General features: G+C 34.5%; 1 protein-coding gene and 1 pseudogene across 2 annotated transcripts; both read left to right on the forward strand.

Moving 5' to 3' along the window:
- The first annotated feature begins 21,543 nt into the window (after nt 1–21,543).
- Nucleotides 21,544–24,790, forward strand: LOC131176549 (receptor-like protein EIX2; annotated as a pseudogene).
- Nucleotides 24,791–57,236: 32,446 nt separating this feature from the next.
- LOC131176548 (receptor-like protein EIX2) lies at nt 57,237–60,699 on the forward strand. 2 transcript variants are annotated; one of them, XM_058141601.1, is made up of 2 exons: nt 57,237–60,207; nt 60,403–60,699. In XM_058141601.1, exon 1 carries the CDS (start codon nt 57,420–57,422, stop codon nt 60,201–60,203), a length of 2,784 nt encoding a protein of 927 aa, XP_057997584.1. In that variant the 5' UTR covers nt 57,237–57,419; the 3' UTR covers nt 60,204–60,207; nt 60,403–60,699. The 2 variants fall into 2 exon arrangements, with proteins under 2 accessions (XP_057997584.1, XP_057997583.1); XM_058141600.1 differs by having other exon boundaries at nt 57,238–60,207; nt 60,391–60,699.
- Nucleotides 60,700–64,277: the final 3,578 nt, after the last annotated feature.

Consider the following 64,277-nt stretch of genomic DNA (forward strand, 5'->3'; position numbering starts at 1 on the left):
GTTCATCCCGTTTGCAAATAATCCAATATTTCTTCCGCCTCGACCTAATTATTTGACCGACTTAACAGCTTCTTTTTCGTGATTTTCTTTTCCATTGTGTCCATAAGGGTCCTAAGGACCGCGTCACTTTTTACGGTTCAAATTTGAGTTTAAAATGACTTCGCAGCTGTTCTCGAGGAGGTCACTCATCGCCGTGACTCTACTGCTTAACCTCTTATGTTCCGTTTTTCTTATTTATAGTTAACTAATTAAACATTACTAATTATTTGTGTTTATGGCTTCTCAAGTTGTCTTAAATGTGGCTCTAATCTCCTTAATTGTCCGAACCGACACCGGTCACCGGAACAGTGAAATCTACCAGGCTATGCAAACGGGGGTGTTACAATTCTCCCCCCCTTAAAATAAATTTTGTCTCGAAATTTTACCTGGTACTAATCTCTGAATAGCCAGGTGCTTGTCTCCTCATGTCCTCTTCTCGCTCCCAAGTAGCCTCTGCCCGAATGATGGCTCCACAAAGACTTTTACCAACGGTATTTGCTTGTTCAGTCGCTTCACCTTAGCCGTAATCACTATGGGTTCTTCCTCATATGTGAGGTCCGATTCACTTCAATTTCATCTACTGGTAGTACATGAGATGGGTCTGATCGATACCTCCTCAACATAGACACATGGAAGACATTATGTATCTTTTCCAACTCTGGAGGTAGTGCCAACCGATATGCCAAAGGACCCACTCTTTCCAAAACCTCATATGGCCCAATGAAACGAGGACTTAGTTTCCCTTTTCTGCCGAATCTCATAATCCTCTTCCAAGGAGAAACCTTGAGGAAAACTTTCTCACCCACTACATACTCAATATCTCTTCTTTTCAAATCAACATAGGACTTTTGACGGTCTGATGCAGCTTTAAGTCGATCTCTGATCACCCTAATTTTCTCTTCAGTCTGTTGGACAATTTCGGGTTCGATCATCTTTCTTTCACCCATGTCATCCCAACACAACGGGGTTCTACATTTTCTGCCATACAAAGCTTCATATGGAGGCATCCCAATGCTTGATTGGTAGCTGTTGTTGTAAGCAAACTCAATCAAAGGCAAGTGTGTATCCCAACTACCCTCAAACTCAATCACACAAGCCCGTAGCATGACCTCCAAAATCACAATTACCCTTTCGCATCGCCATCCGTCTGTGGGTGGAATGCAAGATTAAAGTTCAATCTAGTTCCTAGGGCTCTCTCAAGACTATCCTAATCTAGAAGTGAACCTAGGATCTCTGTCGACACGATAGATACCGGCACTCCATGCAATCTCACAATCTCATCGATGTATAACTTGGCCAATCTTTCTAAATCAGAGTCCATCCGGATCGGCAGTAAAATGAGCAGATTTAGTCATCACAACAACGACCCAAATCGCATCATGACTTTTCGTGTCTCCTAAGTCCCATCACAAAATCCATCGTTATTCTCTCCCATTTCCACTGCATCGGGTAGTGGATGTAACAACCCAGTGGTACTTGATGCTCTGCCTTCACTTGTCGACAAGTTAGGCATTTGGATACAAACTACGCCACATCTCTCTTCATACCCATCCACCAAGAATGCTCCTTTAGCCCTCTATACATTTTTGTGCCACCAGTGGTGCATGGCAAAGGAGACTCATGTGCTTCCTTCAAAATGATCGCCTCAAATCAACATCATTAGGAACACACATTCGCTCGGTGTAGCAATGAGACCATCATCTCTCGATTGAGAATTCGGTTTCTTGCCCCGCTGACTTCTTCCATCACCCGATACCTGATCATTACGAGCAGCCATTCTAACTGATCAATCAACACCGGCTGTACATGCCATGCAACCGCTCTGCCGCCTCATCATTAATCTCTAAAGCGGCATGTAATGATCTCAACTCATGTACCAAAGACAAAGGAGTAACTCAGAGACTTGCCATAGTCTTGCGACTTAAGGCGCGCCACCACAACATTAGCTTTCCCCGGTGATAGTCTATCGGACAATCATAGTCTTTATCAACTCTAACCATCTCATCTGTCTCAAATTCAGCTCTTTTTGGGTGCCCAAATACTTTAAACTCTTATGATCCGTAGATGTAGCACTTCTCCCCATACAAATAATGTCTCCATCTTAAGAGCAAACACAATGGTGTAAGCTCCAAATCATGTGTCGGATAATTCCTCTCATGCGGTTTTAGCGTGATGCATATGCAATGAAATTTCGATCTTGCATCATCACAAAACCTAACCTGCAGAGAAGCATCAGAATCAGATATTCTTTACCCGTGGGTAAAGTTAGGACTGAGCTTCACCAAGCATCTCTTCAATTCATCAAAACTCACTTGGCATTTATCCGTCCAATGAAATTTCACATCTTTTCTAAGCAGCTTGGTCAATGGAGATGCCAATATGGAAAATCCCTTCACAAATCTACGGTAGTATCCAGCTAAACCCAGAAAACTACGAATCTCTGTGACATTTCTGGGTGGCCTCCAATTAAGGACAGCTTCAATCTTACTTGGATCTACCTTGATGCCCTCTTCTGATACTACATGCCCCAAGAAAGATATTTCCTTCAGCCAAAATTCACACTTTGACAATTTGGCATATAGTCGCTTTCTCCTCAAAGTCTGCAGATAATCCGCAGATGTCTATCATGCTCTTCTGCTTTCCTCGAATAGACCAATATATCATCTATGAATACCAAAACAAACTGGTCGAGGTATGGTCTGAAGATAGTGTTCATCAGATCCATAAAAGCAGCCGGAGCATTAGTTAACCCGAATGGCATGACCAAGAACTCATAATGGCCATAGCGGGTTCTGAAGGCAGTTTTAGAAATACTCTGCTCTTGTACTTTCAACTGATAATAACTTGATCTCAGTCAATTTTGGAGAACACACTGCACTTCTCAACCGATCAAACAAGTCATCAATGCGGGCAATGGATATCATTCTTTATTGTCACCTTATTCAATCGCCGATAATCAATACACAAGCGGAGAGTGCCATCTTTCTTCTTTACAAACAACACCGCGCCCGCAAGGTGACACACTAGGGCGGATAAAGCCCTTGTCAAGCAATTCTTGCAACCGCACTTTCAACTCTTTCACTGCAGTGCCATTCTATATGGCGTTATGGAGATTGGATCCACACTGCATAACATCAATTTCAAATCGCACCTCTCTTTCTCGAGGTAATCACGCAATTCATCAGGAAACACATCCGGAAAGTCACATACCGTAGGGATGTCCCTTAGTGCTGGACTCCCCACTTGGGTGTCTATCACATGTGCCAAGTATGCTTCACACCCCTTTCTGATCATTCTTCTGGCTAGTGCAGCAGAAATGATGTTTGACGGCAGTAAATGCCTCTCCCCGTGTATTACCACATCACCGTACAGAGGGAGACCAAAAGTGACTGTCTTCGCCTACAAATCAATCATAGCATGATGCCCGCTAACCAATCCATGCCTAAGATAATATCATACTCTCTGAAGGGCATCTCAATCAAGTCTGACAGGAAAACATGTCCTTAGATCACCAAAGGACAATCTTTATAAATTCTGTTGACCTGGACCTCTTGTCCTAACGGACTAGTTACTAGCACTTCAAAACCCATTTGCACACATGGGACAGCAAGTGAACTAACTATGCTAGCACTAACATATGAATGGGTTGAACCCGGATCAAACAATACAAATACTTTTTGATCAGAGATAGAGAATGTACCAGCTACCACATCAAGTCTCACCTCTTCACGCCGTCTCATTGCGTAGATTCTCGTTGAAGCACTTCCTTGTCCCGACCGACCAATTGTGCCCCGATCGCTCGGCAAAGGCTGCTCTACCTCTGCCTCTTCCTCCGCTAACCGATCGTGAACTCGGGAGCAGGACTCAATAGATCCTCAGTAGTAGGAGCTGGGCTATATCTCGGAGCACTAGTACAGTCTCTTGCTAAATGACCCTTGCCTCCACAGTTAAAGCAGGCTCCAGTGGCCCAATAACATTCCCCCCCATGAATCTTGCCACAAGTCTCACAGGGCGCATCGTGAACTCCTGTTCGATCACACCAGATCTAGGGGTCTCTGTCCGAGAATCGCCCTACTAAATCTTCCACCTCGACCCTGGGTCCACTAAACTTCTTTCTCTTCCAGAGGTAGCACCGTAACTCGCTTCAACCGATTTTTCCCCTTGTCTTTTTCTAATTTCTCGACTTTTTCCCTCACTGGGTTTGTTTCTGCTTCAACTCTCTCCAGTTCAAGTGCTTGAGACATAAGTTCTGAGAAGTTGCTGTATCGAAATCCCACAACTTGCATCCTTATGCTAGGCTTCAAACCCGTCTCAAATCTCTTGCATCTTGCCTTACTGGTAGTAAGGAGACTCTCCAGATAGTGACTCAAGCGGGAGAACTCCTCTCATACTCACCACCGATCTATTCCCTTGTTTCAAACTCAAAAATTCTTGCAACTTCTGATCAACATATGCGTCTGGGATGTATTTCTGTCTGAACTCTCTGATGAAGTCATCCCAGGTTAGCATTGGTGGTTCAGCCAAGCTGTGGGGGATAGTCTTCCACCAGTCATATGCATCTCCTTGCAATAGAGACACAGAATACTCAAGCTTCAATTCATCTTGGCGGCAGCCTTCTAAATACTTCCATTCTTTCAAGCCATTGCTCGCCTCAAGTGGGTCCATCTGTACTTAAATTCGCAGCCCCATACTTCAATAACTTGTCATACTGTCGCCTGGAGGCGGTGGTTGTGCCACAGTGGTTGGGGTGGAGCTTGAGCAGCATACCCCAGCCATTTGTCAAACATCGCAGCCATCTCAGGCGTAATTATGCAGAAATCGCGGCATTTGTGGGGCTGGTGTCGACCCACCGACATTCGCAGAAAGTGGGCTTCCTCTTGTGCCTCAGCTTCAACAGACTGCTCAACTGAGTGATCCCCTTCTTCCATAACAATTTGGAGTAGGGTATCTCCTGAATAAGTAACACAAGGAGATTTCCCTCCGTTAATTCATATTCATGATGTAATGCACTGTATGTAACAATTATGGACCGAGCAGTTGTACTTAACAAAGAAAAGACACAAATTCATAATTGAAAACATAATTCAAAAACTTGCTCTGATACCACTAAAACATGTCACACCTTACCCCTCTGTAAGGTATAACATGATCCCGTAGAATACCTAATGAACTACCGAACTTCACCTACCGATAACTCATTAAGTACCCTACAAGGGATTTTAAAACAATTTTCTTATTTTTGATAAGTGGTGAGCATTTTCTAATAGGCATTTAAAACATTTAGTTAAAATTAAAACTAGTTAATATTTTTGGTCCATTTTAGTTTTTCGCAAATTCTATAGAAATTTTGACAGAGTTTCCTCTGTATTTTGAGAAAACCGTTCTTCAAATACCTGTAAAAAGCACTTCTAAAAGTTTTTCTCAACCACTACTTCGGTTTCACAATCAAACTCAATCAATTTCTCAAAATTCACAAGTTCAATAGTTCTCAAAATACTGTCAATCAATATCATACATATTTCATTAAAAACAAAATAATTTATACACAACCTTACAAATTTATATCAAAAGAAACACAAACTAAACTTTATTACAAACTTCATACAAATTTGTGTACAAGCTGCTCAAGACCCATTTTTACATGTCCATACATTTATGTGCAATATATACATCAAAAGAAGTATTTACAGTTAGGGTATAAATTATACCCGAAGGCTTCAAGCTGATGACTTCACACACCTCAAGAAATGCCTGCTTGCTCCTCTAGTCTCAGATCTGCATAAAGAATAAAGCTATCACGAGTACTAGGACTCAGTGGTGCACAATATACTAAAATAATTTTTATGTAAAGCATAAAGCACATTCATTCAAAAATTTGACTAAACATGAAAATTAAATACAATCATGCATTGTAAGATTTTACATGTAAACCAAGTTCATTTCAAAGTATCAAAACACATTTCATAAAACCCACAGTTAGATCACGCCATTCGAAACAAATAGAATCTCAATAGCCAGAGGCTAAAGAGAAATTACATGAATCTCGATAGCCAAAGGCTAAAGAGAAATCATATCACAAGGCTAGCTAGCTCAAATATATGGATATCCATTCACATCCTCTTCTCGGCACACCTCAACACTTCTCCAGAAGGAATCAAAATTCGAAACTAATTACCCCCACTAGTCGTGCTAGTGAGGTGTTCAATATATGGTCATGACACTGTGGTTTCAAAACTTATCTTAACAATTTGCTAAACATTGTCATTTCAAATATACACAATAACTTTCACAATTTAAATCAAACATCATAAAAATGCTATAATCAAATATTTCACATTATTCAAAACATTATGCAAAAGATGATTATAAAAGTATATGTTGTGCACAAACCTCAAACGAGTCGCCTGTTGGCCTTGACTCGACTCCTCGGGTTCTGTCCCGGTATTTTTTTCCACTGAAACACGAAATTTTCCAATGTTTCAGTACTAAAACTTAAAATAAATCCAAAATAAACTTAACTTCATATTTAGCTAGCTCTAACGTGTTAAATTCGACGTTCTCAAAATTTTGTGTTTCGGGTTACTATTCACTGCACTATTCAAGTCAAATTATTGACTTTCTAAGGCTTAATAGGTATGGGAACTCCAACTTCACCCACATACCACATTTTGGTCACCAAACTTGTTGGTTTTGGTCATTTGTTTAAAGCTTAGGTCATTTTGGCAAAATTGCCAATTTTCGGTTTTGGTTCTCTGAAGTTGCACTGTTTCATTGGTCGGTCTACTGTTGGAATTTGACAAAACTTCCTTCATAGAAAATGTTCCTTATTGTCTTAAGTGTATTCTCATTTTTGGATCACCTCAATCGGAGTTTTGTAGCTCAAGTTATGGCCAAAATAAGTTTACTGTTCATGTGTACTGTTCATACTGAGATTTTGGTGCTGGCAGATTTTTTGTCCAACTTTGGTTAATAATTTGATCAAGTTAAGTTCATAATTTGGTCTCACTTTCTTCATATGAAATGTTGTACTATGTCTTAGGTTTCCATCGGTTCAAGAATCGCCTAAATCCGAGTTTTCTAGAGGGAGTTATAGCTATCCAAACATTGCTGCTCAATGAAAATTCTGCAGAATCTCAGTACAATAAATTTAACTTTGCTCAATGATTTGAATGAGTTAATGGCCTAATTTGGGTTGGTGTTCTTCATGAAAGTTTTAGGTCTATATCATATCTAATTTCTGGTAAAATTTCAGGTCAATTTGACCTACCTAGCTCGAGTTATGACCAAATGAACAGTTACTGTTCATTTGGTCAGTTTAGTGCAGTGGCAGCCTGCTATCAACTCACTTTGGTCAATTGTTTCACCAAGTTTTGGTCAGTTTTTGGCTATGGTTCCTTAATGAAAATTGTGTTTTTTTATGTCTATTTTCATCTCCAATTGGTGGCATATCAATTGGACTTGTAAAATTTGAGTTTTGGTCCTTCAAAGTGGGTTTGGTCATGCTGCCAGCAGCATGACCATTTACCTCCGAATTTAGTTTTCATTCCTATCATTCCCACACAAGTTATTTGGTCATAATTGACCATTATTTCATTTCACAATAGGTTAAACATGCCATTTATGCATTTCTCCAAATTTTGGTTCATAAACCCTAGCATTGAAACCCTAACTCACTCATTCAATCACAATTGGTGCATTTCCATCTTAACACCATACTAATGTAAGTTTATTAACATCTTTAATTCCCTTTAAACACATCAAACCATACCAATCATACTCCCATCAACCAAGCCAAAATTTCAGTTTAGTCCTTCTCCCATGATTTTATTTCATTTCAAGTTTATTTACAAGCTCTTGATGCCACACTAACACTAATTAAACAATAAAAATTGAAGTTTATAGTACTATACCTTGAGCAGAATTTTCTTCCTCCTTTTCTTCAAATTTTTCTTCTTTCTTTTCCTTGAATCTTCTTTCTTAGTTGCCCAAACAAGGTCTACTTATGGTAGGACAATTTTGTATGGTTGGATTTTAGTTTTTCAAGCTCAAAAAGGAGCTTTCATGGTGGTTTTGTGAGTGAGAGAAGAGAGTGACGTTTTTGAGAAGATGAAGATGACTTTTTGTTGTTAATTTTTTTCTTTTCTTAATTTATTTTAGTTGATGGAAGACCACAAAATCCCATTTAATAAATAACTTAATTAATTTCTTATTGACATCATTCATGATGTCATCATCTTTAACTTTTCTATCTTCTTCTTCTTTTTTTTTTTTTTTTTATTAGTTCTTTAATTTAATTCTCGATTCCAAAATTTTCTTTTCTCCGATTTTATTTGTGATTAGGTCAGAGTCACTCTGGTCAATTGACCAAATTGCCCCTCGCCGGTTCATCCCGGTTTGCAAATAATCCAATATTTCTTCCGGCTCCCTGACCTAATTATTTGACTGACTTAACAGTTCTTTTTCGTGATTTTCTCTTTTCCACTGTGTCCATAAGGGTCCTAAGGACCGCAGCGTCACTTTTTACGGTTCGAAATTTGAGTTTAAAATGACTTCGATGCGTTCAGGAGGTCACTCATCGCTGTGACTCTCGGCTCGTTTAACCTCTTATGTTCCGTTTTTCTTATTTATAGTTAACTAATTAAACATTACTAATTATTTGTGTTTATGGCTTCTCAAGTTGTCTTAAATGTGGCTCTAATCTCCTTAATTGTCCGAACCGACACCGGTCACCGGAACAGTGAAATCTACCAGGCTATGCAAACGGGGGTGTTACAAATGGGATGAGCAGCTAGCTTTGGTGGAATTTGCCTACAACAACAGTTACCATTCCAGCATAAGGATGGCACCCTATGAGGCACTATATGGAAGAAAGTGTAGGTGTCCTCTGTGTTGGACGGAAATGGGGGAAGCGAAGGTGCATGATGTAGACCTAGTGCAGTACACTTCAGAGATAGTTCCTTTAATCGAGCAGTGAAAGCGACTTTCAAAGAGGCGTAAGAGTTATGCGGACCCAGACGGAGGATGTAGAGTTTGCAGTGGGCGACTATGTATTCCTGAAGATTTCTCCAATGAAGGGAGTCATGAGATTTGGAAAGAAGGGCAAGTTGGCACCTCGGTATATTGGACCTTTTGAGGTTACTAATAGAGTTGGAGCAGTTGCCTACCGGTTGGAGCTACCACCCAACCTTTCTCACGTTCATCCCGTGTTTCACATCTCCATGCTCAGGAAATACATTCCTGATCCTTCTCATGTACTGCAGCCGGATGTAATAGAGCTAAAAGAGAACTTGACCTTTGAGGAGCAACCTGTAGCCATAGTGGACTACCAAGTGAGACAGCTAAGATCAAAACAGATTCCTATGGTTAAGGTTTTGTGGAGGAGCCAGTCAGTGGAAGAGTGCACCTGGGAGTCAGAACGGGACATGTGTAGCAAGTACCCTTATCTGTTCAATGTGTAATCATGTACTTTATTCTGCCTTGTGTAAAATTCGAGGACGAATTTTCTGTAAGGGGGGAAGAATGTAACACCCCTGATTTTTATATATTATTATTGGGCTTCGTGTAGGTATCCTCAATTCGCGGAAATTCGACAGTTGTCCGGATCTGTGAATTTCCGGCCAGACAGACCAGTTACCGGAAAAGTCTCCGAATTGGACCGAGGTTTTGGCTAGCCCCCCATTGTCAGACGTCTCGAGCGCGTTCCCGAAGTCGGAATCGGCAAAGGTAAACCCGAACCTTGCTTTTTCATAATTTTCTAGTGCTTAAATAGGATTAAAAATCCATAAAATATTCGTGGTAGCTTAGAAAATTATGATTCTTCTTGCAATAGCTTAGTAATATTGCTAAGGACCGCGAGGCAAAGTTTTGGAATTTTTAGAGCTGATTTGGGCAGTTTTTGCAAAAATGATCAATAATAAGGACTAAATTGAAATTTTGCGTATTGTGATGGATGACTGATTTGATGGGCGGGAGGGCTGTGTGATATGATTGAACTGTGGATATATGGATTGTGAATATAGAAGTGTGTTTTGAGCCATTTTGCAGGTTGGGTAGGTCCTAAGTATAGGGGAGACTCTGCCGGATTTTCGGCACGACTTAGGACGTATTGGTCTTTTTCTTTGTTTGTATTGAGTCAAATTTATTAAATGATTGTAATAAAATTGTCGTGAGCTGATGCCTTCTTCCTCCGCCCAGCTGCCTCAGTGACCATCGTCAAGTCTGTGAGTAGAATATTAATTTTAATTGTAATTTCGATATTATTATATGTTCAAGCATGCCCATGCATCACTTATATGCATATATTTATGTAGTTAAACTCTAGGCACGATTTATGTTGCATTCATAACTGTTGATGTGCCATGGATGTTGTTGTGGTAATTTGGAGCAGTGTGCGTGCGTTGGCGTGCGTGTGATGTGGTGTGGACTATGGATAGGACGGGGTAGTCACGGCTTGAGTAATTCGCTGGGACCCGATCCTTCGAGGGGTAGTCACGGCTTGAGTAATTCGCTGGGACCCTCGATTTGGTTATTAAGTGGAAGTCCGAGCTTGAGTAATTCGCTGGCACCAGGTTGGATTTAAGAGAGCTGTATAGGGGATCAGCTCCCATATGTTATGATTGATACTACAGGGTGTGTGAGTGCTCCAAATTACCTTTTTGATGCTATGATGTGAATTTATTGCTGATGTTGCATTTCATTCTACAGGGTGCATTAGTTTTAGATAGTTATAGGGATTATGGTTAAAATTGATATTTTACTCTCTGAGTCGAACGCTCACTCCTGTTCAAAAATTTTTACAGGCCACAGGAGGATATTTCTTTGAGGTTAACCTGCTTTCTCCCTCGCAGGTCAATTATTAATGTTTGTGTAAACTGGTTAAATCTTAGAATTTCCGCATGTGTTAGAAATGTTTATTTGATTTGGGTCTGTAAACTAAATTATTATTTTGGGACCTGTAAACTTAATATGCTATGCATGTTTGATGGATTGGATGAGGGAGCTGAGCTCCCATTTATTTTTATGTTGATGAGTATGTGGAGGGTGAGCTGAACTCCCCAAATGACTATATATTGTGTTTACAGGTCGGGTGAGTCAAAAACTCCCCATTGGAAAGTCCATTTTATGGCCGGACTCTGTCCGTTTGTTTTCTTGAAATTGGGCCCAATGGGCCTTAGAATTGAGTAAATGAACAGTTAGGCTTACTACGGGCCTCGGGGGCTTTAGGCTGGCCCAGGTCCTAGTGCCGGTCCGGCCCATAGGTTGGGTCGTGACATAAATTCTCTGGCAATGCAATTAGAATTTTTAAATAAAAATAATTGTTATCATCTTTTGTATAAGTGATTTAACTTAAATTTTCTTATGTAAAATTATAATAATATAAAATTTTATATTTCAGAATTATATTTTGTTTCTTTTTAATGAAATTTTATCTTTTTTTAAATATTATTTTATTTATTAACTTTATTATAATTTAGATTAACATACATGATACAATATCTAATTAACTTCGAAATTAAATTAAAAATAAAGAATAAAATATCCCAAAGTTTTTATGAGATTTCTGTAACTTTTTATTTTCATTATTTTTTCAATAAAAATTTGAAAAAATGTGTTCTTTGAGGGATCCATTTTTTTGGCCCTTCATTTATTATATGTCTTTATTTTTTTTCCAATACACAAAATTAACATGTAAAAGGAAATCATAAAAGTGGATTTTATTTTCTTCATTTCATTTTTAATCAATCATTTCTCTTCTTTAATTTATAAATCTCACCAAAAACATATTCCTTACATCTCTCTATTTGTCTTAACCTTCGGCCAATCTCATGAGAATAATTTTAATTTTCTAGACAATTACAATATCACTTATATATTTTTATCCTTCTTTATATACAAAATATTGCTTAATTTAATTTCAATTGAGTTTGAATTAAAAATTTTATGATTTTAAAAATGATTTTAATATTATTAATTTTTAAAAAAAAAACTTATGACTAATAAAAATGCTACATTAAATAAGAAAATTAGTTGATAAAAAAATAACATTTTTCTTTTGTAAATTATGTAAAAATTTGGAATTTTAATTCGAAATACATGACTTAAGTATATCATTCATTTGATAAATCTATGTTGGAGTTTTATTTTTCATTCCTTCTATATAAAAAGAAAAAAATAATTTGAATTAAAAAAAATGAGTGAGATAAAATCATATATGATTAATTAATAAATGTAATAAATTAATGGTGTAGACAACATAATGAATGGAAGGTTGGGGGTTGTGATATGTGGAAATTAATGGATGCTATTTAATATAAGTTTCAATTTATATAAAATTAATTTTAATAGTTATTAAATTAAATATTTATATTGAGATTTTTTCTATTATTCAAATTATATTTATTTTAATTAATTTTATATACATTTTAATATAAAATATTTAATTTAAAAATTATTAAATTTATTTTTATTGATACTATCATATGAATCTCAATAAGTATAAATCTGTAAAATAAGAGATTATCGGGTATGTTAGTTAATCACTACTAATATGGGGAACTGAAGAATGAGAGAGAAGACTTGAGAGAATAAGGTTATTTGCCGCGTACTTGTCAATCCCCTTATCCATTAGTTAGACTCTTATTGAAATAATGACTGTTACATTGTGATAGGGGATTAATCTCCTGATATCTCAGACTATATTGTTTATAGAGTCTATATTAATCTAGTAATTATCTTCGTATTAGAACTCTAAATCATCAAGGGAATACTTCAGAGTCATGTCTGAAGAGAGAAAGATCTCTTATTTCTTAGTTATATGTCCGAATGCCCATTTCAACTGTTAGGCAATGGGTGGATCACTTATTGGGGGGAATGTAGTTGGATGAACGTTACCTAAGCGAGTATCATTACCTGAGCGAGTATCATTCATTCAAGTGAGTAGCATCACTTATATAAAATTAAATTTAATTAATTTTATATTAATTTTTTTAAATATAATTGATCATATTTATGAATCATAAAATTTAGCCAGACAAATTTTAATTACTGAATGTATATTGCTCATATGATATATTTAATTTGAGTTTCACAACTTTATATTAAAAAAAATAAAATTTATGATTCATAAAACTATATATAACCGTTAATTGTGGCCCACAAGATTGGAATTAATGGTTTCAAATGGGTCCTTTTTAATTTTGGTCAGAAAAAGAAAGGTATCTAATGGTAATATCCCATTTGGAAACCAACACTACCTACCTACCTCCTCCTTTTATATATATATATATATATATATATATATATATATATATATATATATATATTTTCTATTTTTGCCTTTTCTTATCTTTACTTTCCAGATAAGGGTCTGCTCATGAATGATCCCTTCCCCGGGTAGTAGGTAACGTAAACAAAATTATTTTCCAAGAAAATTTCAGAAAATATCATGTATATTTTCAGCTTCAAAATATCATTTGATTTAGATATTTGATAATGCTTGATTACTTCTCTTTTTTATTTTATTTTGAATGTCAATGACAAATCTTTATAAATATATAAATTTAAAAGTAAAATTAAATCTTTAATTAATATAAATTTAAATTTAATAGAATAAAATATTATTAAAGTGAAATATTTAAAATCCAAGTGGATCTAGCGTAATGGTAAACAAGCGTTACACTCCATAAATTGATTAAGTGTTCAATTTGTGGAGTAAACAGTCTAAGATTGTCTCACTTTGCACGTTGAGGGATTAGCCTTCTATTAAAAGATATATAAAAATTACTTTTAAAAATGTCTTAGGGTTTAAATTTTCTTTTGAGGTAAATTTAAAAATTCATCATGTGTTTACCAATATTAATTGCTATTTAAATTTAAGATTTCACATTTTTAAATATTATTCATTTAAAGTTTATATATTTGATATTAAATATTAATGAGCTTGATATTAGTTGTAAGAGTATAATATTGAACTTTTGGAAGCCACATATCATGATTTCCATTTTATGGTTGCTATTTTTAAGTTGGTTTCACCACAAATATTTATGAGCACACATTTACAATTTTTTTCTTGTCCCTCATTTTAAACATTTATTATTTTTTATTGCATTTTTTATTTTTTAATTTTTTTGTCAACACTTTATTTCTTAATTTTTAATTTAAAAATTTTATATTTATGTGATTGTAAAATCTCTTCAAAGAAATTAAGAGATTAATATCTTATAATTATTAATTGATTTTGATGACAATGAGTAATTTATGATTTGATTTTTGGTGATTTATAGTGTCTTTTTTTTTATAAAAAATTAATGTATTATGGAAATTTTTTATTTCTTACAAGATAAAAGATCTATTTAGACCCGTTAAGTTATTTTAAATAGGCACATGAGCTCTTAAAGAATTGTTGGGTTTAATTAAGTACTTCAACTTTTAAAAACGAGCAAGTAAGTATTTTGAATTTTTAAAAATAGATAAAATAAGTTATTGGCACAAATAAGCCCTTTAACTTCCAAAAATAGATAAAAAGACTTAACTATAATTTGCATCTAATTTAAATCCAATCAAAGCTATGAATAAAGATCTTTTAGTATATGAAATCTTTATCAGTAATTTTGTATACCTAATTTACAATATCCCAACAAATATCTACTGTATCTTAGAGCATATTAAAAAGTTATTTTTTATTGAATAGTTCGAAAAACTTCTCTACAAAAACTACAACAAAAATGATGAACCCATAATGAAGTTTTTTAAATCATTGGCAAAGAAAAACTTATCAATAAGCTCCTACAGAAAGTTTGGAAGAAAGTTTGGGCACAATTAGGCTCCCATAATTTTTAAATGAAACTTCTAAACCCCTATACTATTAAAAATAGGCAATTAGAATCAATTTTTGAGTCACGTGAGCACGCGACCCAAACGGTTGTTAATAACTGTTAAACCATTGCCACTTCCATTAAAAGAGAGCAGAGCCATGGTGGGTGAGCAACAACTTGTCTAAGAGCTACAACTTCTTCCTTTGGCATTGATATGCTTGTCGAAGAGGTTTGAATTCATTGTTCTTAATTCTTGAATTATGTATGAGATTCTCCATTTCTTAACTTCATATAAGGAGGAAGTTCTTCACTTTTTATATGAACTTGGATGGGTATTCTAGTTGAGGAAAATGTCTTTTATGTTTGGTTCCAGATTATTCACTTCATTGATTTAAGTTTTGGCTCATTTTCTCAATTGAAAGAGACTATTGTATGTTGGACAAAACATTTTTTGACATGATGGTAGAAAGAAATTTGGATGTGAGAAGGCTATTTATAAAGTCATTGGAGATCCTGTATGAGATTTAGCTTGAGAACCAAGCTATCAAAAAGAGATGTAGGAAAATGGTGAACTTGTTTATCCATTATTTGATTAATAGGAGTGATGTTTTCTCTTAAAAAAAATACATTTTCCTATCAAGTCTTACTGGAACTTGTTGTATCACATCTATACAATTGGCTGTTTGCACTTTAGGTTCTAATTATTTAATTGATGCTTTGACAAATGACCTACAAGAGGTAATTATTCTTTCATCTTCTTATTTTTCCTTTCTCTTTTCTTTTATGGGTGTGTTGTTTCGGGGTGGGGATTGGTTAGAAGAGGAATCAAAGCATCAACTAAACAAGAGGATCCTTCAATTAGTGAAAAAGAGTTGAAAAATGACAAAGGCAGACAAATGGATAATAGTAGCACTCAAGGTATTGCTATGGCAAAGGAGGAATTGAGTTTGCACATAAGGTGTTTGATGAAATGCAAGAAATAATTCTGTTTCATGAAGTGATGATTAAGGGATTGAGCTTTGTTATATCAGGCACACAAATTTAAGACATATACACAAATCATACAATCACACAATATAGAAAAGAGGAGAAGAATAACACCGGATTTAACATGGTTCGACCGTAAGGTTTACGTCTACGGACAATATAAGAGAAAAAGTTTCACTATAATAAAAAAGTAAGATACAATCACTCAGAACTCTCAAACGCTAACTCCAGCGCGAAGCCTTTGGGTTGGATTATAATTCGAGTTTATGAAGATATATTCAAAATTTAAGCCACATAAAAATAACAAGCTTGTTACTTGATAAATATGTTTCAAATAATGCTATTGATTTCAACTTATGCTACTGATTGGTTACTTATTTAAATATTTTTGGCTCATTTTTTGTAAGATTTTGTAACCTTTTCCTATGGTTTACTTGTATCCACTTGTTTCCATATGTATCTATGGCATCTGATTGTATTGGAAGTTTCATAAAATACTAGATTTTGAATAAATCAAATATAATACATTTCTTGAGTTCATATGAACAAATCAGTTTAAGTTTCCTCTAAGGTGAAGAGCTATTAACATGCAAGACTCTTGAACATTGAATTTCCTCAATGAAATATGCTTGTTATGTTTGATGTCACGACCCAACCTATGGGCCGGATCGGCACTAGGACCTGGGCCAGCCTAAAGCCCCCAAGGCCCGTAGTAAGCCTAACTATTCCTTAACCCAACTCTAAGTCCCATTTGGGCCCAATTTCAAGAAATCAACCGGACAGAGTCCGGCCATAAAATGAACCTTTCAACAGGGAATTTTTGACTCACCCGACCTGTAAACACAATATATATCAATTGGGGAGCTCAGCTCACCCTCCACATACTCATAACAACATAAAATAAATGGGAGCTCTGCTCCCTCATCTAGTCTATCAACATGCATAGAATAATAAGTTTACAGGTCCAAAATAACAATTTATATTACAGACCCAATTCAAATGAATATTTCTAACACATGCGGAAATTCTAGAAGTTTATAGAATTACACAAACATAAATAGATGACCTGTGGGGGAGAAAAGCAGGTTGACCTAAAAAATATCCTCCTGTGGCCTGAAAAAATATTGAACAGGAGTGAGGTTCGACTCAGAGAGTAAAATATCAATTTTAACCATAATCTCTATAACTATCTAAAGCTAATGCATCCTGTAGAGTGAAATGCAACATCAGCAATAATTTCACATTATAACAGCAAAAAGGTAATTTGAAGCACTCACACACCCAATAATACCAATCATAATATATGGGAGCTGATCCCCTATACAGCTCTCTTAAATCCAACCCGTGCCAGCGAAGAACTTAAGCCGGACTTTCGCTTAATAAACCAAATCGGGGTCCCAGCGAAGATGTCACGACCCAAAATTCTGAACCGTGACCGGCGCATAATTTAAGTATTCTTAAATCATGCAAGCCTTATCAGAGTATCTTGAATAAATATATTGTCACTTACTAATCCCAAAAGTAGACAAAATCCAAATAAATAAAATGCTGAATAAACATCATAAATATCCCATAAGTAAACTGCGGAGTCTCTACAGATTTCAATAAAAACTTAAACTGTTCAATAAACTAAACTAATTAATAGCCCGAGAAAACATGAATTCGGGCATACCATGAAAATAAATCAAAGTTGTCCCTCCGAAAATGGTGAATATTTGGATCGATTCAGAATTCTACTTATCGAAGCAGATAATGCATGGAGAAAATATGGTTTGAGCTAGATGCTCAGTGAATGATAATTATAGCACACAACGGAATAGGAACAGGCAGACGCTTGATTAATTTCACAATAAATTTTCTATTCAATAAAATCATGCTCATGCTGTCAAAAATCATTAATAAAATAACTTCATAAAAGCATATATATAAAAGAAATTCATTCAATAAAAATTTTATGGTACAGTGCACCAGGGTGATGATACCCCACATCACCAAAGGCCAGATGGTAAGCGCGCTACCCAGGTGAGGAAGGCTCCCACATATATGGCCCAAATCTTTTCTTCCCATTTCCGATGTGGGACACGAAGTTTTCACCCCAGTGCGTAGCTGGTTGAACAAGCACGTCCCAACCCCATCCCTGGGTCGTGACAGAAGAACTCAAGCCGTGTCTACCCTGAAGGACCGGGTCCTAGTGAAGATCTCAAGCCGTGTCTACCCGTCCTATCCATAGTCCACACCACATCACACGCACGCCAACGCACGCACACTGCTCCAAATTACCACAACAACATCCATGGCACTTTAACAGTTATGAACGCAAAATAAAACGTGCCTAGAGTTTAACTATATAGATATATACATATAAGTGATGCATGGGCATGCTTAAACATATAATAATATCGAAATTACAATTAAAATTAATATTTTACTCACAGACTTGACAGCAATCACTGTGGCGGCTGGGCGGAGGAAGAAGGCTGTCCCGACTCACCTGACAATTACATTACAATTATTTAATACAAATGACTCAATACAAATAAAAAAAAGATCAAATACGTCTTAAGTCGTACCAAAAATCCGGCAGAGTCTCCCCTATACCTAGGACCTACCCAACCTGCAAAAGGGCTCAAAATACACTTCTATATTCACAACCCATATATCCACAACTCAATCATATCACACAGCCCCTCCTGAGCCCATCAAATCAGTCATCCATCATAATATGTAAACTTTCAATTTAGTCCTTATAATTGATCATTTTTGCAAAAACTACCCAAATAAGCTCTAAAAATTCTAAAACTTTGCCTCGCGGTCCTTAGCAATATTACTAAGCTATTGCAAAAAGAATTATAATTTTCTAAGCTACCACGAACATTTTATGGATTTTTAATCCTATTTAAGCACTAGAAAATTACGAAAACGCAAGGTTCGGGTTTACCTTTGCCGATTTCGACTCTGGGGACGCACTCGGGACGTCTGACAATGGTGGGGTAGCCAAAACCTCGATTTAATTCGGAGACTTTTTTCGATAGCCGGTCTGTTTGGCCGGAAATTCACAGACCCGGACAACTGTCGAATTTCCGCGAATTGAAGATACCTACACGAAACCCACAACACGGGGGTTAGTACATAAATTTTACGAAATTTTCTAAGCTCATTTAATGCTCGGAAAAACACTGCGAAGTTCCGTGGGACCCACCGAAAAACGGTGTCGAAAAATTTCGAAATTTATATTGCCGCGAAGCTCTCGATGAGTGGAGCACTTTGGTACTCTCGGTTTTCTCGTGGGGTTCACGGTTTGCGAGAAATCTATCCCAAAAGTCAAAATGGGCTAAAACTTCCCAGGCAAAAATTGGACAAACCGCTCAATGGATTTCAGTGTTCTTAGTGTCTATGGAAAGCTCTTGACGAGTAGATGGATTTAGACACAAGACCCGTTCCGATTGGTGGCCGAATTGGCCGGATTTTGGCCGAGAAGACGAAGCTGCGTGCTTGCGCGTCGCATCGCCGCGCCTTTTGGCGTTCAGGTGGCGGCCGTGGTAGGCGGTGGAGGCGTCTTGGCCGGTGGGTGGCGAGGAGGCGGCAAGGAGGAGGAGGAGAGAGAAAACGGGAGAGGAAGAGAAGAAGAAAAACGCGCGCGGGAGAGGAAGAAAAAGGAAGAAGAAAGGTCGGTCCGATTCGACAGGTCCGATCCGGCCGGTTCGATTCAGAATACAAAATTTTGAATTTTTACTCTGCCTTGGGACCGAAAACGAGGTCCAAAAATTCCGAAAAAATTTCAGAAAACTCAAAAAAATTCGTAGACTCTAAATATATTTTTAGTTTTGCCACGTGGTCTTTAAATTAATTTTTAAAAATCATTAAAGTTTATATTTTCAGAAAATCGAACCCGATTTTTAAAATCCGAAAAATCTCAAATAATTTTCTTAAAATTTAAATAAAATTAAAATATCAATATTACTCATAAAATAATAAATTTAAAATTTTTGGGGTGTTACATTTGACTTCTAATCTTCTTTTGAATAGTTCTAACAGAAGATAAACTCTGTTAATTTTGAGTTTAGTAGATTCATTTAAAAACATTGAGGGTTCAATTACACCAAATTTTCTTTAAGGGCTTAATTGTACTTTTAAATATACTTTATGGGCTAATTTGAGCCTTTGGCTTTTAATTATTTTTAAAAGTTAAAGTGATTATTTTCTCCAAAATACTAAAAATGTTTATATGACCTATTTTTTTAATTTTGAAGGCTTATTTAGATTCATAAATACTTTTAGTACTTATATGACTATTAACCCATAATTTAAAGGTTAAAATAAATCTTTTTTTTTTGTTTTATAAATTGTCTACATTATTCATAGCATAATTTGTAAATCGTTTTCTAAAATATGGAGACCAAATCAATAAACAGTTTTTATTTTTGAGAAATAAAAAACAGTAATTAAAAAATCAAAGAGACCCTTAAATTTCAATGAATTTGTTCCCAAATCATATTTGAAAATGCACCTGACAACTTAAAATACAAATTTTAACTAATTAGAACAATTAATTAACGAAAATTAAAGTTTGTTTGACATTTATAACTAATGTTGAGAAAAATATTTTTAAAATATATTAATTAAAAATATTAAGAAATAATTTAAAATCAATAAATTTTAATAATAAAACTAAAAAATAAAATAGTTTTTTAAATTATTTTTTTAGTAATATTTAAAATGATTTTTTTATTAAAAATAAATTTAGCCCTTTAACCATAATATCAATCAGACACTTATTATTTAGCCTAATTTAATTTAATAACTAAAGATTTATAACTCACTGATAGATTTATATTTAGTCTTTACTCCCCAATTTCTTAAAAAAAAAAAAAAATTCAGGATTTAGATATGATATTTTTTTCTAATTTTGTTTCCTTCTTTTTGTCAATTTTGAAGATAAGACTAAAGGAGAAAAAGGTAAAAACACATATCACCTTGGATTATAATTGATAAGGATAGGGTAAATAATAAATAATAAAAATCAGATAAAATGTCATTTCAGATAAATGCCAAAGAAAGCTACAAACCAACTAAAGAAATACATTTTTGTAAATCAGGTAAATGATCCATTGCTGAAAAGAATGTGATGGGATAAATTAGTGTTTTTCTTCCACATACTATGCCATCTTTATATAGAGAAGTATAATTTTTTTATAATTATTAATAATATCAACCATATTAATTCTGTCTAAAAATTTAGTAAATATTTAAAAATAAATAATAGAAAAACCAAAATTTCATGTCCTCCCCTTTTAAATATATTTTATGTAAATTTTTTTACATACTTATTTATCATAAATTTAAAATATAACATATAAATTTTCTTATGTATTTTATTTTTTAAATTTATAACAATTAAAAAATTTTACTATGTATTTTATTTTTTAAATTTATAACAAATTAAATTTAGATAAATTTTTTTTATGTCAGTTTTTTATCATTGAAGTTTATACTGTGGTGGCAATTTGAGAATGATAACATATTCCCTTCAAATTTGAAATTGAAAGGCTGAATATATAATTGATAAAATTAAAAAAATTCACCATAACTTATAAATATTTTATTAAAGTTTTATTTAAAAAAAATTATAAAAGGTTTTATTTTTAAACTAACCCTAATTAAAGAGTTTTAAATAAAATTATTAGAAATCAAATCCAACTTTCAAGAGTAATTAAAAGTTTCCAACATTGAGAGTTTTTCTTGTCCAGCTCCCTGCAAAGTTGAGAGCAATGGAATTCATCCCAGCAAAGTTGACAGCAACTGGAATAATTTATGCCTTAATTGGAAATTTGGTACCAAAGGCATTGCATGACTTCAATTTCTAAGTCTACAGGGATGAATATTTCAAAGTCTATTATCTGTAAGGGCCAAGAAACTTGCCCCAAGTCTTGTGTAGTCAATGGAGCGATGATGGAGGGGATACATTCGAATAAATAATTCTCATGTAGACCATTCAGATGAATTTTTCTGTGGGCATTCTAAGTGGGGAAGTTGCAAGGAAAGTGTTACACCATTCTTGACTTTGCTGGACACTATACCAGTTGTTAATCGATTGGAGACTCAGTGCTTCTGTAGAAGATATCCCAGCAATAAGTTTATGTAATAGCTATTAATTAGTATCTAAAATCTAATAGAATAAGTTTCTTTCTTTGAATTGAGAAGTGATGGGAACATCAGCTGTCACAGTTGTTAAGATTCTTGCCATGCTTATTCTACTTCAAAGCGCTTTGTTCTGCTGCAGTAGAGCTAATTTCAATGGAAGCTGTATCAAGATTGAAAGAGAAGCTCTTGTCAAGTTCAAGGCAAGCCTCGCCATCGACAGTTCAAACTCGTTGCTGTCATGGGTCGGAGATGACTGCTGCAGATGGGAAAGAGTCATTTGCGAGAACATAACAGGTCATGTCGTTAAGCTTGACCTTTCCCGGGCCTCCTTCCAGGGAAAGGTTTCCCTTCATCTTGGAAACCTTTCAAGCTTGCAGTATCTTGATCTCAGTGCGAATAATGAATTGGCAATTGACAGTCTCCATTTTGCGTCTTCTTTGAAATACTTGAACATGGAGGGTGTGCTCCTGGACAAGTGTGACAATTGGTTGCAGTCAATAAACATGCTTCCTTCTCTTCTAGAATTATTTTTATCTAATTGTCAGCTTTCCATCACTGGTCATGTTTCACATGTCAATCTTACATCTCTTGAGGTTCTCTACCTTAGAGGGAACAACTTTAATTCCACAATCCCCAGCTGGTTATTTAATGTCCCCAACCTTCAACATCTTGATCTGAGTTATAGTTCTTTCCGAGGCTCTCTTTCAACTGAGATCTGTAATCTTAATTCTCTTGCTTTCCTTGATCTGTCTTATAATTCTCTGGAAGGCAACATACCCAAAACGTTGAACAAGCTTTGCAATTTGAGTGAGCTACACTTGGAATCCAACAAGTTCAGCGGTGAGATTTCCGGACCTTTCGGCAACTCATCCAGTTGCATCCAGAATAGTTTACAGTATCTGTATCTTTTGAACAATTCATTTTTCTGGTAGTCTTCCAAATAACTTGGGACAATTTAAATGCCTCAAATTTCTTCTACTTTCTCACAACTCTTTCTGGGGTCCAATTCCTGTATCAATTGGACAGCTTTACAACCTAGAAATATTAGATTTCAGTCAGAATTCATTGCATGGGAAAGTTTCTGAACTTCACTTGTTAAAACTTAGGGGCTTGAGTGAGTTGATTATGAGTGGGAATTCTTTAGTTTTTGACATCGATCTCAAATGGGTGCCTCCTTTCCAACTTTCCTCGATTGATTTATCATCGTGCAAATTAGGGCCTTGGTTTCCTCAGTGGCTCAAGACACAAAAGTGCATCGCATATTTACTAATGTCTAATGCAAGCATCTCAGACAGCATCCCTGACTGGTTTGAAAACATTTCTTCCAATATTATAGGATTGGATCTATCTTATAATCAGATTTTTGGAACCTTAACAAAATTGAGAAAATTAAACACATCTTATGATGCATATTATAGGTTTATATTATTGAAATCTAACAAGTTTGAGGGTTCTTTAACCCATTTTCATTCTGATGCAAGCATATTGGATATATCCAACAACTTGCTCCGCGGCCAGATTCCCCAGAAGACCAGCAAAATAATGCCAAGACTGCGATTGTTATCCCTCTCCAGCAACAATTTGAATGGTACCATTCCAGCTTCTTTATGCAGGATTGAATCTTTAGACATTCTCCATCTTTCGAAAAATCTTCTGTCAGGACGAATACCTTCATGTTGGGGAAATTTGCAACGTTTAACGGTGATTGATCTTTCAAGTAATATGCTGAATGGCCGTGTTCGAATGTCTTTGGGTTCCCAACAGTTTCTTATTTCCCTGCATTTGCAAAAACAATAATCTTCAAGGACAGATCCCAATTTCGTTACGGAATCTAGAATACTTGGAGACTCTTGATCTTAGTATGAATGCTTTTAATTGTTTTATGCCTTCATGGATAGGTGAAAACCTATCTTCTTTGAAAGTACTCAGTGTTCACACTCCAATAAATTTCAAGGTGAGATTCCTCAGCAGCTTTGCTACCTTGCTTCTCTTCGCATATTGAACTTGGCAAACAACATGATGACTGGAACCATTCCTGCTTGTTTTGGCAATTTTACTGCAATTGCTATGCCTGAAAACAAAGGACTATGGGACTACTACCCTAGAGTGCCTTTTGAAGAAGATGGCTATAGTGAGAATGTTCTGGTTTATGTCAAAGGAATAGAGCGTGAATATACTAGTACACTTCGATTTCTCTATTCCATTGACCTTTCAGGAAATAAGTTTGCTGGAAACATTCCAAAGGAGTTGATGACTCTTTCAGGTTTACAAAACCTGCATCTATCAGAAAACAAATTAGGTGGGCATATCCCTTGGAACATTGGCAAGTTAAAATCACTAGAATCGCTTGACTTGTCTAAAAATGATCTTTTTGGCTCTATTCCATCCAGCATTTCTAATTTGAACTTTTTAAGTTACATGAATTTGTCATTTAATCACTTATCTGGACGAATTCCTTTTGGAAATCAACTTCAGACTTTGGATGACAAATCTATTTACATTGGCAACAATGGACTTCGTGGATTTCCATTGAATAATTGTTCAGACGATGAATTGCCTAAAGGAGATGAAAAGGTTGGCAATACGAGGAAACATGACTTCGAAATGCTATGGTTCTATAGTGGTTTAGGAATGGGTTTTGTGGCCGGATTTGTTGGAGTTTGTAGCATTTTGTATTTTAAAGACTCATGGAGGTATGCTTGTTTTCAATTAGTTGACAGAGTCTACAACAAGCTTTGGTAACAGTTGCAATTAAGGCAAATCAACTGAAGAGAAAGCTTCACAGAAACAAATTTGAAGGGAATGCATGAGAAGGTTAGTTCTCTCTCTAATCACTCATTAATTATTCATGAATGCTCTCATTGGCAAACTTAAACATTAATTATGTAAGCTAATATGAAAATTAATATGCTTCATTGTTTTAGAGATGTGAATGACTTGAAATTTCTATTACATGATCTCAATGCTTTCTATGTTAATTCTTGATTATAGTTTTCAATGCAGGATTCAAAGTTGCTAGAGACTGCAGCAGATGTTAAGCAAAATTTAAAAAAGGCCCCAGTCAAGGTTGGATGAACGGAAGGCTGATGATATGAATTTCTTGATGATTTTCTTTGAAGGGTATAATATTTTTATGTTTTTGTGTAATTGTTTCCAGAATTAGATAGTCTCCTTCTGCTAGGCATGAATAGTCTCCTTCTGTGAGGCATGAAATGTTGGGGATTGTGTAATAAGGTTATATTTAGTAAGACATAATAAAAGATAATATTTATTATATAGTTTATAAAATAATTTTAATATAAAGTAAAAATTAAGTATTTGAACAATTTTAAAAGATAAAAATTAAATAATTTACATAGAATCTCTAAATTTTTTCTAAGCAAACACATATTTTGCTATAAATTTGTAACTCTTATATTTTGCTATAAGACATAACTATTTAAAATATATGTGTGGCCCATGAGATTGGAATTAATGGCTTCAAATGGTTGCCCCGAGGAATGATTTCATATACCCAATCAATCAAAACCACAACACATCAGTGTCTATAACAAAATGAGAAAATATAAAAGATAACTGTTAAGTTTACAAGGGAGTTTTTAACTTAGCAATGCAGTTTTAATATATACAATGTGTTGTGATTTTGTTGGTTGAGTTTATCAAATCACCTTGTGACGTGATACTCCAAAATATTAAGGCCACTCTTTTGGTAAAAAAAAGACAGGTATCAAATAGTAATATTCCAATTGGAATTTGGAAAATACCACAACCTAACTTTTTTTTTTATTCCATTTATCTTATTTTCTATTATTGCTTTTTCATACCTTTAATAATTTATGATTTGATTGAAAATTTGGTACAAAAGCATTAGTTGACTTGAATTTCTAAGTCTACAAAGGTGAATATTTCATTTTCTATATAACTTACCCCAAGCTATAGTCTCAAGTCTTATGTAGTCTATGGAGTGTTGGAAGAAATATATTTAAATAAATATATCCTCAAGTAGATCATTCTAGTGATTTCTTTTTTTTTCTTGTTGACAGTTTTTTTTAGTGTTTTTTTTTTTTTTTTTTCTTGTCGACATTCTTAGTGAAGAAGTTGCTAGGAAAGCTTATGCCATGGGTGAAAGAAGTTGCTAACTAGGAAAGTTTATATGCCATGGGTGAAGAAGTTGCTGGACAGTAAAACAATTCTTAACCGATTGGAGATTTTGTAACACTCCTTACCCGAACTACAGTGTAGCCGAGTAAAAAATGCTACATTCTTTGTTGGAGCACCTTATTATATCTTACTTTATTCATTATTCATTTTGAGTTTATCTTTATTTAAATCGGATTATTTTTAAGCGGATAAACTGTCAGAGTTTCCCCTTTTTTATTGATATTTGACCTGTTAAAATATTTACCTATTTAAAAATTGCTCAATAATAGGCAATGCAAATTGCATTCTCAATCATAATTTCCAATCATAGTTTTATAATGATCCATATGATCATTTCATACTCATTCACATCATCAAACATCAATTGGATTTATTTACAAAGGTACATATTTATTTACAACTCAAAAATTAATTTACAACTATGTATTTAATTATTTACAATTCAAAAATTAAATTACACACTTAGTATCTAATTACAAAAATGTGATCATGCATGTGGAGGCCCTTGTAGTATACCAATATGATAGAGCGGAGGTGACAATGACTCTACTACAGATCTATGCCCAACAGTCCCTATCAATCTCTACTGGGCCTTATTGTTTAGACTTGCGCAAGGAGAAACTATCGCGCTACGAATTTCTACTTAGTGGTGCAATAATAAAATGAAAATATACTATACAAATAAAAATAAATATTTCATGTTTGTAGTAACATAAGACTAATGCGTTTCCCATTTAATTATGAATCTTTTCACATTTTGTTGATATTTGAAAGTGTCACACTTTACCCCTCTGTAAGGCATAACATGATCTCGTAGTATAATTAATGAATTACCGACTTCGTCTATCGATAACCCATGAAATACACTATAAGGAATTTTAAAATAATTTTTTTTTTTTACTTTTTGAAAGTGGTGAGCTTTTCTAGTAGGTATTAAAACATTTACTTGAAATTTAAAGATTTGATAAAATTTTTATCTATTTTTATTTTTTTCGTAAATTTTAAAAAAATTTCGGCAGAGTACTGGCTGTATTTGAGGAAACCGAAAATTTTACCTGTAGAAAACACTTCTAATATAATACTTCATCAAATCTCAACCACCATTTCAACTCAAATCGACACAAATTAGCTCAACTCCCATAATTCAAATCAAAATTTCACAACTCAAAATTTCAATTCAAATATTTTTGAAAATAGTAATAATTAGTTTCATACATATTTCATTAAAGAAAAGTTAAGTTACATTCATCAGTCCAGAAATTTCATCTGAAAATATAAAATAATAATATTACAAAATCTATACAACTGCTCATGACCAATTTACAAATGTACATATAGTTAATTACATCAAAATAAACATGTACAATCAGGGTATAAGATTATATCTGACAAAAAGTCTAGAAGTAGTTATGAAATCCTTAGCAGCTCACTCCGCTGCTCTACTAGTTTATTTATCTGCGACAGCAATGAAAAACTATCGCTGAGTACAATTACTCAGTGGTGCACAACATAACAGAAATACAATTTTATGTGTAAATCAAATCACATTTATTCAATTATGGTACTGAAAAGGAAAAACAGATACAAAACACAATTTATACTTTTAGTCAAATATTCTCATTCGAAGTCACAAAATAATTTCATAAAAATACACAATTATATCATGCCATCAGTATAATGTTCATCTCAATAGCCAGAGGCTTATAAGGAATCTCAAGGCTAGCTAGCTAAATCTATGGGTACCCATTCAATTTCTTCCTCTACTGGCACACACCTCAACACTTCAGTCAGAGAGAGAATTAAAATTCAAAACTAATTCCTCCCACTAGGCATGCTAGTGAGGCATTTAGATATATGGTCATGACACTGTGGTTTCAAAACTATCTTAACATTTTACTAAATATTTATTGACAATTCAAACACTCATAATTTTACAGTGTTTTAGTATCATAACATATAATAAATTCAACAATAATTTCACAATTACTTATTTTTAACCCTAAGATGCTTAAATTGACGTTCTTAAAAATTTGCAGTTCGGGGTTACTATTCATGATACTATTCAAGTCAAAATATTGACTTTCTTATACTTAATAAGTATGAGAATTTCAATTACACCCACATACCACATTTTAGGGGCCTAACTTGTTGGTTTTGATTATTTCTTCAAATTTTAAGTCTCCTAAGCACAATTTCAAATTTTTAGTTTTGATGTCCTATTTTGCACTATTCCATTGGTCATGTTACTGTGGAAATTTGGCAAAATTTTCTTCATAAAAGTTATTCCTTATTGTCTTATCTTTAATTTCATTTTTGAATCACTCTATTTGGAGTTTTGTAGCTCAAGTTATGTCCATTTGAACATGGTTGGCCGGATTGGTCTAACCCGGATTTCTAGGCACCTACTTTGGTTCTGGGAGTTTTGGATCTCTAACTTTGGGTGGAAAAATGAATTAGTTATGGGCAGAATTTGGGTTGGTATTCTTCATAAAAGTTGTAGTTATCTGTCATAGCTTTCCAATGCCACCAAAATCAGGTCATTTGGGCCTGTATATCCCAAGTTATGGCTAAATGAACAAACACTGTTTATTTGGTTATTTTGATACAATGGCAGTGCACTACACCCGGGTTTGACCTAATTGTTCACTATGTTAATGTCATTTTCTGGGCATTATTCCTAAATGAAAAATGTGCCATTATGTGTCTATTTTCATTCTCAATTGGCCTCACACCAATTAGGTTGGTAAATTTTTAGTTTTAGTCTCTGAAAGAGACCTAGGTCAAGCTGCCAAAATAGTGACCCTAAGCAATCCGAATTGCACTTGGTTTCTACCAATTCAAACATACCACAAATGGTCCCAATTGACCATTTCTCACTTCAATTAGGGTCATTTGCACCAATTTACCATTTCTTCAATTTTTCCCAAATTTTCAAGAGGGTTAAGAACCCTAATTACACAATTTTGAAATCTAATGCAATTAAAGTCATTATTCAACATCTACCCATATATTTCAACTCAATTATGCTTTTTAATTCATCAAAATCATGCAATCTCTACTCCCTTAAGGGCTGGCCGAAATTCACAATTGGTCCTCCATATTTGATTTGTTTTATTTTATACAATTCTAACTTAAGGGAAGTGCCTAAGCATGATCATGAGAAAGAGTAAAAGAATTCTTACTAACCTCTTGTAGCTTTTCAAATCTTCACTTTTCTACTTCCCTTCTTAAATTCTTCCTTCACCAATCTTCTTACCGAGGTCAAATTTCAAGTTTTAATTAGGAGAACTAAGGGTTTTAGGGCTAGTTTAGGGGGTTGCTCAAGCTCAAGATTGAGCTTTAATGGAGTTTGGGAGTGAGAGAGGAAAGAGATGAGAGAGATAAAATAGGTGTATGGGACGACCAAGAAAGAAGATCACTTTTTAAATTTCTTTTTTTTTTCTTTTATTAATGATTATCTCATTTTTTTCTAATTTTAATAATTTGACTTTATTGCATCATCCATGACATCATAATTTATATATATTTTTTCTTTTCTTTTCTTTCCATAACCTCTTTAATTTAAATCCATCTTTCATAATTTTAATTTCTCACATTTTATTAGACATTTAGGTCATGAGTCACCTCTAGGGGTGAATTGACCAAATTGCCCCTCACCGGTCTGATCCAGTTTACAAGTTATTCAATATTCTTTCTGGATCCCTAACCTAATTATTTGACCTGCTTAATAATTCTTTTCTGTGATTTTCTCTTTTCCATTGTGTTCGCAATAGTCCTTAGGACCGCGGCGTCACATTTTCCGGTTCAAAATTCGGGTTAAGACTAACCTCGTAGTCACTTCCCGGGAAGGTCACCCATCGCTGTGACTCCCGGCTCATTTAACCTTTTATGTTATGTTTTTCTTATTTATACTTAACTATCTGGCAATCACTAATTATTTGTATTCAGGGTTTATCTAGGTGTCTTAGATATGGTTCTAATCCCCTTAATTGTCCGGACTGACACCGGTCGCCGAAACAGTGAAATATACCAGGCTATGTATATAGGGGTATTACAATTCTCCCCCCCCTTAAAATAAATTTCGTCTCGAAATTTTTACCTGGTATTAGTCTCTGAACAGCTATGGGTTGCCTCCTTATGTCCTCCTCACGTTCCCAAGTAGCTTCTTGGCCTGAATGATGGTTGGACAACACTTTCACCGACGGTATTTGCTTGTTCCGTAGCTACTTCACCTCATAAGCCAAAATCTCTATGGGTTCTTCTTCATATGTGAGGTCTGGATTTACTTCAATCTCTTCTACTGGTAGTACATGAGATGGGTCTGATCTGTACCTCCTCAACATAAACACATGGAAGACATTATGTATTTTCTCCAACTCTGGAGGTAGTGCCAAACGGTATACCAAAGGACCCACTCTTTCCAGAACCTCATATGGCCCAATGAAACGAGGACTCAGTTTTCCCTTTCTGCCAAATCTCATAATTTTCTTCCAAGGGGAAACCTTGAGGAATACTTTCTCACCCACTGTATACTCAATATCCCTTCTCTTTAGATCAATATAGGACTTTTGACAATCAGATGCAGCTTTGAGTCGATCTCTGATTAATATGATTTTCTCCTTAGTCTGCTAAATAATTTCAGGCCCAATCATCTTTCTTTCACCCACTTCATCCCAACACAGGGGAGTTCTGCACTTCCTGTCATACAAAGCTTCATATGGAGGCATCCCAATGCTTGATTGGTAGCCGTTGTTATAAGCAAACTCAATAAGAGGCAAGTGTGTGTCCCAACTGCCCTCAAACTCAATCACATAAGCCCGTAGCATGTCCTCCAAGATCTGAAGTACCCTCTCAGACTGGCCATCTGTCTGTGGGTGGAATGCCGTACTGAAGTTCAATCTAGTTCCTAGGGCTCTCTGAAGACTACCCCAGAATCTAGAAGTGAACCTAGGATCTCTATCAGATAAAATAGATACTGGCACTCCATGCAGTCTTACTATCTCATTAATGTACAACTTGGCCAATCTTTCTAAACTTGTAACATCCTCACTTTAGCTAGTCCGTACAGTCTACTATTCCGGTGATCAGTGTCGGTACGGATAGCTAGAATGTTCGAAAAAATATTTAAACTAAAGTGAGGAACCATAAATAACTCAAATATTAATAAGAAAAATTTAGGAAAAATTTTAGAAATAAAATACAATCAAGTTAAATGAGCCGGTGCCCTAGTGATGGGTAACCTAGTGAGAAGTTGCGGTTCTCGCAACTAGGAGCCCTAGACCTGGGGGAAAAATTATAAAATAATTATTGAGACTCCAGAGAAGGTTTATTGAGGTTCTTATAGCATTAGAATGCCAAGAAAATGCTTATAAAAATTTTTCAATCGGTACAGACAATTTTAGCCCGTTAAGCCAAACGGAGGGCATTTTGGTCATTTCGTTTTCAGAGATAATTTTTGGCCAACTTGTCCAGTTAAATAAATAATTTATATAACATAAAATATGACTAAAGGTTGTTAAAAATTTAATTAAAATTAATTAGACAAGAAATGGAGAAGAAATGAAAGAAAATAGCATTATGACATCATAATGATGTCATTAAAGTTCTCTCACCCAATCTAACATTGACACATGGCATAAACTTGTTTAAAAGAGACCAAATGGGCTGAAAAACAAAAGAAAATCAGAATTCTTCTTCCTCATTTCTTTCCGTAAACCTATCCACCATTGCCAACCATAATAAGCTTTTTCAAAGCTTGATTTCCTTAGCTCTCACCCCACTAAACCCTATACTCCCAACACAAAAAAGTGTCCTTACCCCTTGGTGATTATTTTGGGAGCAAAAAGAAGAAGAAAACAAAAGTTTAACCAAGTGGAAAAAATCTCACTCCATAGAGGTTAGTGACTTAAACTTGAATTTCACTTTAAATTCATGTTTAATAATTATGAATGAGTGCAAATGACAAGGAAATTGATGGAATACCATTTGTATGTAAACCCTAAGTTTTGGCAGCCATGGTTAGGGTTTGATTGTGTTGAGTTTAATGAAGTTAAAAGGCTATTATGGCTGCCCACAATATGTATCTACTAAGTGGATTGATGAAATGAAGTAAAAATGCATGTGTGGTAATGTTTGAGTTAGGGTTTGGGTTGGAGCAATGGGACTTTGACCATGTGATGATGTAAATAGGTATTAATGGTAAATTAGTGACCATTTAGTTCTGTTTAAATAAAAAATGAAGTGAGTTGAGTGATGGGATTTGAATTTGGTGTGGCTGCCCTAGATGACCTGCAAAATTAGACATGAGTCCAGCAGGTTTGGACAGCCACAACTTGAATTGTAGAGGTTCAATTGGTGCAAGGCCAATTGAAAATGAAACTAGACACATAATGGCACAACTTTGGTGAAGAAACCATGCCCATAAAACCAAACCAAGTGGACCAAAAGCTTGCCCTAATTCGGGTGACCTGCAGTCTGCCTGGGCAAAATGACCAAATGAACAGTGTTTGGTCATTTGCCCATAAATCAGTGTAGAAAGGTCCAATTGACCTGAAATTTTACCAGCAACAAGCTGAGATATAGACCAACAACTTTTATGAATAAACCTAACCCAAATTATGACAAGAACCTATTCAAAAGGTGAGTTGCAGTCACTGTTCATTGCACTATAGATATGGTCAGTCCAGAAATTCTGGACAAAATTTCAATCCGGCCAGTTGTGGTTTTTGGACCATAACTTGAGCTACAAAACTCTAAATGGAGTGATTCAAAAAAGGAAATGCAACTAGACAAAATAAGGAACAACTTTTATGTTGATCAGTTTGCTAAATTCCCACTGCAAAATTGAACAATGGAATAGTAAAAATAAGGCATAAAAAGTGAAAATTCTGCCCAACTAACATTAAGCTTAGAAATGATATTGACAACCAATACCAACAAATTTTGAATGCAAAATGTGGTATGTTGATGATATTAAAACCAATGTACCTATTGCCTATGCAAAAGTCAACATTTTTGTTGAGCAATGAATGGAATAGTAACACTAAAACTTAAATTCCAAAAATTGTGAAACTTAAAAGTGTGAAATGCCCTAGTATACCTAACAAGATTGGTTTGGATAGCTTGGCATGCCAATAGGGTTTTGTTAGCAGTACTGCATATGGCTTCATGCCATTCTGTGTTTCATGGCTTCCCATGCCATTCTGTGACATAATAGCCTGTAGCTATGTTATTTGAATTATTACACTTGGGTTTTAACCCCGATAATTATTACAGCTTATTAGCTGTTCTGTTGCACACCGGGAGACACAATGTGACCGATGGTGTGATGGTCCGAGGTACTTAGTACCCAGTGCCAGTTTACCCGTTTATCCAGTCCAGTCAATTAGTATGGGTTATTCGGGCAATGATAATAAACTTTACAGAATTTTAAATGGATAATACTGCAATTAATAGCAGAAATTAAGTCTACCCAAAAATGTAAACATATAGTCTGCATATTTATTTTTATTTCATTTTATTTTATTTTATATTATCACCACTAAGCAGAATTGCTTAGCGCGTCGCTTTTGCCACGCGCAGGTACTGGAGACCTAGCTGGGGAGCCCAGCAGACATCAGACAGGGTGAGCATTCAGAGTTGCATATGGAGTCCAGAGTCACCTCAAATCTGCACTGCATATGGTAGGACATTAGGATTTTGGGTAGCATTTTATATTTTGCATTTTGTATTAGCTTTGGGTTGTAACTATAAACTCTTGCAATTATGTAATGATATAAATATATGAAATTTCATATTATTGGAATTTTCTGTATCTTATGTTGAGAAATATTTATGAATGTGCTTCCAGCAATGAAGTGAAAAGAAATATTTCTGAAAATAGTGTTGTGATTTGAGATTGAGATTTTGAGATTGACTTGAATGTGTATAATGGAGTTTAGATTTGAAAATTATATTGGAAGTATTTTTAAATAGGTTCAGAAGAACTGTTTTTCCAATTTACAGCCGGCACTCTGCCAGATTTTCTATAAAATTTGCAGAAAAATTTAGATTTATCAAAAAAATTGTAAATAAATAAATTAAAAGGGATAAATTGTAATTAGAAATATAAATTGGTGCTCTGGCACACTGAGTGGCATAACTTGCTCGGTTACACTGTATACGGTAAGGGGTGTCACATTTAGTGGTATCAGAGCATCGGTTTAGGCATTTCTAGGCCTAGATAGAGTGCATACCATTGCATTGCATTTGTAAGTGTTGAGGTGACACTGATGCAAATCTGTTTGTTTTCTTATTTTGAATAGGATATGGATCCTGCTTCGCAAAGAGCAGTTGAGGAAGAGGTGGAGAGTCGTGCTCCACCAAGAGCTGAATCTGGGGGCAGGGGAGAATCTGCTCCACCAGCAGCTGAGGCACCTGCCCAACCTCAGTTTGCTCTATTTCAGCAAATGACTGAATTCTACCGGCAAATGATGGGGGCAATACCACCACCATAACCACAGCCACAACCTCTACGAGCACCATAGAAATCTCATTTGGAGAAATTGAGAAAGCATGGGGCTATAGACTTCTTTGGGAAGAGGGAGGATGATCCCATGACTGCAGAAAACTGGTTGGATAGAACCATCAGAGTGCTGAAACAGCTAAACTGCACCCCCGAGCAGAACCTAGCGGGTGTTGTGTCCCTACTTCAGGATGACGCATATCAGTGGTGGGACACAGTAACCAGTGAGGTGCAACCTGAACGGATCACCTGGGAATTCTTCCTTACAGAGTTCAGGAAGAAATATGTGAGCAAAGTGTATTTAGAAGAGTGAAGAAGAGAATTTATCAGTCTGAGACAGAGACAGTTGTCAGTGGCTGAGTATGAGCGTGAGTTTGTTAGACTAAGCCGATATGGGAGGGAGATAGTCCCTACAGAGGCAGAGAGGTGCAGATGGTTTGAAGAAGGACTTAATGATAATATCAAAGTCATGATCACAGTCTTGGAGATTACTGATTTTGCTAAGCTAGTTGATGCTGCATCAAAAGTGGAAAGAGTCCGAATCAATGAGCAAACTAGAAGGGAAAGACAGCAGAAGAGGGGTCCAGGTCAGTCCAGTACATTTTCTGCTCCCAGCAAGAAGAGTAAGGGTCCTCCTGCTCAGAGTTCAGGACCACCACAGGGTCAGGGTCAGTCTCAGGGGCCCAGACCACAGTTCACACCTAGGAGAGGCCAGTCCACACCATCAGTGGGTAGCTCTCCAGGGACGATGTTCAGGGGACCAGCCCCAACATCTTCTGCTTGTCAGTACTATCAGAAGTAGCATAAAGGGGATTGTTGGTGAGTGACCGGTGCATGCTTACGGTGTGGATGGATAGAACACTAGATCAAGAATTGTCCGAAGAGGACTACTACTATTGCTCCAACACAAACTGACAGACCTGCTTCTGCACCACAAAGGGGTAGGAAGCTCGGTAAACCTGAGACAGCTGATCTATCACTGAGGCTTGCATCCGAGTCAGCTGAGAGGCCAGATACTAGAGTACCTGCCAAGGCCTATGCCATCAGAGCTCAGGAGGAGCAAGATGCCCCGGATGTCATCAGGGGTACGTTTTCCCTCTACAACACTCTTGTGCATGCATTGGTGGATCCAGGATCCACTCATTCCTACATTTGCATCAAACTACCCATAGAGAGGGGAGTTCCAGTAAAGGAGAGTGATCAAGACATTCTGGTCACAAATCTACTAGGCCACAGCGTGGTAGTGAATAAAGTGTATAAGGATTGCTCGTTGAGGATTCAGGGGTATGAATTCTCGACAGACCTAATTGAGTTGCCTTTCCAAGAGTTTGACGTGATTTTGGAAATAGATTGGTTGTCACATCATCAGGCAATAGTTGAATGCAAATTGAAGAGGATTTCTCTGAAAACTTCTGAGGGTAATGAGATCACTGTTGTGGGTGAAAGGACAGATTTCCTGTTCAATGTTATCTCAGCCACAGCTGTAAGAAGATTGATGAAAAAAGGCTATGAAGCTTACCTAGCACATGTGGTTGATACTAGGCAGGCTAAGCCGAACCTGTGTGATAAACCCATAGTAAGAGACTTCCTAGATGTGTTTCTGAAGAGTTGCCTGGTTTACCACCAGAAAGGGAAGTCGAGTTTGCTATTGAGGTAATGCCGGGTACAACACTCATTTCTATTACTCCTTATAGGATGGCACCTACTGAATTGAGAGAGTTGAAAACTCAGTTGCAAGAGTTGCTTGATAAGGGGTTCATACGCCCCAGTATGTCACCATGGGGAGCTCCGGTGCTGTTTGTGAAAAAGAAGGATGGAACCTTGAGATTGTGTAATGATTACCAGCAGTTGAACAAAGTAACTGTGAAGAATAAATATCCATTGCCCAGAATTGATGATCTGTTTGATCAGTTGAAGGGAGCCGGTGTATTTTCAAAAATTGATCTCAGATTAGGGTATCATCAATTGAGGGTAAAGGATGCAGATGTGTCAAAATCGCACATGGACACTATGAATTTTTAGTGATGCCGTTTGGTTTGACAAATGCACCAGCAGCATTTATGGACCTTATGAACCGTATCTTCCATCCATACTTAGATCGGTTTGTAGTGGTCTTCATTGATGATATTCTGGTGTATTCCAAGACTAGGGAAGAACATGATGAACATTTGAGGATTGTTCTGTAAGCCTTGCGAGAAAAGAAGCTGTATGCTAAGCTATTCAAGTGTGACTTCTGGATGAGTGAGATCTCTTTCCTTGGACACATAGTATCAGTAGAGGAGATTAGAGTGGATCCCAAAAAGATAGAAGCAGTGATGGAATGGAAGCCTCCTAGAAATAAAACTGAGGTCAAAAGTTTCTTGGGGCTAGCTGGGTATTACAGAAGATTTGTGAAGGGGTTCTCTCTTATAGCTGCTCCAATGACCAAGTTGTTGCACAAGAATGTGAAATTTGGCTGGAACGACAAGTGCCAAGCCAGTTTTGAGAGGCTAAAGGCTATGTTGACAGAAGCACCAGTGTTAACACAGCCAGTGTCAGGAAAAGACTTTGTGGTCTACAGTGATGCCTCGCATAATGGGCTAGGGTGTGTGTTGATGCAAGAGGGGAAAGTGATAGCCTATGCTTCCAGGCAGTTAAGGCCACATGAACAGAATTATCCTACCCATGATCTAGAACTTGCAACAATTATCTTCGCACTGAAGATATGGAGGCATTACTTGTATGGTGAAAAATGCTACATCTATACAGACCACAAGAGTCTAAAATATTTGCCAACCCAGAAGGAGCTCAATCTTAGACAGAGGCGATGGATTGAGTTCCTAAAGGACTATGATTGTGTGATAGATTATCATCCTGGGAAGGCAAATGTAGTTGCTGATGCCTTGAGCAGAAAGTCCATCACAGCTTTAAGATCACTAAATGCCTGTCTATCCTTAGCTCAAGATGTAGCTATTTTGGCTGAGTTGTAAGTGAGGCCAACCCTGCTACAGCAGATACAAGATGGGCAGAGGGCAGATGAAAAATTAATGGCCATTGTGGATAAAATTCCAGAGGGAAAGGAAACTGAATATGAGGTGAAAGCAAATGGGTGTCTGTACTACAGAGGAAGAGTGTGTGTACCAGATGATGGGGAACTGAAGATGAGTATTCTGAAAGAAGCACACACTAGTGTTTATGCTATGCACCTGGGAAGCACGAAAATGTATAATGATTTGAAGCCTCATTATTGGTAGCCTGGTATGAAGAGGGATATAGTTGACTATGTGACTAAGTGTTTAACATGTCAGCCAGTTAAAGCAGAACATCAAGTTCCATCAGGATTGCTACAGCCTATAAGCATACTTAAATGGAAATGGGACCGGGTCACTATGAATTTTGTTAGTGGTCTACCTCTCATCCAAAGGAAGCATGATGCAGTGTAGGTGATAGTGGATAGATTAACGAAGTCAGCACATTTTCTGCTAGTTAGGATTGACTACTCACTGGAGAAGCTAGCAGAATTGTATATCAGTGAGATAGTTAGACTGCATAGAATTCCACTTTCCATCATATCTGACCGACACCCAAGGTTTAAATCGAGATTCTGGAAAAAGTTGCAAGAAGCCTTGGGCACACAACTCCGCTTTAGCACGGCTTTTCATCCCCGGACGGATGGACAGTCAGAACGAGTAATCCAGGTAAACCCAAGAACTAATTGAATTTTCGTAATTAATAAATTGAAATGATAGTAACAATGTGAATTATGTGATAGATCCTGGAGGATATGCTAAGGAGTTGTGTCATTGAGTTTGAGGGGAGCTGGGATAGATACCTTCCACTGGCAGAATTCGCATATAACAATAGCTACCAAGCTAGCATTCAAATGGCTCCGTATGAGGCACTGTCTGGGAGGAAATGTAGAACCCCAGTGTGTTGGACTGAATTGGGCGAAGATAAGTTGGTAGGACAAGACCTAGTGAAACAGACTGAGGAGAAAGTGAAGATAATCAAAGCTAACCTGAAGGTTGCCTCAGATAGACAGAAATCTTATGCCGACTTGAAGAGAAAAGAGATAGAGTATGCAGTTGGTGATAAAGTGTTTCTCAAAGTCTTACCGTGGAAGAAAGTACTGAGGTTTAGGAGAAAGAGTAAGTTAAGCCCTAGGTTTATTGGCCCATATGAAGTCATTGAACGTGTGGGACCAGTGGCCTATCGGCTAGCTTTACCACCAGAACTGGATAAAATTCACAATGTATTCCATGTTTCTATGCTGAGAAGATATCGCTCAGACCCTTCACATGTCATTTCCATGGAAGAGATTGAAATCCAACCGGACTTGACATATACAGAAGAACCTATACAGATCCTAGCTCAGGAAGTGAAGGAACTGAGAAATAAACAAATTCCACTGGTAAAAGTGCTTTGGAGGCACCACAACACTGAAGAAGCAACTTGGGAAAGTGAAGAGACGATGAGGCAATAGTTCCCTCAACTGTTTGCATCAGGTAAATTTCGAGGACGAAATTTTTCTTAGAGGGGAAGAGTTGTAACATCCTCACTTTAGCTAGTCCGCATACCATCGTTCTTGATCGATGATCGGTCAGACAGCTAGAATGTCCGGAAAAATATTTAAACTAAAGTGAGAAACCATAAATAACTCAAATATTAATAAGAAAAATTTAGAAAAAAATTTAGAAATAAAATACAACCAAGTTAAATGAGCCGGTGCCCTAGCGATGAGTAACCTAGTGAGAAGTTGCGGTTCTCGCAACTAGGAGCCCTAGACTCAGGGGAAAAATTATAAAATATTTATTGGGACTCCAGAGAAGGGTTATTGAGGTTCTTATGGCATTAGAATGCCAAGAAAATACTTAAAATTTTTTTTCAATTGGTACAGACAATTTTGGCCCGTTAAGCCAAACGGAGGGCATTTTGGTCATTTCGTCTTCAGAGATGATTTTTGGCACCTTTGTCCAGTTAAATAAATAATTTATATAACATAAAATATGACTAAATATTGTAAAAAATTTAATTGAAATTAATTAGACAAGAAATAGAGAAGAAATGAAAGAAAATAGCATTATGACATCATAATGATGTCATTAAAGTTCTCCCACCCAATCTAACATTGACACATGGCATAAATTTGTTTAAAAGAGACCAAATGGGCTGAAAACAAAAGAAAATTAGAATTCTTCTTCCTCATTTCTTTCTTGCCGTAAACCTATCCACCATTGCCAAACATAGTAAGCTTTTTCAAAGCTTGATTTCCTTAGCTCTCACCCCACTAAACCCTATACTCTCAACACAAAAAAGTGTTCTTACCCCTTGGTGATTCTTTTGGGAGCAAAAAGAAGAAAAAAACAAAAGTTTAAGCAAGTGGGAAAAATCTCACTCTATAGAGGTTAGTGACTTAAACTTGAATTTCACTTTAAATTCATGTTTAATAATTATGAATGAGTGCAAATGACAAGGAAATTGATGGAATACCATTTGCATGTAAACCCTAAGTTTTGGCAGCCATGGTTAGGTTTTGATTGTGTTGAGTTTAATGAAGTTAAAAGGCTATTATGGCTGCCCACAATATGTATCTACTAAGTGGATTAATGAAATGAAGTAAAAATGCATGTGTGGTAATGTTTGAGTTGGGTTTGGGGTGGAGAAATGGGACTTTGACCATGTGATGATGTAAATAGGTATTAATGGTTAATTAGTGACCATTTAGTTCTGTTTATATAAAAAATGAAGTGAGTTGAGTGATGGGATTTGGGTTTGGTGTGGCTGCCTTAAATGACCTGCAGAATTGGACATGAGTCCAGCAGGTTTGGACAGCCATAACTTGAATTGTAGAGGTTCAATTAGTACAAGGCCAATTGGACATGAAACTAGACACATAATTGCACAACTTTGGTGAAGAAACCATGCCCATAAAACCAAACCAAGTAGACCAAAAGCTTGCCCTAATCTGAGTGACCTGTAGTCTGCCTGGGCAAAATAACCAAATGAACAGTATTTGGTTATTTGGCCATAAATCAGTGTAGAAAGGTCCAATTGACCTAAAATTTTACCAGCAATAAGCTGAGATATAGACGAACAACTTTTATGAAGAAACCTAACCCAAATTATGACCAGAACCTATTCAAAAGGTGAGTTGCAGTTACTGTTTATTGCACTATAGATATGGTCAGTCCAGAAATTCTGGACAAAATTTTAATCCGGCCAGTTGTGGTTTTTGGACCATAACTTGAGTTACAAAGATCCAAATGGAGTGATTCAAAAAAGGAAATGCAACTAGACAAAATAAGGAACAACTTTCATGTTGATCAGTTTGCCAAATTCCCACTGCAAAATTAACCAATGGAATAGTAAAAACAAGGCATAAAAAGTGAAAATTCTGCCTAACTAACATTAAGCTTAGAAATGGTATTGGCAGCCAATACCAACAAATTTTGAATGCAAAATGTGGTATATTGATGATATTAAAACTAATGTACCTATTGCCTATGCAAAAGTCAACATTTTTGTTGACCAATGAATAGAATAGTAACACTAAAACTTAAATTCCAAAAATTGTGAAACTTAAAAGTGTGAAATCCCTTAGTATACCTAACAAGATTGGTTTGGATAGCTTGGCATGCCAATAGGGTTTTGTTAGCAGTACTGCATATGGCTTCATGCCATTTTGTGTTTCATGGCTTCCCATGCCATTCTGTGACATAATAGCCTTTGGCTATGTTATTTGAATTATTACACTTGGGTTTTAACCCCGATAATTATTACAGCTTATTAGCTGTTCTGTTGTATACCGAGATAGACAATGTGACCGATGGTGTGATGGTCCGAGGTACTTAGTACCCAGTGCCAGTTTACCCGTTTATCCAGTCCAGTCAATTAGTATGGGTTACTCGGACAATGATAATAAACTTTACAGAATTTTAAATGGATAATACTGTAATTAATAGCAGAAATTAAGTCTACCCAAAAATGTAAACTTACATTCTGCATATTTATTTATATTTCATTTTATTTTATTTTATTTTATATTATCACCACTAAGTAGAATTATTTAGCGCGTCACTTTTGCCACGCGCCGGTACTGGAGACCTAGCTGGGGAGCCCAGCAGACATCAGACAGGGTGAGCATTCAGAGCTGCATCCAGAGTCCAAAGTCACCTCACATCTGCACTGCATATGGTAGGAAATTAGGATTTTGGGTAGCATTTTATATTTTGCATTTTGTATTAGCTTTGGGTTGTGACTATAAACTCTTGCAATTATGTAATGATGTAAATATATGAAATTTCATGTTATTGGAATTTTCTGTATATTATGTTGAGAAATATTTATGACTGTGCTTCCAGCAATGAAGTGAAAAGAAATATTTCTGAAAATAGTGTTGTGATTTGAGATTGAGATTTTGAGATTGACTTGAATGTGTGTAATGGAGTTTAGATTTGGAAATTATATTGGAAGTGTTTTTAAACAGGTTCAAAAGAACTGTTTTTCCAATTTATAGCCGGCACTCTGTCAGATTTTTTATAAAATTTGAGGAAAAATTCAGATTTATCAAAAAAATTGTAAATAAATAAATTAAAAGGGATAAATTGTAATTAGAAATATAAATTGGTGCTCCGGCACACTGAGTGGCATAACTTGCTCGGCTACACTATAGACGGTAAGGGGTGTCACAAAACTGTAGTCCATTCGGACAGGCAGAAAGTGAGCAGACTTGGTCAGTCTGTCCACTATAACCCATACTGCATCATGACTCTTCTATGTCCTCGGAAGTCCCATCACAAAATTCATTGTTAGTCGTTCCCATTTCCATTTCGGTACTGGTAATGGATGTAACAAACCAGCCAGTACTTGATGTTCTACCTTCACTTGCTAACAAGTTAGGCATTTAGAGACAAAATCAGCTACATTCCTTTTTATACCCATCCACCAGTAATGCTCCTTTAGCCCTCTGTACATTTTAGTACCACTAGGGTGCATAGCAAAAGGAGACTCATGTGCTTCCTTTATAATGATCTGTCTCAAGTCAACATTATTAGGAATGCACATTCTGCCCTGGTGTAGTAGGAGACCATCATTCCTCACTGAAAATTCTGGTTTCTTGCCCTGTCAGACTTTTTCTAATAGCTTATGATATTTCTCATCATTCTATGCAGCCGTTCTGATCTGATCAATTAACATTAGCTGTACATGCTATGCAATTGCTGTATGACCCTCATCATTAATCTCTAAGCTGGCATGTAATGATCTCAACTCATGTACCATAGGCAAAGGAGAAACTCTCAGACTTGCCATAGTCTTGCGAATTAAGGTGTCAGCCACAACATTAGCTTTACCTAGCTGATAGTTTATCAGACAATCATAATCTTTAATCAGTTCTAACCATCTCCTCTGTCTCAAATTTAACTCTTTTTGAGTGCCCAGATACTTCAAACTCTTATGATCTGTATAGATGTAACACTTTTCCCCATATAAGTAGTGTCTCTAGATCTTAAGAGCAAATACAATAGCTGCAAGCTCGAAGTCATGTGTTGGATAATTCCTCTCATGTGGTTTCAGCTGGCGTGATGCATAAGCAATGACATTTCGATCTTGCATCAGTACACAGCCTAACCCTTTATGAGAAGCATCATTGTAAACTGTGTATTCTTTACCTGGGGTAGGTAAAGTGAGGACTGTAGCTTTAGTCAAACACCTCTTCAATTCATCAAAACTCTACTGGCATTTGTCAGTCAACTGAAATTTCACATCTTTCCGAAGTAGCTTGGTCAGTGGAGAAGCCAATATGGAAAACCCTTTGACAAAACGGCGGTAGTATCCAGCTAAACCCAAAAAACTAAGAATTTCTATGATATTTCTGGGTGGCTTCCAATTAAGGACAACTTCTATCTTGCTGTGATCTACCTTAATGTCTTCTGCCGATACTATATGTCCCAAGAAAACAATCTCTTTTAGCCAAAATTCACATTTCGATAATTTGGCGTATAGCTGTTTCTCCCTTAAGGTCTGCAGTATAATCCGCAGATGTCTATCATGCTCCTCTGCACTCCTCGAATACACCAAAATGTCATCAATAAATACCACCACAAACTGATCTAAGTATGGTATGAAGAAAGTGTTCATCAGATCCATAAAAGCAGCCGGAGCATTAGTTAACCCGAATGGCATGACCATGAACTCATAATGGCCATATCAAGTTCTAAAAGCAGTTTTAAGGATACTCTGCTCTTGCACCTTCAGCTGATAATAACCTGATCTCGGGTCAATCTTAGAAAACACAACTGTACCCCATAACTGATCAAACAAGTCATCAATGTGGGGCAATGGATATCTATTCTTTATTGCCACCTTATTCAACTGCCAATAGTCAATACATAAGCAGAGAGTGCCATCTTTCTTCTTAACAAACAACACTGGCGCTCCCCAAGGTGACAAACTAGGGCAAATGAAGCCCTTGTTAAGCAGTTATTGCAACTGCACTTTCAATTCTTTCAATTCTGCTGGTGCCATTCTGTATGTTGTTATGGAGATTGGGTCTACACCAGGCATAACATCAATCTCAAACTGCACCTCTCTTTTTGGAGGTAATCCTAGTAACTCATCAGGGAACACATCCAGAAAGTCACATACTGTAGGGATGTCTCTCAATGCTGAACTCCCCTCTTGGGTGTCTATCACATGTGCCAAGTATGCTTCACACCCTTTTCTGATCATCTTCCTGGCTAGTGTAGCCGAAATGATGTTTGATAGCAATAACTGCCTCTTCCCATGTATTACCACATCATCGTACAGAGGGAGACCAAAAGTGACTATCTTCAATCTACAGTCAATCATGGCGTGATGCGTGGCTAACCAATCCATGCCCAAGATGATATCATAATCTTTGAAGGGCATTTCAATCAAATCTGACAGAAAAATATGTCCTTAGATCACCAAAGGACAATCTCTACACATTCTGTTGACCCGGACCTCTTATCTTAACGGACTAGTTACTAGCACTTCAAAGACCATCTTGACACACAGAACAGCAAGGAAACTGACTATGCTAGCACTAACATATGAGTGGGTAGATCCTAAATTAAATAACACAAATACCTCTTGATAAGAGACAGAAAATGTACTGGCCACAATATCTGAAGTTTCTGCCTCTTCTCGCTGTCTCATGGTGTAGACTCTGGCTGAAGCACTCCCTTGTTCTGACTGGTTAACGGTACCCTGACTGCCAGAAGCATTGCCTCTACCTCTGCCTCTTCCTCTACTAACCGGTTGTGAACCTCTGGTAGCAGAACTCTGAATGGATCTTTCTGCAGTGGTAGTAGTTGGTCCAAATCTACGGGCACTGGTGCAGTCCTTAGCAAGATGACCTGTGCCTCCACAGTTAAAACAAGCTCTTGTAGCCCAATAACAAACACCACTATGGGTCTTGCCACATGTCTCACAAGGGCGGGGAGGGTGAGAACTCCTAGACGTCTGCTGACCAGACCAAGGGGGTCTCTGCCCAGAAAATCTACCTCTAGCAGACCTTCCACCTCTGCCTGATCCCCTAAATTTCTTTCTTTTTCCAATATTGCCACTGGAACTTTGATCCATTACCTTTCCACTTTTCTCTTTTTCTGATTTCTCTGTCTTCTCTGTTTTCTCTTTCACTGGTGCCCCTTCTGACTCAATTCTTTCTAACTTAAGTGCTTGAGAGATGATCTCAGAGAAGTTATTATGTCTGAATCCAACCACTTGCATCCTCAGACTGGGCTTCAAATCGGTCTCAAACCTCTTACATCTTTCTCTGCTGGTAGAAAAGAGACTTCCAAAGATAGTGGCTCAAAGCGGAGAACTCCCTCTCATACTCTGCCACTGATCTATTGCCTTGCTTCAGACTTAAAAATTCTTGCAATTTCTGGTCCACACATGCATCTGGGACATATTTCTGTCTGAACTCTCTGATGAAGTCGTCCTAGGTCAGTACTGGTGGTTCGACCAAGCTGTGGGAAATGGTCTTCCACCAATCGTAGGCATCCCTTTGCAGCAATGACACTGAATACTCAAACTTCAATTCATCCGGGCAGTGCAGTTTCTTGAATACTTTGTCCATTCTCTCTAGCCACTGCTCTGCCTCTAGAGGGTCTAGTATACCCTTGAATTCTGTTGCCCCATATTTCAATAGCTTGTCATATTGTCTGGCTGAAGCCTAAAGTTGCACCATAGGTGACTGAAGTGGAGCTTGAATAGGCATACTTCTAGCCATCTGTTGGAACATAACAGCCATCTGCTGGGCGAATTGTGCAGGAAACTGCGACATTTGTGAGGTCGGTACCACTGAACCACTACCATTTTGAAGAGCTGGGGCTTCCTCTTATGCCTCAGCCTCTACAGATTACTCAACTGAGCAGTCCCCTTCTTCCATTTCAAATTGGGGGTAGGATATCTCATGGACAAATAACACAAGGAGATTTCTCTCTGTTAGTTCATATTTATAATGTAATGCACTGTATGTATCAAATAAGGACATTGAGTAGTTGTACTTATCAAAGAAAATATACAAATTTACAAGTCAAAACATACTTTAAAAGTTTGCTTTGATACCACTAAAACATGTCACACCTTACCTCTCTGTAAAGTATAATATAATCCTGTAGTATACCTAATGAATTACCGACTCCGTCTACCGATAACCTATTAAATGCACTACAAGGGATTTAAAACAATTTTTTTTTTACTTTTTGAAAGTGGTGAGCTTTTCTAGCAGGTATTAAAAACATTTACTTTAAGTTTAAAGATTTGATAAAATTTTTGTCCATTTTTATTTTTTCCATAAATTTTGGAAAAATTTCGGCAGAGTGCCAGCTATATTTGAGGAAACAGAAAAATTTTACCTGTAGAAAACACTTCCAATATAACATTTCATCAAATCTCAACTACCATTTCAACTCAAATCGACACAAATTAGCTCAACTCCCATAATTCAAATCAAAATTTCACAACTCAAAATTTCAATTCAAATATTTTCGAAAATAGTAATAATTAGTTTCATACATATTTCATTAAAGAAAAATTAAGTTACATTCATCAGTCCAGAAATTTCATTTGAAAATCTAAAATAATAATATTACAAAATTTGTACAACTGTCCATGACCAATTTACAAGTGTATATACAGTTAATTATATCAAAATAAACATGTACATTCAGGCTATAAGATTATACCCGACAAAAGGTCCATAAGTAGCTCTAAAATCCTTAGCAGCTCACTCTGCTATTCTACTAGTTTCTCTATCTGCGACAGCAATGAAAAGCTATCGCTGAGTACAATGACTCAGTGGTGCACAACATAGCAGAAATACAATTTTATATGTAAATCAAATCACATTTATTCAATTATGGTACTGAAAAAGAAAAGCATATAAAAAATATAATTTATACTTTTAGTCAAACATTCTCATTTCGGAAGTCACAAAACAATTTCATAAAAACACACTGTTATATCATGCCATCAGTACAATGTTCATCTCAATAGTTAGAGGCTTATGAGGAATCTTAAGGCTAGCTAGCTAAATCTTTGGGTACCCATTCAATTTCTTCCTCTACTGACACACACCTCAATACTTTAGCCAGAGAGGGAATCAAAATTCAAAACTAATTCCTTCCACTAGGCATGCTAGTGAGGCATTCAGATATATGATCATGACACTGTGGTTTCAAAACTATCTTAACATTTTACTAAACATTTATTGACAATTCAAACACATATAATTGAATTTTCAACAATTTAGGTCAAAAGCATAATATTCATTTCAGTCAAAAATTTGCAATAAAGATAAATCATAATTTATTCATCAAAATAAATTGTCAAAAAGAATTTACAAAAAAATTTTATGTTGTGCACAAACCTTGTGCGAGTCGCCTCTAGGCCTTGACTCGATGTCTCGAGTTCTTTCTCGGTATTTTTTTCAACTGAAACACATAATTTTACAGTGTTTTAGTATCATAACGTATATTAAATTCAACAATAATTTCACAATTACTTATTTCTTACCCTAAGATGCTTAAATTGATGTTCTTAAAAATTTACAGTTTTGGGTTACTATTCATGGCACTATTCAAGTAAAAAATTTAACTTTCTTATACTTAATAGGTATGGAAATTTCAATTACACCCACATACCACATTTTAGGGGCCTAACTTGTTGGTTTTGATTGTTTCTTCAAATTTTAAGTCTCCTAAGCATAATTTCAAATTTTTAGTTTTGATGTCCTATTTTGCACTGTTCCATTGGTCATATTGCTGTAGAAATTTGGCGAATTATTCTTTATAAAAGTTGTTCCTTATTGTCTTATCTTTAATTCCCTTTTTGAATCACTCCATTTGGAGTTTTGTAGCCCAAGTTATGGCCATTTGAACATGGCTGGCCGGATTGGTCTAACCCAGATTTCTGGGTACCTACTTTGGTTCTGGCAGTTTTGGATCTCTAACTTTGGGTGGCAAGATGACATAGTTATGGGCAGAATTTGGGTTGGTATTCTTCATGAAAGTTGTAGTGCTCTGTCATACCTTTCCAATGCCATAAAAATCAGGTTATTTGGACCTGTATAGCTCAAGTTATGTCCAAATGAACAAACACTATTTATTTGGTCATTTTGGTACAGTGGTAGTGCACTACACCCGGGTTTGACCTAATTGTTCACTATGTTAATGTCATTTAATAGGCATAGTTCCTGAATGAAAAATGTGCCGTTATGTGTCTATTTTCATTCCCAATTGGCCTCACACCAATTGGGTTGGTAAATTTTCAGTTTTAGTCCCTGAAAGAGACCTAGGTCAAGCTGCTAGAATAGTAACCCTAACCAATCTGAATTGCACTTGGTTTCTACCAATTCAAACATACCACAAATGCTCCCAATTGACCATTTCTCACTTCAATTAGTGTCATTTGCACCAATTGACCATTTCCTCAATTTTTCCCAAATTTTCAAGAGGGTTAAGAACCCTAATTACATAATTTTGAAATCTAATGCAATTAAAGTCATTATTCAACATCTACCCATATATTTCAACTCAATTATGCTTTTTAATTCATCAAAATCATGCAATCTCTACTCCCTTATGGGCTGGCTGAAATTCACAATTGGTCCTCCATATTTGATTTGTTTTATTTTATACAATTCTAACTTAAGGGAAGTGCCTAAGCATGATCATGAGAAAGAGTGAATGAATTCTTACTAATCTCTTGTAGCTTTTCAAATCTTCACTTTTCTACTTCCCTTTTTAAATTTTTCCTTCACCAATCTTCTTACCAAGGTCAAATTTCAAGTTTTAATTAGGAGAACTAAGGGTTTTAGGGCTAGTTTAGGGGGTTGCTCAAGCTCAAGATTGAGCTTTAATGGAGTTTAGGAGTGAGAGAGGAAAGAGATGAGAGAGATAAGAGAGGTGTGTGGGTCGGGAAAGAAAGAAGACTACTTTTAAATTTCTTTTTTTTTTTCTTTTATTAATAATTATGTCATTTTTTTTCTAATTTTAATAATTTGACTCTATTGCATCATCCATGACATTATAATTCCTATATATATATATATATTTTCTTTTCTTTTCTTTTCATAACCTCTTCAATTTTAATCCATCTTTAATAATTTTAATTTTTCATATTTTAATGGACATTTAGGTCATGAGTCACCTCTAGGGGTGAATTAACCAAATTGTCTCTCACCGGTCTGATCCGGTTTGCAAGTTATTTGATATTTCTTTCGGATCCCTGACTTAATTATTTGACCTGCTTAACAATTCTTTTCTGTGATTTTCTCTTTTCCACTATGTTCGCAATAGTCCTTAGGACCGCGGAGTCACATTTTTCGGTTCAAAATTCGGGTTAAGACTGACCTCGTAGTCACTTTCTGTGAAGGTCACCTATCGCTATGACTCCTGGCTCATTTAACCTTTTTATGTTCTGTTTTTCTTATTTATACTTAACTATATGGCAATCACTAATTATTTGCATTTAGGGTTTATCTAGGTGTCTTATATGTGGTTCTAATCCTCTTAATTGTCCAGACTGACACTAGTCACCGAAATAGTGAAATATATCAGGCTATGCATATAGGGGTGTTACCAAAAGCAATTATCTCATTAGGATCTTTTCTATTCATTTATTTAATATTCGACCTTCTTAACTCTTTTCATTGCCCAAGCAACCTATAACAGAATTGACTGGACTGGATACGTAGGTTTTACTAGAACTGGGTACTCTGTATCTTGGGTCGTCATACCATCAGCCACATGGTGTCTACCCGGTATGCAATATAATGGCATAAAAGCCTAAATAATCAGAGATGTGAAATAATCATAACTAGCACTGGATACTCGGTGCCTCGGGCCGTCATACCATCGAACATATGAATGTTTATCCAGTATGCAATATAATCAGGCTTAAAAGCCATAGGTAGTACTGCTAAACTCGTTCCTTCTTGACATGCCAATCTATCCACCCATAAGTAAATGTCTAGGCATACATGAGCAATTTAACATATTTAGTCATTCAATGTTCATATTATCTCATCACATGTATCATTCCAATCATAGTGGGAACATAAGTCCCAATCACATATTTACATGGTATATATGTTCATCAAATCATTTGTGTCACATACAATTTATAATTCAAGTTATTTTAGACTAATTCATAAATTTTCAGAATTGGTACTTTGACTTTCCTCATAAATTTGGCCAAGATGAATAATCAATTTGGCCATTCTTTCTTCATAAAAGTTGTAGGTTTATGTTTTATGTTTAATTTGGCTTTAGAATGACTCAATTTGCATTTTTGTAGCTTAAGTTATGGTTTTTTTACCAAAACTGGTTCAATGACCCATTCTGGTTTCAGATCTATCCAGAACAGGGTAGGTTTCTGAAACTAGTTTGTCAAGCCATTTTGGATAGGTTACAGTCATAATTTGACTCTATGTTTTCCATATGAATTGTTCCTCTGTGTCTCAAGGTTACACAAGTTTAAGAATCACTCAATTTGTATTTTTGTAGAGTGAGTTATGGCTAATTGATCAACCCTGACTCACAAACCCTGAGATTTCCAGGTTTTCAGGTAAATTTTGCATTTAATATTTCAGGGTCTTACACCCAGAATTTGTGCAATGTCTCTAAAACAAAGTTGTAGGTCTATGTCTTAGGTTTTCAAATCATTTTTTATCATCTCATTTGGAGTTATATACTAAAAGTTATGCCCTAAACATCATATGGAGGTCAAATGGCAATTTGCTGGAATCTTAGGAAATTCTAGTTTTAGTGTTTGTCACTTGTCCTAGCAATTCGACCTATTTGCCCTAGGATTTTGGCCTGGACCAAAACATAAAAGTTGTAGCTATGTCTCTTAGCTTTAATTTGGTTTAAATTTCACTTCAATTGGTGTTGTGTAGCTCAACTTATGGCCAATTAACCACATTGGACTCAAACTGTCCAGAATTTGCCTCACTACATAACTCCCCTTTCCATCAACCAATTTGATATCCTCTTAACATACTCCAACAATTAACACATTCAAGAGTTATAATATACACTCAATTGCATCAATTAGAGCATAAATAAGATAATCCTTAATTATACCAAACCCTAGCTAAATTTCTTAGAACTTCAAAATCAAGAAGAAATCATAGCACTAACCTTGTTCCTCAGCTTCCAACAACCTTTAATCACTCTTCAATTAACTCAAACTTCACTTCCTCTTGTTGAACCACTTCTTGGTCGAATTCCCTTGCTTTCTAAACTCCCAAACTTTTGTGATTTCTTAGGAGTTTTCTTCAATTCAAGGTTGAATTTAGTGGTTTCTATGGATTTCTTAAAGAAATCATGTGAGAAACCTAGGGTTTCAAGCTTAATTTTGGGTGTTAATAGAGGAAAATGTAAGAGGAAGAGAGAGAGCAAGGATAAATGGGAAACATGACAAGATGACTGAATTTTCTGCCCAGTAATTGATTTATATATTAATTAAATATTCAATGGCAAATTTGTAAATAAGTAGAATGATAATTTTGTAATTATTTTAAAGTTTATAATCATTATGATTTGACTTTTTAATAATTATATTTAATTTTCGTAATCTCAATTAATTAAATTAATCTAGCTTCATTAAATTAAATTTTTGGTCAATATTGGACCTTTAAATTTAATTGACCAAGTTTTACTCTTACCTGGTTTATGTCTGGCTTTTTCATAATACCCTATAACTCCTTATTTTCCTTTGCTTTGTGCTTATTTCTTTTCATTTTCTTGAATTATTAATTCATAGAAATCCCCTTAATTAAGTCTTCATTAAGGATTTTACAGAGTTCTACTTGAATTTAGAGCAACAACCGAACTCATAGTCACTTCCTAGTGAGGTTACCCAACACTGGGACTTGTGCTCATTTAACCGATTCCTACTTTACTTCTTTTATTTTTCTTCAACCTTACTTGGTCTTTATTTAATTTAATTATGACTCCTCACTCTAGTTTAAGTATGGTTCCATATATTCTAGCTGTCCGAACAGACCTTAGTCACCGGAGCAATAATTACGGAACTACCTACAGTGAGGATGTTAAAGATTTAATACTTATGTAAAAGATAACCCAGGAATAAATTTATATAATCAACATTAGAATTTAAAATCTAATAGAATAAGTTTCTTTCTTTGCATTGAGAAGTGATGGGAACATCAACTGCCACTGTTGTTGAGATTCGTACCATGCTCATTCTACTTTAAAGCGTTTTGTTTTATTTAAATGACCCCAACAATTAAAGAATAGAGTTTGAATATGTCTGATTTATGTCAAAGGAATAGAGCTTGAATATATTATAGTATACTTTGATTTCTCTATTCCATTGACTTTTAATGAAATAACTTTGTTGGAGATATTCCAAAAGAGTTGATGAATCTTTTAGGTTTACAAAACCTGAATTTATCTGGAAACAAATTAGATGGGCATATTCCTTGGAACATTGGCAAGTTAAAATCATTAGAATCGCTTGACTTGTCCAAAAATGATCTATCTGGCTCTTTTCCATCCAGTATTTCAAATTTAAACTTTTTAAATTACTTGAATTTGTCATTCAATCACTTATCTGGATGAATTCCATTGGGAAACCAACCTTAGACTTTGGATGACAAATCCATCTACATTGACAATTTATCCCAGACTTTAGATTAAGTCTTGTGCTTATTTTAAGATTTTGGATTAGATCTTATTTATTTTCAAGGGTTTGATCGAGTGTCGATCCTTTTCCACGCTACACGTTGAGTCATAAACTCTGTCAACTAACCAAAAACAAGCACACCTCCATGAGTATTAATGTACAAAATGCTACAAACTTCAACAAATCCAACCACAAAACCTGTTCCCAAACCACTGTAGAACCAAAGTATTATGGAGTCATCTTTCCTCATATTCCTAACTTTTTCACAACCTTTAGGCAATTTCATCTGCATCCTCTGAATAATTATTCAATGGAGGTCCACAAACTAGTTCTATGAAGAAGAAAACTTCATTGAATAAATCTGAAAACTTTTTATATAATGAAAATACAATGGGTATTTATAGAATTTTAAATTCTAACCTAGATAGGAATGAATTAAAGAGTCCTAATCTAAATAGAAAATATATTCAAAGACCTAAATTAAAGAAAAGTAATATTTTAGAGTCCTAAATAAATTAGAAAATATAAATAAAACTTATCTAAGAAAAATAAAGAATCCCATTAAAATTAGAAATCTTTGTGAAAATAGAAAAATACAAGTCTTTGGGTTTGGTATGGATATGCGCACTGCATCATTCACCTACACTTTTGAGAAAATTCAATCTCGAATTTTAATTTCCGAATCAAATAATAATGGAACGACTATGTCCCACACCATTCTCCTCCATTTGAGATAAATTCGATCATGAATTTTAAAGTGTTGATGAATAAAAATCTCAACTAGAAGATCACACCATATCTTCTTCTTAAATGGTATCAATAAGATTGGGTTAAACAAAATTGATTTGAGCAATTTTGCATCTTTCTTGGCATGCTTAAACTCACCTGGACAAATAAAATCAATAAAAACACTAGGAAAATTATTAGAGAAAATTTTAATCTTCATTGAAATCTCCTTGGCTTGATGTCCTTCTCTCCCCATAACACTTTTTTCAAACTCTTCATCATTTACTGTAGCAAAAGGTGTTACAAAAGTGTCAAATTCAAATTCAAGATAATCCCTTTGTTCTACAAAATCTTTTAAGACTTGTCTTCAATCTTTTGTATGAACATTGATCTCCTCATCAAGCATGTCGATTCAACTTGTTTACAATCTTTCTCTTCATCCTCTCCATCAAGTCCATAATAGATTTCATCATCATCATCATTTTTTTTCATGATGTTGATGGCTTTTCTCTTTGGACATTCATTAGACCTATGTCCTTCCTCTTTGCACCAATAGCATTTGACTGGAGCAGGCTTAGCATAGGGATTATTGGTTTTTGGAGGGTTAGAACTGTTGACTTTATTATTGACACTTGCAGGATTCTTAGCTATCTCCACATTACCACCCAAAGAAACATCTTGTGAGGTTTCCTCCTTTTTAGTTCTACCATGGTGGTCATCTCTATCATATGTGGGGTAATAAATTTAATGAGTTTTCTCCCGTAACTTCATCTCAGCTTTCAAGGCTAAGTTTCTTGCCTCTTGCACACTCATCACCATTTGAATTCCAATTTTATCACAAATTGATTGTTTTAATCCCCTCAAATATCGTGCTGTTTATTGATTATCACTTTCGAACAAGTGATTTCTTGCTGCCAACCTCAAGAATTCAGCGATATTAGCACTCCTATTTCCCTGCAAACAATTTTGATAAGCTTTAAATAAATATTATTTATAATCTAGAGGTAAAAATCTACCTCTTAATTATTGTTGCATCCTCCTCTGTGTAGAGACTGGATTGCGCCGTTCTTGCCTCCTCGTCTCTTTCAATCAATCCCACCATACGGAAGCTCCTCTCTTTAATCTAGAAGCCACCAATTTTACCTTTCGTTCCTTAGGAATTTCAGCATATTTTTAAAAATTTTATGATTTTAAAAATAATTTTGATATTATTAATTTTTTTAAAAAAATTATGACAAATAAAAATACTACATTATATAAGAACATTAGTTGATAAAAAAAAAATAACATTTTCCTTTCATAAATTACGTAAAAATTTGGAATTTTAATTCGAAATGTATGATTGAAGTATATCATTCATTTGATAAATCTATGATGGAGTTTTATTTTTCAATCATTCTATATAAAAAAAAAAAGAATTTGAATTAAAAAAAAAGAGTGAGATAAAACCATATATGATTAATTAATAAATGTAATAAATTAATAGTGTAGACAACATAATGAATGGAAGGTTGGGGGTTGTGATATGTAGAAATTAATGGATGCTATTTAATATAAGTTTGACTTTATATAAAAATAATTTTAATAATTATTAAATTAAATATTTATATTAAAATTTTTATTATTATTTAAATTATATATATAATTTAATTAATTTTGTATAATTTTAATATAAAATTCTTATATAAAATTAAATTTAATTAATTTAATATTAATTTTTTTTTTCAAATTTAATTGAAATTAATTTATGATTCATAAAATTTAATAAGATTTGTTTTAGTGATTGAATGTATATTACTCATCTGATAAATATAAATTCAAATTTCACAATCCTATGTAAAAAAAATAAAATTTATGATTCATAAAAGTATATAGTCCACAAGATTGGAATTAATGGTTTCAAATGGGCCCTTTTTAATTTTGGTCAAAAAAGAAAGGTATCTAATGGTAATATCCCAATTGCAAAACAACACTACCTACCATTTTTCTTTAAATTCCATTTATCTTATTTTCTATTTTTGCTGCTTCTTACCTCTAATTTCCAGATAAGGATCTGCTCATGAATGATCCCTTCCCCGGGTAGTAGGTAACGTAAACAAAATTATTTTCCAAGAAAATTTCAGAAAATATCATGTATATTTTTAGCTTCAAAATATCATTTGATTTAGATTTTTGATAATGCTTTATTACTTCTCCTTTTCATTTTATTTTGAATGTCAATGACAAATCTTTATAAATATATAAATTTAAAAGTAAAATTAAAACTTTAATTAATATAAATTTAAATTTAAGATTTCACATTTTTAAATATTATTCATTTAAAGTTTATATATTTGATATTAAATAATTAATGAGCTTGATATTAGTTGTAAGAGTATAATATTGAACTTTTGGAAGCCACATATCATGATTTCCATTTTATGGTTGCTATTTTTAAGTTGATTTCAACACAAATATTTATGAGCACACATTTACAATTTTTTTCTTTTCCCTCATTTTATACATTTATTATTTTTTATTGCATTTTCTAATTTTTAATTTTTTTGTCAAGACTTTATTTCTTAATTTTTAATTTAAAAATTTTATATTTATGTGATTGTAAAAGCTCTTATAGATTAATATATATAATTATTAATTGATTAGTAATTTATGATTTGACGTTTGGTTATTTATATATTTTTTTTAAATTTTTAATAAAAAATTAATGTATTATGGAAATCTTTTATTTATTGTGAGTATATTTTGTTTATTTTATGAATAGTTATATTATCTATAGCAAGAAAAAGAAGATAATTAGTAATTCATTTTTAGAAATTTAGAAACTAAATTAATAAATATTTTTTTTTTAATTTTTGAGAAATAAAAAAATAAACAAAAAAATGTAACCATACAGACCAATGAATTTGTTCCCAAATTATATTTGAAAATGCACTTGACAACTTAAGATACAAATTCTAACTAATTAGAATTAATTAACTAAAACTAGGATTTGTTTGCATTTTTATTAGAACTGCAATTAACAAATTTTTTTTGTAATTATATTAATTAGAGAGTATTAAAAAATAATTTAAAATTAAATTTAATAAATTTTAGTAATAAAAATATTAAAATAATAAAATTATTAAATTCAATATGCTATGCCATTTTTATATAGTGAAGTATAATTTTCTTTTAATAATTATTAAAAATATCAACCATATTAATTCTTTCTTAAAATTTTATAAATATTTAAAAATAAATAATAAAAAATAAAAAATTTCATGACCTTTTATGCACTTGTTCCCCTTTCAAATATATTTTATGTAATTTTTTTTACATACCTTATTTATCATAAATTAAAAATATAATATATAAATTTTATTATATATTTGATTTTTTTAAATTTATAATAAATTAATTTTATGCAAAAATTTTTGTGAATTTTTTATTTGTGCTGTGGTGGCAATTTGAGAATGATAACATATTCCCTTAAAATTTGAAATGGAATAATTTATGCCTTAATTGGAAATTTGATACCAAAGGCATTGGATGACTTCAATTTCTAAGTCTACAAGATGAATATTTCAAAGTCTATTTATTATCTGTGAGGGCCAAGAAACCTACCCCAAGTCTTGTGTAGTCAATGGAGTGATGATGGAGGGGATAAATTCGAATAAATAATTCTCATGTAGACCATTCAGCTGAATTTTTCTGTGGGCATTCTAAGTGGAGAAGTTGCAAGTAAAGTGCTACACCATTCTTGACTTTGCTGGACATTATACCTGTTGTTAATCGATTGGAGACTCAGTGCTCCTGTGGAAGACATCCCAGAAATAAGTTTATGTAATAGCTATTAATTAGTATCTGAAATCTAATAGAATAAGTTTCCTTCTTTGAATTGAGAAGTGATGGGAACATCAGCGGTCACTGTTGTTGAGATTCTTGCCATTCTCGTTCTACTTCAAACCGCTTTGTTCTGCTGCAGTGGAGCTAATTTCAATGGAAGCTGTATCAAGATTGAAAGAGAAGCTCTTGTCAAGTTCAAGACAAGTCTCAGCATAAACAGTTCAGACTCGTTGCCTTCATGGGAAGGAGATGACTGCTGCAGATGGGAAGGAGTCACTTGCGAGAACACAACTGGCCATGTGGTTAAGCTCGACCTTTCCTGGGCCTCAGTCCAGGGAAAGGTATCCCTTCATCTTGGAAACCTTTCAAACTTGCTGTATCTTGATCTCAGTTCTAATAATGGATTGGCTATCGACAGCCTCCATTTTCCATCTTCTTTGAAATACTTAAACTTGCGGAGTGTGCTCCTGGACAAGTGTGACAATTGGTTGCAGTCAATAAACATGCTTCCTTTTCTACTAGAATCAGATTTGTCTTCTTGTGGGCTTTCCATCACTGGTCATGTTTCACATGTCAATCTTACATCTCTTGAGGTTCTCACTCTTAGTTGGAACAACTTCAATTCCACAATCCCCAATTGGTTATTTAATATTACCAACCTTCAACATCTTGATCTGAGTTATAGTGCTTTCCGAGGCTCTCTTTCAACTGAGATGGGTAATCTTAATTCTCTTGCTTTCCTTGATCTGTCTTATAATTCTCTGGTAGGTAAAATACCCAAAACGTTGAACAAGCTTTGCAATTTGAGTGAGCTACACTTGGAATCCAACAAGTTCAGCGGTGAGATTTCTGGACCTTTTGGCAACTCATCCAGTTGCATCCAGAACAGTTTAGAGAATCTATATCTTTTCAACAATTCATTTTCTGGTAGTCTTCCAAATAACTTGGGACAATTTAAATGCCTAAAATATCTTTTACTTTCTCGCAACTCTTTCTGTGGTCCGATTCCTGTATCAATTGGACAGCTTTACAACCTAGACGTACTAGATTTCAGTCATAATTCATTGCAAGGGAATGTTTCTGAACTTCACTTTTTAAAGCTCAGAGGCTTGACTAAGTTGATTATGAGTGGGAATTCTTTAGTTTTTGACATTGATCCCAAATGGGTTCCTCCCTTCCAACTTTCCAATATTGATTTATCATCTTGCAAATTAGGGCCTTGGTTTCCACAGTGGCTCAAGACACAAAAGAGCATTGCATTTTTACATATGTCTAATGCAAGCATCTCTGATAGCGTCCCTGGCTGGTTTGAGAACATTTCTTCCAATGTTGTAGGATTGGATCTATCTTATAATCAGGTTTTTGGAAACTTGCCAAATTTGAGGGAATTCAACACATCTTCTGAAGCAGGTATTCCGGATCCTATGGCTATTTCTAGGTACATATTATTGAAATCGAACAAGTTCGATGCTTCTTTTACACATTATCATTCTGAAGCAAGTATATTGGATATCTCCAACAACTTGCTCCATGGCCAGATTCCCCATAACATCAGCAAAGTGATGCCAAATTTGCGATTTTTATCCCTCTCCAACAACTATTTGAATGGTACCATTCCTACTTCTTTATGCGGGCTTGAAAGTTTAGAAATTCTCCATCTTTCAAAAAATCATCTGTCAGGGAGAATACCTTCGTGTTGGGGAAATTTGAAATATTTAAGTGTCATTGATTTGTCAAATAATATGCTGAGTGGCCATGTTCCAATGTCCTTGGGTTCTCAAAAATTTCTTGTTTCCCTGCATCTGCAAAATAATAATCTGCAAGGAAATATCCTAATGTCATTAAGACAACTAGAATCCTTGGAGACTCTTGATCTTAGCATGAATGCTTTTGATGGTTTTATTCCTTCGTGGATAGGTGAAAGCCTATCTTTATTGAAAGTACTCAATGTTCACTCCAATAAATTTGAAGGTGAGATTCCTCTGCAGCTATGCTCCCTAGCTTCTCTTCAAATATTAAACTTGGCAAACAACATGATGACTGGAACCATTCCTACTTGTTTTGGTGGTTTTACTGCAATTGTTATGCACGAAAACAGAGGACTTTGGGACTATCAAGTTAGTTATAATCCTTATGTTTATTCTGAAGAAGATAGCTATGGTGAGAATATTCAGGCTTATGTTAAAGGAATAGAGCTTGAATATACTAGTACAATTCGATTCCTATATTCCATTGACCTTTCAGGAAATAACTTTTTTGGAGAGATTCCAAAGGAGTTGATGAATCTTTCAGGTCTACAAAACCTGAATTTGTCTAGAAACGAATTAGATGGGCATATCCCTTGGAACATTGGCAAGTTAAAGTCACTAGAATCGCTGGACTTGTCTAAAAATGATCTTTATGGCTCTATTCCACCCAGCATTTCTGATTTGAACTTTTTAAGCCAATTGAATTTGTCATTTAATCACTTATCTGGACGAATTCCTTTGGGAAATCAACTTCAGACTTTAGATGACAGATCCATCTACATTGGCAACAATGGACTTTGTGGATTTCCATTGAATAATTGTTCAGAGGATGTAGATGAATTGCCTAAAGGTCATGAAAAAGTTGGGAACACGAGCAAAGATGACTCCGATGTGCTTTGGTTCTATAGTGGTTTGGGAATGGGTTTTGTGGCTGGATTTGTTGGAGTTTGTAGCGTTTTGTACTTCAAAGACTCATGGAGGTATGCTTGTTTTCAGTTAGTTGACAGAGTCTACGACAAGCTTTGGATAACAGTAGCAATTAAGGCAAATCAACTGAAGGGAAAGCTTCACAGAAACAAATTTGAAGTGAATGCATGAGAAGGTTAGTTTCTTTCTCTCTACTTACTCATTAATTATCCATGAATGCTCTCATTAGCAAACTTAAACATTAATGATGTGAGCTAATATGAAAACTAATCTGCTTAATTCATTGTTTTAGAGATGTGAATGAGTGAAATTTCTATTGCATGATCTTACTGCTTTCTGTGTTAACTCTTGATTATAGTCTTTAATGCAGGATTCAAGGTTGCTAGAGACTGCAGCAGATGTTGAGCAAAATTTAAATAAAGCCTCAGTCAAGGTTGGATGAATGAAAGGCTGATGATACGAATTTCCTGATGATTTTCCTTGAAGGTTATAATATTTTTATGTTTTTGTGTAATTATTTCCAGAATTAGATGGTCTCCTTCTACTCCAAGGCATGAAATGTTGTGGATTGTGCAATAAGGTTATATTTCGTAAGACATAATAAAAGATAATAATTATTAATATAAAGTAAAAAAATTTTATATATTTATCAGACATATTTACTTAATTAGTTTAGCAAAAACTCTATTCATGTGGATTTTTTTTTTTTAATAAGCATTGAAACAATTTTAAAAGATAAAAATTAAATAATTTAATTCGATATTAGCCAAATGCTCATGGAATCTCTAAAATTTTTCTAAGCAAACACATCTTCTCCGTCAAGTCTCAAAAGAATGGTAATTAAAAAGTAGAACTGAAGAAGCATGTAAATTTTTTTTTTTAATCAAAGATAAATATAATGATTAATTGAATAGGCTATTTTTATTAATTCATATTATTAATCACCATATAAAAAAATAATAAAATATTTACAAATATTAATAAATAATAATAATTTAAAGTAATTTTTCATGTAAGTATTATTTTTTTTTATTACTTATTCATGTCAGCTCAATTAATTCATGTTAGTGTGCTTATAATTCACTCTTTAGCACGAAGAGAGCAAAAATATTTTAATTCTATTTTTAAAGAATTTGAGATATTTTAAAATTTTAAAATGTCATAAATTTTTTTAATAAAATTGAGAAATGGTCTAAAATTATAAAATTATTAAAAAGTCATGTACTTTTTTTTAAATGTCTCCATGAAAGATTATTCATTAAAACATATAATTATTTCCTTTTGATGGTTCCATACAATAAATGAATAAAATATTATCAATATCTATTCATACAATTATTTTAATTATTCTACTGTCTATATAAAAGTTTCCTGTATAATTTTTTTTTATAAAATTCTTCATTAAATTTTAAATATATCTCTATCTAAATTAAATAATTATAACTTGTAATATATATATTGCTATAAAATTTTCTCAATCCGCATCTCGCACTAGATATTGGTTGGGCTGCGTTCTTTATTTTCAAATACAACTATTTAAAATATATTTAAAATATATGTGTGGCCCATAAGATTGGAATTAATGATTTCAGATGGTTGCCCCATTGACGCTACGAACTATGGTCTGGGCAACTCCTACCATGGTGGTGTCGTATTATTGTATGATCCTGGTGAACCATGTCACAAGGATGATTAGGTATACCCAATCGATGAAACTACATCTCATCAGTAACTATAACAAAATGAGAAAATATAAAAGGTAACTATTACAAATATAAGAGAGTTTTTAACTTAGCAATGTGGTTTTAATATTTATGATTTGTTGTGGTTTTATTAGTTAGGTGTATCAAATTACTTCGTGACATGATACTCCAGGACTATACAATAGTTCTCCTTTGTGGTATGCTCTACTTTTGGCAATAAGAAGAGCTTCTATGACAGGCCAAGTTTCCCAGTCTTTTGGTAAAAAAAGACAGGTATCTAATAGTAATATCCCAATTAGAATTTGGACAACACCACTACCGACCTTTTTTTTTTTTATATAATTCCATTTATCTTCTTTTCTATTTTTGCTTTTTCTTACCTTCAATAATTAATGCTCTGATTGGAAATTTGGTACCAAAAGCTTTGGATGACTTGAATTTGTAAGTCTAAAAAGATGAATATTTCAGTGTCTATGACTTACCCCAAGCTACACTCCCAAGACTTATGCAGTCTACGGAGTGTTGGAAGGGATATATCAAGTAGACCTTTTTGGAGATTTTTATTTTATTTTATTTTATTTTTCAGTATTGTGGTGGTTAAAATGAGATATTGATAATGTTTTTTAAAAATTGATAGGATAATATAATTTTTTACTTAGTTATAAAAGAATAGTTTAAAATAAGTATGTAAATCACATATTAATTATGACTTCTAACTTATTTATATAATTTTTTTAACTTATAAGTCAAACTAAATATTAATATACTTATAATTAGATTTGATCTACTTTATTAGGTTGTTGTGAATTTAATAGGATTTATTGAGTTTGTTCTTCATAAATAAATGTAGAAGTTTTTATTTTTTCAAAAATAAATAAAACTATTTTATTTTTAAATTATTATAAATATTTTAAAATTATTAGAAGTTCAAACTCAACTTAAAATTAGGTTCCAACATATGATCTATTTAGAGTTAATTATAAAAATCCAAATTTTTACTGAAGTTTGCATTTATAGCTAATTATTTTGATTTTAAATTATACATGCTGCTCCAATTTTTAGATTTATGTCAATTAATTGAATCCAAATTAAAAAAAAAAAACCTTTTAATTGCTAGCACTACATATCTCATATGGTATATTTAAGTGTTAAACCATGCAAAAAATTATTAATTCTATTTAAAATTTTATTAAATATTTAAAAATAAATAAAATAAAATAAATATTTTACGTTCTTTCTATAGACCTCTAGACCTCTTTCTCTACCGATCTTAAACATTTTTTATGTCAAGAATTTTTTTTAATATAAATTTGATTTATTTTGAATTTAAAAATATAAATAAATAAATTATATTTATTTTATATTTATGATGAATTAAATTTAAACAATTATTTTTCATATGTGAATTTTTTTATCACTAAAGTTTTGCCATGGTAGGGCAATTTGAGAATGATAACATATTCCTTTTTAAATTTGACTATAATTAATACAAAATTGAAAGGCTGAATATATAATGGATAAATTGAAATGATACACTATATATAACTGCAAATTTTATTATTAAAAGTTCTGAATTTTTTTAACAATAATCTATTTGCATCAAAAATAATTTAATTAGTTCATTAATTATTTTAGGTTCATGATTAATTAAATTAATTTTTCTAAAATTAATTTAATTAATTTGGTTGTATTGTTAATTATGAGGCTTGAATTAAATAATTAGATATTATATTTGGTGATTATCAAAGGAAAGTTATAAGGAGTTAATCAAACTACTGGAAGTTAACAGATCATGGGCAATTTATTAGTGGTTAAGAAAATAGGTGCTAGGGAATTGCAGCAACAAACTGGACATGCAACATGAAGCAAGTGCTGATTTCGGAATCTTCACAGCGTTAGTCAGGTGTTACTATAAATATGCTCTGTTGTACAACGTTCAAGACCCCCACTCAATCAAGCAATCGATAACAATAGACTCTAACAGTCTATTTATCTGTCTTTTTATTTTTCAAGCTTTGCATTTATTTTTCAAGTCTTGTACTCAAATTTTCAGCAATCAATATAATTTTTTGTTACTTTAATTATCTATTTGCTATGAGATTTTGACGAATCTACATTCAGTCTAATTAGGTTTTCACACTACTTGAGAGAATTCAGAAGAACGCACAGTTAATACACTAAGTATCTAGCACGCCCACAATTCCTAAACTATTTGCTAACCAAATTGTTTTTTAAGCAAACAAATTTTGGCACGCCTAGTGGGATCAAGGTCTCATTTCACAATTCGACAGCATCATTTTTGTAGGCAACATCATGTCTCCAAAAATTAGAAGCAAAGAGGCCATCGAGTCTCAGGATGTGGAGGGAAGTCCTACTGCAATTGGTCCAAACATGCAGGTTTCACTAATTATGGAATACTTCAAAAGGTGACCTTCACAAGGAGAAGAAGTCCAGATTCGGATACAACAAAGGTCAGACTTACCTTGCTCGACCTAGTCCAGGATCGAGGTGAAGCAATTTGTAATGTTTTTGATATGGAAAA

The sequence above is a fragment of the Hevea brasiliensis genome, unplaced genomic scaffold (assembly GCF_030052815.1).
Source record: "Hevea brasiliensis isolate MT/VB/25A 57/8 unplaced genomic scaffold, ASM3005281v1 Scaf16, whole genome shotgun sequence".
Taxonomy (NCBI): domain Eukaryota; kingdom Viridiplantae; phylum Streptophyta; class Magnoliopsida; order Malpighiales; family Euphorbiaceae; genus Hevea; species Hevea brasiliensis.

Excerpts from the sequence above, each read along its gene's own strand:
- LOC131176548 (XM_058141601.1), top strand. The coding sequence starts at position 57,420 with ATGGGAACATCAGCGGTCACTGTTGTTGAGATTCTTGCCATTCTCGTT.